Raw genomic sequence first — 71,061 nt, forward strand, 5'->3', positions numbered from 1 at the left:
GACATGGGAAAGGGCTGACCCTATCCCAGATGGACTCTGTGTGCGGCATCCTGCACCCCGGGGTCCCTGTAGCCCCCACTTCATGTGAAAACCAAGGTTTGGCCTTCCAGCCTGTGAGCCTAAGAAAACTCCAAGCAGAGCAAGAGACGACTGGCTCCTCTGGCTCCCAGTCTGTTTCCACTAGGGCTCTGGGGACTACAGAAGTCCCCAGATGGAAACAGACAGTCTGCTCCCCGTGGCCTGTTTGCTTAGCCACAGTGTGTTGCATAGATTGTGCCTGCATTCTTCTTTAGGCGGCTGTAATTCTAGGCAGGCAGTAGATGACTATAACCTGAGACACTCTAGGAATATTACAGATACCTAATCATTTGTTCATCCCCTCCATGGGCCTCTAGGGAGCCTAGACCTCAGAGGTGCACACCCAGGGTGATAAGACACCTTCTATCTTTACCAAGCCTCACACCCTCCAGGGTTCAGGAAAGCCAGCCTTTCGGGAGGCCCCTCTATCCCTGCTTGTGCCCGGGAGCAAAGGAAGATACTACATAAGGCAGCCCCTAGAAGGGCCTATGGTAGGACTGTTAGACTTGGAGCATCTCAAAAGCAAGGCTTTGGTGCCCTCTGCTGGACACTTCTATGACTAGCCATTTCTAGCTACATTGTCCAGATTTCACAAATGTCCACTGTAAAACAGTTCTATCTGCACTAAGGGACAACCAACCTGAGTTTGTGAAAAGGCTCCTCGTGGGTCCCCTCCATTCACATCTATGCCAGAGATCCACCAGCCAGTGTTTGGTGTTGCCTAGTGCCAACTTTTCTGGTCTGGTTGACATAGGAGCTACCTGGTTCTGGAGTGTTTCCTACTCCTTGCTTCAGAACCTTGCTGGGCATAAAGATATCAAAGGGCAAAGATGGACCCCCGGCATCCTTGATCCCACCTCTCACGTCACTCAAGGCCTGTTCAGGCCTGGAAAACATGAGTGCAGTAAACATTCACTGATAACACGAGAAGGCAAAAACTATCCATGGGGCTAGACTGAGGTGCCAGTTCATCTGTGACAGGAACCAGGGCAACCTGGGGGAGCCAACCTGGAGGCATCTACATTGGAAAACCATCTTAGGTGCCTGAAGACCTGAACTGTGACTGGATAGCAGAAAAGTGGCTGCCCTGGCTCCAGGCTCCAGGCTCCAGGCTCCAGGCTCCAGGCTCCAGGCTCCAGGCTCCAGGCTCCAGGCTCCCTGTGTATTAGTATGAGCCTCTCCATCCCCGCATATATGGAACTAAAGCACCTCCTCAGAGCAGGCAAGAGTACAACACAGATGTACTGGCTCTCCTTGGTAACATCCTGGCCCTCAAGATGGTAGGCAGAAGTGACGAGGGGCCCCAGCAGGGTTGGGGTTTGTTAGGGAGCAGCGCCCCATAAGACACAGCCCAAGCTCCAACACCACAGTGACAGACATAGCTGGATAAACATGATTTATCTCTGCAGGCCCCATGAACAAGGGCAGGAAGGAGCACCTGTGCTGCAGGGCTGTCTTGTACACAGAAGGACCCCAGCAAGGCCAGCTGGGGTTCCTTGTGCAGGTCTACGACTGATTTTCACGGAGGTGACCTGTAACCTTAAAGAAGCATCTGAAGTCCTCAGCTAGGATGCCTGCGGTTAGCACTTGGGGTGGTGCTGATGGAAGACTGACTCAACCTGTACTCCTTGGGCACTAGCTCACTTGGGGTGACTGCTTCTTGTCCCACTCCCACATGGATTGAGAGATATTCTGGCTCTTCTCCTCCAGGCCAGTAGAGGAGACTGAGTGAAAAAAGTGAGGAAGGAGAGCCCCTAAACTAGAGTTGCACGAGGCCTCAGGAAGGCAGTGGGGCATGGGCCTCTCATTCTGGGAAGGTTAAGGGGTCCTGGAGCAACCTGCCCCTCCTTTGAGGCCTGGGTCAAAGGCTCTGATCTTTTGATATCCTGATATCTGAACCGTACTTCTGAGCTCCCAGAACCCACAGCATGAGTCCACTGCAGGTCCTGAAAAGCTTAACTTGCTCGCAAGGCCCAAGGACACAAATATTCTTGATCCCTTTGCCCCCAACTCATACGTCTTCTGGAGAGTTTATGGCACTTGAATGGTGGGGTGTCCCATCTGCCCACCCACCCAGGGCCCAGGCAGCCACAGCCAGTGGCTTTCTGGAGGCTCAGCAGATCCCCAACCAGCCCACTTGTAGTCCCCGCTTCTGTTCTTGTTCTGTGGAGGCTCACATAACTTCCCTCCAGCAGGGCACCCCACCTGAGGCCATGACACCTGATTGCTGGAGTGTTCCCACAGAAGGATCCCAGCCTCCTCCCTCTCTCCTCTTTTTGGCTCAGTGTCCGTCCGTCCGTCCATCCATCCATCCATCCATCCATCCATCCATCCATCCATCCATCCTCCGGCTAAGTTCTAGCCTCCTTTTTCAGAGGCAGGGCTTGCTAGGGGCCTGTGACATTTCTCTAAGTGGGAGTGTGGTATTGTCACAGAAAGGAGGTAACTGGGAAAGGGTCCTCTGGGCTGCTGTAGGAGGCTTCCTAGACACCAAGTACCAGCAGGAAGGATTGTATCTAGCTCAGAGGCCTGTCGTACTGGCCCTGGGTGAAGCTTTTTTCAGGAAGACACAGATTGGTTTGGCTTGGGTGGCAGGCAGATCAGAGTCAGCTCTTGGGATGACTAGGAACACCTTCTAGGTCCCTAAGCTCTCATCTGACGGACAGATGGTACCCAATCTGTGCTCAGTGGGGGAAAAGAGATGCACTCTATGTTAAGATTCCCTAAAGATCTAGCTGTTATGTGGCCTTTCCTTAGGACTGATAATATCTCTGGGGAATTGCCAAACAGTTGGGTTCAAGGAATCTAGTGAGAGACCCTACCTATCTGGAAGGAGAGGTAGGAAGTGAGAGGATACCCCAGCCCTAGACCTGGCATCATCTGGCTCTCTCCTGACCCACATTGCCTGACCACCCTGAGAAGTGGGGTTCTTAGGCTCGTGCCCAGTGCCTATAGGAATCTTTCAGTATCTCTTTCCACATATGTGGGATGCCTGTCCTGTCCAGAGCACTAAGGGTAACTTGGAGAACCTAAGGGGTTGGTGTTGTCCTCTGCCCTCCCAGAGCTGGGACAAGCACTGTGAGAATGGCCCTCCAGCTCAAGTTCCCAAGCCCAGTTTCTATCCCTTCAAAGACTCCTTCTAAAATAGCCTTGGAAATCGAACTCAGGAAGGCTAGGTGGGAGCCTTTGTTGGAATATTCCGGTTCTCTTTCTTACAAAAGTTCTCCAGGGCCTTTGAGGGCCCAAGGCTATGGAGCAATGAAGCATTAGCTTCTAGCTGCCATCACTCATGCCTTCCAAGGACCCCTGGCTCTTCTCTATCCATACAGAAGCGGCAGGAGTTGGGGAGGAGGGCCACAATCCTCTAAGACAACTTGGGGTGGGGGTTATGGGCTATCTAAAGGTGTTGGCTACCTTGGGGAAGGACCTGTCTATGTTCCAGGTTTGGTCTAGCAGGCACCTGGGTTACCAAGAGAGCCAGGAGGAAGCTGGGGGTGCAAAGAGCACCAAAGGGAGTCTTGGGCAGATTCTTTAGGAACCGTCATGGTCAGGCAGGTGGACTAAGCTGTGGCCACCCCAGCCAGCCCCGCTCACATCCTACACACACACACACACACACACACACACACACACACACACACACAGAGAGAGAGAGAGAGAGAGAGAGAGAGAGAGAGAGAGAGAGAGAGAGAGAGAGGAAGTGCTCCTTCAAAGATTTTATTCATTGCACAGGGTGGGGGTGTGGGGGTGTGGGTGGTGCCTAGTTGCAGTAGTTCTCCAGCTGGTAGAGGGAACAGATGCTGGTGCAGCACTGATCCACAATGCCGCGCTTCTGCCGGGCCACCTCCAGGGCCAAGGCCTGAAGGTCACCTGCTCCAGGGCCCCCGCCCAGCTCCAGTTGTCCCACTGCCAGGCAGGCAGTGTCAGAGCAAGCCAGAGTATCAGCAGCATAGGAGCAAAGACACATAGGACAATCCAGTCAGGAATAGCTGAGCCACGCCCTGCCTATCCCAGGCTTTCTCTCACCTTATCCCCTGCTAAGTCAACAATAGTTAGCAGGGGCTGCATGTATGTGGGACAAGTCACTGAGTACGGGGTTCCAGAGCCTACACATCCTGCCACCCCATCCTTCAGTCGATGCAGTGCTTTAGTGGGGGCGGCAAAGGGGGGAGGTCACAGATAGGTGCCTGTTCTGGGGCCTATCCACATACACATCCCAAGTTCCCACCACCTAGGAGCCTTAAGGCAGGATTATCATTGATTCCTGGCAGCTGCCATGTTTACATACGTCCAGCTACCCATGGAAATACACACACCCCTTTCCCGGCTACCCAGAGACCCTCCACACCCAGGACACAATCTATGAGATCCTGAGGGTGAAAAGAAAAGCGGGGTAATTAGCACATGGGACAGAGTTCAGGAGCAGAGCTCACCTTGTGGGTCCTCCAAACCGCGGCGGGACTTGGGTGTGTAGAAGAAACCACGTTCCCCACACACCAGGTAGAGAGCTTCTACCAGGTGGGAACCACAAAGGTGCTGGTTGACAAAAGCCTGGGCAGGGTTGGGCTCCCAGAGGATGAGCAGGGCCAACAGGGGCAGAAAGCGCATCCACACGGCCATGATGGAAAGATAACCTGGAAGATAGGCAAGGTTGAGCCCAGCAAAAGGTCCGTGGAAGACAGAGGCTCGCTCAAGTCCCTGGAGTCTTGGCTAGGGAGCCAAGCCCAGCAAGGAGAGTACATACCTGCTTGCTGATGGCCTCTGATTGTAGCTGGTCAAGTAGGGCTGGGGGTTACTGGGTCCCCACTAGCTTTATAGTCCGAAGCACCTCCTCTTTGCCCCCTGGACTTTGCTGTTTGGCCCATTAATGGCTCCAGGGGGGTAGGTCGGCAGATGGTCAGAGGGGCTGAAACTGCAGTTTCCAAACACTTCCCTGGTGCTGGGTCTGCAGAAAGTTCTTCTTGGACGTCAACACCTCTACTTAGCCTTTGGGTAATTAGAGTCTTAACAAGGTGCTGGGTGGCCTGATGAGCCAGTTCTCAGCAGGGGGCATTGTCCCAGAGAGAGTGGGGCCTTCTTTGGCGTTGTCCGAGCAATTTCCACATCATTCCCCAGGGAGCTGGAGTTGTTAGGGACCTAGTATCTCTGTCCCTTGGACTGTTGCACAGTTTCCATTGGAATCCAGGTCCTTAGCTCAGCTGAGATCTCAGCTCACCTACAGAGGTAGAAAGAAAACAGAAGTGAAGAAGCAAGACATTGCTGACTCCGTCTCTTTTATCTCTCCTTCCACAAACCTGTAACCCACTCAGGGGTCAGCTGACTTGAAGTCCTGTGGCACGTCCTCCTGAAGTACACCTGAAGGCCAGCAATTCCCCACAAGAGGTACATACTTCAGAGCTAAGAGCTAAGGCAGCTGTGCCTCCATCTCCTAGTGCAGGCTCTACTCCAGCCACGGAACCCTTCTTAGCCTCCATTTGGAGTGGCCGGAGGTGGGGGGTTCCTTGACCCCTTCTGTTCCTGGTTTGGTACTTTCCTGTTTCCCACCAACCAGCAAAAACTCTTAGTGGAGCTGCATGAGCTACACTCTACCTGATGCAGGACTTTACAGCCACTAGACTCGAGCTGGGGGCACCTTGCTCCCTGCTCCCTGCCCCCCAGAAAGTGCCACAGCTATTCATACTCTGGGTACCTGGGACACTACAGTGGACCCACCGTAGCTGAAGATATGTGAGCTCCTCAAAAGGAGTGCAGGGGAAGAGCCGGGACAGGATCTGGGTGGGAAGACCAGGGATGTGGGAAGGGGTGTCCTCAGGATCATAGAGAGGCCAGAGGGCCTTGCTGAGAGTCTCACTGGGCTTTCAACCTCCCTAGAGTTTTTTCTTTTGAGAAAAGAGTCCTACAGTGTAACTAGGCTGGCCTCAAACTCACAGCCTTCTTGCCTCAGCCTCCCAAGTTCTGAAATCCAGCCCTGCACTGCCACTTCTGGGTCCCCTAGGGAACTTAAAAAGACTTAGGGTCTTCTTTACACTTCTTTTCTGTGATGTTGAAGTCCTTTATGGGGTCTCTGTGACACACAGGGACAACCTTGAGCATCCCCACAGCACCTTAAGCCCTCTACAGGACCACTGTGGGGGCTCAAGCCTCTCCAGAGCTCTATGGGGAAATCACACATAGCTTGGGTTGCAGAGGAGCTCATGGACACACCCACAATGCAATGGGCTTACCCCACCCCACAGTTGCAGCAGGGCTTACAGCCTATTTCAGGGTCTCTCTGTGGTTTAAGGCCTTCCTCGGGGCTCCACATGGCTCAGCAGCCCCACCCCCCTGCTCTCCTGTGTAGGCTTTAGTGTGACTGTAGGCCTTCCCCAAGTTCTCAGAAGAACAAATGTTTTCCCTAGAGTCTCTGTGATGTTTTAGAGTACCCTTAAAGACAAGGGCACCCAGAGACAGCTCCAGTTCCTCAATGAGGTTAAGACCTTCTCTGGGCATTTTTGGAGCTCAGAGCCTTTCCTCGGAGTCTCAAGAAGCATCATGGTTCTGCCGTATCACTACTATTTCAAATTCTTACAGCCTTCCCCAGGGTACTAAAGAGACTCAGGTTTTTCTCCAGATGTTAATGAAGCCTGGCCTGCTTGGGAACTCAGTGGGGCTCACACTGCCTCCTTGGCTCTCATCCAAAGTCATGGCATTCCCAAGGGTCCCAAGGGAGCTTAGGGCTTTCTGTAAGGCCTCAGTGGGTCTCTCTGAGTTCCTAAGATCTTAAAAAGACTGAACTCTTCCCCCACTCCTGCACTAGTTCTTTTCATATCTCTGTGAACGAATCTCCCCAAAGAAGCAACTTCAGGAAGGAGAGGTTTGTTTCAGCTCATGGTCCATCGTAGAAAGGCAGTCACGGTGGTTGGAGTTAGTCAGTCTGTGGCAGCGGGAGCATGCAGAGGCACTGTCCAGGAAGCAGGGCTGGCCTGTAACCCTAATTCTCACTCTTATGGCCCTTTATGTTTCAGCGAGCCCCATGTGTAAGGTTTCACAATTTCTGAGAAACAGCACCACCTGCTGGGGATTTAGTGTTCAAACACATGAGGCTGTTGGTAAGCCTCACACTTAAGCCATTATGCCAGGGGCTCAGTGGATCCCAAGACCTCCCCTCATGGTTGCTGTGGGGTCCACAGTTTCTCCTAAGGTCTCAAAGGAACAGAGAATCCTCCAGGGATCTCAGTGAGCTGCAGTGCTTCCAGAAGTGTCTCAGCACAGTTCCCTGTCTTCTCTAGGTTTTTGGAGGAGCTTACTCTCTGCCCCAGGGTCACAGATTCTTAATGAAGCCCACACTTTCTCCAGGTACTCAGCAAGGTTCACGGCTCTCTCCAAACTCTCACTAGCATATTTTGATTCACAAACTTTCCCAGGGCCCTAAAGGAGCTAAAACCTTGGGACCTTAGTGGGGTTAAGGACTTCCCTAGGGTCTCAGGAAAGGCCAGTCTTCCTTAGGATCATATGGGCTCTCCTCCAGATCTCAGTAGGGATTTGCTGAGACTTCTGAAGTCTGAGGCCCTTCCACACCATCCTAGAGGTGCTCCCATGCCCTATCAGGGCCACAGAAGCCTCACAACCTTTTCCAAAGCCACAGTGGAGCATGAGAATTTTCTAGGGCCTCAGCAGTATTCCAACACCACACAAGCGTCACCAGGGGAGAAGGCTTTCTCTAAAGTGTCTTTGGGCTTCAAGCCTTCACCAGCATCTCATCAGACTTCACCGCCTGAGGTCCCCATGGCTTCAGGAAAGCTCACAGATTTGCCTGAAGTCTCAGATCTTCTTTTATATCTATATTTTAATTAATTAATCAGTTTGTTTGTTTACTTCTAAATGCAAAAGTCAAATGACAATCCATAGGGCACAAGTCCTTCTTTCCACAAAATGAGTCTTAGGGTCATGAGGCTTAGTAACAGACACTGCTACAATCTGAACCATCTTGTTAAGCCCAGATGTCTCACTTAGGCCTAAAACCTACAGATGGTCTTACCAGAGGGCCTACAATCTTTCCAGTGACTGAATAGGAGCCTAAGGACTTCTTGACACCCTTAAAAAAAAAAACCTAGGGCCTTTCACAGAGACTCGTCAGACCCAGGCCTAAGATTTTCCCCAGGAACTTACTGAAGCCAATGGCTTTTTCTTAGAGCCTCACTGTGCTCTAAGGGGGTTCACTATGCCTCGGGGTTTCACTATGGCCAAAGGTTATCACCAAAGGCTAAACAGAGCCCAATATCTTAGCAGGGTCTCATGAAGTTCAAAGGTTCCCTAGAGTCTCTGTGGCAGAAGTGCTATCCTTATAGAGACCCAGAACTTATCCAAACGAACACTGAGAACTAAGGTCTTCACCAGGTATCATTGCACCTAAGGCCTTTCCCATATTCTCACTGGGCCTGAGGTGTTCTCAGGTTCTGACTGGGACCTAAAGTCTCTCCTGGTATTTACTGGGGTAGCAGGCTTTACTCAGTTTCTCACTGGGGGCTTAAAGCCTTTATTGGGCTCTCACTGGGGCCTAAGGTTTTCCAATGTTTTCATTAGGGCTTTTCACAGGCTCTCTCTGGTCTGAAGCCCTATCCAGATGATCTCACTGACTCTTTTTTTGGGGGGGGGGAGATAAAACTGCATCTTCTTTATTTAATTTCAGAACAAAATAAAACAAACAAAACCCACAATACTCAACCTTGCTATTCTGTGGGAGGGGATTTTCCTGCCTTAAGGTAAAGGACAGGATAGAAGAGATTCTTCTTGACATGAGCAGAGAGTCAGGTGGGCCAAGGCTGCTAGGGGAACTATTCAGAGGGCATGGGCTTCCTGGGGGGGGTGTCTTTAGTCTACTTCTTCCATGCGAGGACCTCACTGACTCTTAATGTCTTCCCAGGTTCTCACTGGGTCTTATTAAGGCTTTCCCCAGGAGCTCACTGGGTCCTAATGCTTTCATTAGTTTATTACAGGTTATCACTGGGCCTTGAGGCCTTAAGGACTGGCTGGGGCCTGAGATCTTCCTCGGATTCTCATTGTGATCATAGATCTTCAGTGGGGTGTGAGGCTGTCTCCATGATCTAAACTGGCCTTATACTTTCCCTAGGATCTCATTGGAACCTAAGGTCTTATTTGTGGTCTGATTTGATGTTAAGAGCTTCCGAGGGTCTCACTGGACTCAAGATCTTTCTATAGTCTCTTAGGGACCTAAGATATTCATTAGGCTCTTTCTGGAACATAAGGCCATTTCCAGGCTCTCCTATCTCCAGAGTCTCTCTAGGGCCCAAGGACTTTACCAGGGTCTCACTGAGATAAAAGGTTTTCCTTAGGGCCTTTCTGTGGGTTAAGGTCTTCCCAGTGGTTCTCTGGGACCCACCCAGGCCTTCCTTAGGGTCTAACAGGGTCCTCCAACTCTCAAAAGGGGGCTGAGAATTTCTCCAGGATTTCACAGAGTTTTAAAGCCTTGCTCATGCTCTCACTGGCACCTAAGGCATTACCCAGGGTCTCACTGAGCCTTAAAAAGTTTCCCTAGTTCTTATAGGGTCTTTAAAGTCTTTAACTGGTTTGCACTGTGTGGTGGTTTGAATAAGAATTGCCCCCTTAGGCTCATATTTGAATGCATAGTCACCATGGAGTGGCATTATTTGAAAGGATTAAGGGGGTGTGGCCTTGTTAGTCTAGTTGTGGAGGTGTGTAGTATTGGAGGATGTGTCACTGAGGGTGGGCTTTGAGATTTTCAAAAGCCCAAGCCAGGCTCTCTCTTCCTTCTGTCCATAGGTCCTAACATAGAACTCTTAACTATCATGTCCACTCATGCACCACCATGCTCCCCACAGTGAGGAAAATGGGATAGATCTCTGAAACTGTAAGGAACCCAGTTAAATGTTTTGTTTTACAAGAGTTGGCATGGTCAAGATGTCTCTTCACAGCAACAGTAAACTGACTAACACATACTGGGTCTGAAGACATTCCCCGTATTCCCACTATGGCATAAAATCTTCTCCAGGTTCTCACAGGTATTTACCCCTTTCCCAACGCTTCGCTTAGGCCTTAGGCCTTCCCCAGGTATTCTCTGGAGCCTAAAACCTTCTACAGGTTCTCACTGGGCCTCAAGGCCTTCCCAGGTTATAACTAGGGTCTAAGGCTTTGCCCATGTCTTTGCCTAGGTTCTCACTGGAGCCTAAGGTATTGCTTAGGATCTCAGTGGGATGACACACCCTTCCCATGGTCTTGGTCTCAAAGCTTCTGCAGGTTACCAATGGGACCTGAGACCTTCCCAGATTGTCATTGTTGTATAGGGCCTTCTGCAGGCTATCACTAGGGCCAAAGGCCTTCCAAGATCAACATTTTGCCCAAGCCTTTCTCCATGTTCTCAATGGATCTTAAAGCCTTGCCCAGGCTCACACAGGAGCCTAAGGTATTATCTACTATTATTTGTGTGGGGTCTAAATTTTTCTCAAGTTCTTACAGATTTTATAAGGCCTTCAAACATGTTTTCACTAGGTCTGAACACCTCTCTCCCACTCTCACTGTGGCCCAACACTTTTTGCAGGTTCTCACAGGGGTGTGAGGCCTTTTCCAGATTCTTACTGGGATCTAAGGTTTTCTCCAAAGTCTCATTGATTCCCTAGGCTTCCCCCAGCTTCTCATTGTAATCTAAAGCCTTGGTCAAAGTCTCATTGAGGAATAACGCTTTCTCCACATTCTCACTGGGGTCTAAAACCTCCTGCAGGTTCTCACTGGGGCCTAAGGACTTCCAAAGTTCCAAAGGTTTAAGGCCTTCCTCATTTTCTGAACATGGCTTAAAGCCTTGCTCAGATTCTAATTGGAGTCTAAGGTATTACCCAGGGTCTCAATGGGTCCAAAATGTTTCCAAGTTCTCACAGGACATATAAGGCCCTGCAAGGTTTTACTGGGCCTGAAGACCTTCCACATGTTCTCTCTGTGGTCTAAAACCTTCTACAGATTGTTCCTGGGACTTACGGCCTTCTCTAGATTCTCAGTGGACCTAAGGCTTTCTCCAAAGTATCATTGAGGCCTTAAACCTCCATTGTTAATGGATACTAAAACCTATAGGTTCTCACTGGGGCTTAAGGTCTTTTTCAGGTTCTTACTGGAGCCTAAAACCTACTACAGGCTCTCACTAGGGTCTAAGACCTTCCCCAGGTCTTCACTGGGTCTTAAGATGTTGCCAAGGTTCTCATTGGGCCTTAAACCATTCTTCAGGATCTCAATGGAGCTAAGAGCTTCTCCAGATTCTTGCCAGTGTTTATAGCGTTCTGCAGATTATCATTGGCACCTAAGGCCTTCCAAGATTCTTACTGGGTCTTAAGGATTTGCCCACATTCTCACTGGAGCCTAAGGTATCACTATAGGTCTCACTGGTGCCTTAAAAACGTTTCCAACCTCTCACAGGTTCTATAAGTCCTTTGAAAGTTTTCTCTGGGTCTGAATTCCTTCAAGTTTTTGTGGTGGAGTAAAACTTTCTACACATTCTCACTGGTACTTAAGGTTTTCTCCAGGTTTGTACTGTGGCCTAAAACATCCTACAGATTCTCGAAAGAGCTTAAGACATCCTTCAGTGTCTCAGTGGGGCCCACTGTCTTTCCCATGTTGTCAGTGAGTTTTAAAGTTTTACAGGTTCTCACTTGGGCTAAGGCCTTTCTCAGGTGTCACTGGGGCTTGAGGTTTTTTCAGATTCTTACTTGTGTCTGAGGCAGGTTCTATGAGGGCCTAAGACCTTGCCAGGTGGTTATTGGGGTTAAGTTCTTCCCCATGTTCTGAATGGGTCCCAGTGCTTAGTCTGGGCTCTCAATGGAGCCTAAGGTAGTACCCAGGTTCTCACAGGGGTCTAAATTTTTCCTACATTCTCATAGGTTCTATAAGACCTTTGACACATTTTCACTGGCTCTGAAGGCCTTCCTTACGTTCTCACTGTAACCAAAAATCTACAGGTTCTCACTGGGTCTTAGGGCTGTCTCCAGGTTCTCACTAGGATCTAAGGCCTTCTACAAACTCTTACCAAGGCCTTAGGCCTTCCACAGGTTGTCTCTGGAGCTTAAAACAACCTACAGGTTCTCACTGTGGCATAAGATCTTCCCAAGTTGTAACTGTGTTCTCATGTTCTCATTATGTCTTAAAGCCTTACCCAGGTTTTTTTGGTGCCTGAGGCATTACGCAGAGTCTCAGTATAGGATACAAATTTCCCCATGTTATTGCAGGGTTTAGAAGGACTTCGGCAGGTTTTCCCTACATTGGAAGAATTTCCCATTTTCTCATTGTGGACTAAAATGTTCTACAGGTTCTCACTGGTGCTTAAGGCATGGGATTGTAAAGGATTGAATAGGTTCTCACCAGAGACAAAGGCATTACTAAGTGCCCCATGTTCTTTCAAGATTTATAAGCCTTCAACAGGCTCTCAGCGGGTCTGCAAGCCTTCCTTGTGGTTCTTACTATGGCCCAAAGCTTTCTACAGGGTTTCACTATAATTGAAGGCATCCCTTGGAGTCTCAAGGGAGCCTAACTCTTTTTCATGTTCTCACTGGGTCTGAGATCTTTCCCTAGGTTCTCACTGGGGTCTAAGGCCTTCTCCAGGTTATTTTTGTCACTATGGTATGGGGTCATCTTGTTTCTCATTGGTGTCTAAGGCCTCTTGTAAGTTCTCACTGAGACCCAGGGCCTTCCCAGGTTGTCACATAGGTCTAAGGCTTTTCCAGTTTTCTCACTGGAGATAAAGACATTACCACCTGTCTCATGAGGGCTAAAAGTTTTTTTCTAGGTCTCACAGGGTGTTTAAAGTGTTTCACATGTTATCACTGGGTCTGAAGACCTTCTCCATCTTCTGACTGTGGTATAAAATCTTCTACAGGTTTTCACTGGATCTAAGGCCTTCTCCAAAAACTCACTGAGGCTTCATTTCTTCTCCGGATATTTACTGGTGCTTAGAACCTTCCAGAGGTTCTTTCTGAGGCCTAAGGCCTTATTAGTATTTAACTGCTATATAAGGCCTTCTCCACGCTCTCACTGGGTTGAAAAACATTACCCAGGTTCTCATTGGATAGTAAGGCATTCCTCGGGGTCTCAATGGGACCCAAGGTCTTTCACATGTTCTCACTGAAGCCTAAACTATTCTACAAGTTCTCAGTGGGGCTCAAGGCCTTTCTAGATTGTCACTGGGGCCTAAGGCCTTCCCAAATTCTCACCAATGTCTAAGGCCTTACTACAAGTTCTCATTAGAGCCTAAGGCCTTTCCATGTTGTCACTGTGGTCTAATCATTTCCCTGTGTTATTCCTGGGTCTAAAAGTCTCCCCCTGGTTCTCACTGGAGCTTAAGGCATTACTCAGGGTTCCACTTGTGTCTAAAAACTTCCCCAAGTTTTCACAGATTTTATAAGGCCTTCGGTAGGATTTTTCTGATTCTAAAGGCCTTCCCCATAGTTTTTTCAATGTGGCCTTAAACTTTCTGAAGTTTCTGACTCTGGATTAACATCTTTTTCAGATTTGCACTGCAATCTAAGACCTGCTCCAAAGAATCATTGAGGTCTTAGGCCTTCCTCACATTCTCGTGGGAGTCTACAACCTTTGTGAGATTCTCACAGGAGTAGAAGGTCTCCTACATGGTCTCAGTTTGATGTTTGGCTCCCCAAAATCTCATTGAGCCCTCAAGTCTTTCCAGGTTCTCTCTTGGGACCTAAAATTTTCTACAGGTTCTCATTGGGGCTAAAGTCTTCTCGGGTTGTTCCTGGGTGCTAAAGCCTTCCCCATGGTCTCACTGGATCTTAAAGGTTTTCCATATTATCACTGGAACTTAAGGCAGAACTCAGGATCTCAGTCAGGTCTAAGGTTTTACAAGGTTCTCACAGAAGCCAAAATCCTTCAACAGAGTTTCATAGGGCTTAAAGCTGTCTTGAGGTTTTCACTGAGATCTAAGACTTTTCCCACAATCTCATTTCACGCTAAGGCATCCTTACTGGAGCCCAAAACCTTCTCCAGGGCCTCACTGGCTTCTGTGAACTTCTCATGCTGTCACTGGTTTCTAAAGCCTTTCCCGTGTTCTCGTTGGTTCTTAAAACCTCCCCAGGTTCTCACTGGAGCCTAACATATTACTCTGGATCTCACTGGGGCCTAAAGACTTTTCCAAGTTCTCAAAGGGTCTATAAGGCCTTCCAAAGTGTCTCATTATGTCTGAGGACTTTCCCCATATTCTCACTGTGGCCTAAAAATGTCTACAGGTTATTACTGGGGCTTAACTCACTCAGGATCTCAATGGTGCCTAAAGTCTTTCCCATGTTATCACTGGGCTATAAAGCATCCCCAGGTTCTTACTCAGAATTAAGGCCTTCCCAAGGTGTCACTGGGGCCTTAGGACTTCCATGTTTTCCTTGGGTATTAAAGCCTTGACCCTGATCTCACTGTAGCCAAAGGCCTTATGCAGGGTTCACTGTTGTGTAAAATCTTTGCTAAGTTCACACAAGGTGTATTTGCCTTGGACAGATTTTTCTCTTCACCTGAGGGCCTTCCCCATAGTCTCACTGAGTCTTAAGGTACTGCCCAGACTCTCACAGAGACATAAAACAATTTCTAAGTCCACAGTGAGTCTATAAGGTTTTTTGTGGTTTTTTTTTTTTTAATGATTCTACCCCTTTATTCTGCTTGTTTAGACATGACTCTGTGCAAGCCTCTCGGTGGGACCCCCATTGCCCAGAAGAGAGGCTCAACTACATGACAGTTTCTAGCTGAGTGGTGACTGTTTACCATTTGAGAAATACAACAAATGATTCTATTTGAGTTGCTAACCCTTCCCCTTGCCTACCCCCAAAAAAACTGTACATGAATTTACAAACATATTAACATATAAATAATGAGAAAGGTCCTAGGGAGCCTCCCTGTTGTCTCTGCTGAAGGTGAACACTGGAGGGGCACAGGTTGCTTGTTGCTGTGAGGTCTATGGCGGCTGCTCTGGATCCATTGCTGGCTTCTTTGGCACCTCCAGGTTCAACTGCCAGTCTGTCTTCCTTTGTGCTCAGGACGAGCTGGAAGCTTTGAACCTGCAACAGTGGCAGCTCTTCAGCCCGTCGTCGCTCTGGCTCAAGCTCATGCTGGAAGGGACGCTTCCTCTCCCGACAGTGCTTCTTGTGGGCAGGCCAGTCCTTCTGCTGGCACTGAGAGCCACAGTATCGGGCCACCTGGCAACGCCCACAGATGTTGAACTCTCGAAGCTGCTTCTCAATCACCGTACAAGGAGGGTAGTGACACTCATAGCAGGTACAGGAATTCTCTTCCTTTTCCACCACCTCCCCGTTGGCATTATAGTATCGGGTCACATTCAGGACAGGGAAGTGTTCCTCTATAGGGTCCGTGGGAAGCTGCTGGATTGCAAGCCAATATAAGCTTTGCTCTCTTTGTTTGCTGGAGGTCTCCTCAGCTTTGGGTAGCCAGCCCCATGGTACCAGCTGCAGGCTGTCCAGGCCATTGTCCACAGTCACAGCATTGAGATGCACCACCTGAAACCTGGGAGCCACACACCCCCTGTGTCGTTCCCACAGCAGCTCATGCAGAAGCCTGTCTGAGCCCCTTCCTCGGTTTTTGTCGAAGGCATATGCAAATATCTTAGCACCATTTTCATCAGCATCTACTTCCATTTGAGCCTCAAAGGAGTAGCCCTCCACCAGTGGTATGTCCTGCTCATCTATCAGCATGTATTTGGTCTTCCCGGCCACCCGGCCGAGGCTCATGATGCCCAATTTAAAGTCGGTCATGGGAGCCCGACCCGGGCACTCAGTGTCAGGCTGGGGCCGGGGGGCGGGGGGAGGGCTGGGGGAGGGCCGGGCGGGCCGTGGGCGGACAAGGCTGGGCCAGGCTCGGGCCACCACCGCCACCCCGCACCCACCGGACCTGCCACCGAGTCAGTCTATAGGTTTTTTGATATGCTTTCATTGGGTCTGGAGACCTTCCCCATGTCCTCACTGTGGCTTAAGCTTTCTGGAGGTTCTCACTGGGCTAAAGGTCTTCTCCAGGTTCTCATGGGATCTACGGACATCTCCAAAGTCTCACTGAGGTCTTAGATCTGTCCCATATTCTCACTGGAGACTAAAACACTCTATAGGTTCTTAGTGGGGCTTAAGACCTTCCAAGATTGTCACTGGGGACTAAGACCTTCCCAAACTCTCACTGGTGTCTAAGGCCTTCCGCGTGTTTTAACTCTTACAGCCTTGCCCAGGTTCTTACTGGAGCCTAAAGCATTAGCGAGGGTTTAACTTGGGCCCAAGTTCTCACAGATTCTATAAGCCCTTCAAAAGGTTTTGTCTGGGTGTGTCTGAAGGCCTTCCCTATGTTTTCAAAATGGCCTTGAACTTTCTACAACTTCTCACAGGGGCATAAGGCCTTCTCTAGGTTCTCAGGGCAGTTTAAGGCCTTATCCAAAGAACCACTGAGTCCTTGGGCCTTTATCACAGTCTCACTTAAGTCTGAAACTTTCTACAGATTCTCTCACTGGAGCTTAAAGCCTTCTCCAGTTACTCACTGTGATCTAAGGCCTTCCCCAAGACCTTCCTCGAGGCCTAAGGTCTTCTTCCTAGGTTCTCACTGGGGCACACAGTATTACCATATTCTCACAAGAGGGAAAAAAAAACCCCTTCATTAAGTTCTCAATGTGGCTTAAAGCTTTCTGCAGGTTAGCACTGAAACCTAAGGCTTTCTCTATGTCCTCACTGGGCCTAAAGGCCTCTGTAGGTTCTCACTTGGTTCTAAGGACTTTCTAGGTTCTCACTGGGCTTTACGGCCTTTCCCATGTTCTCAGTTTGTCTAAAGCCTTCCCAGTGGCTGTCTGTCTGTCCCAGTCTGTCTAAAGATTTCCAGTGGTGCCTAAGGCATTACCTAGGGTATCATTTGGCCCTAAAAATTTCCCCACATGGTCTATAAGGCCTTCCAAAGGGCATCACTGGGTCTGAAGACTTTCCTCAGGTTCTCACTGTGGCCTACAACTTTCTACAGCATCTCCCTGGAGCTAAAGGCCTTCTCCAAAGTCCCATTGAGGCCTTAAGCCTTCCCCGGGTTCTCACCATTTCCTAAACTCTTCTTCATGATCCCACTGGAGCTTTAAGCATTAAGTGTTGCAGGTTATTTGATCCCATCATGAATCAGCTGACAGGGATTAAGTAGAAAGGCAGACTCTGAGAGAAGAGTATTTAAGACAGAATGGAAAAGAAGGAACGTTTTGGGTTTTAGCTTCTGGCTTTTTCTCCTGGGCTGTCCGCTGAGCTAGCAAGCTTTAGATTTTTAGCTTTTGGTTTTTTACTTTTTCCTTGGGGACGTGAGCTGAGTAGGAAGACCAACTGGGTGCTTTCTCTACCTCTCTGAGCTAGCAGGTTTTCACTCCATCATCTGGCTCCTGAGTATTCGTTGGAAAAATCAAACAGTTGAGGTTTCGTTTTGGAAAACAGCATTTTGGTGTTCTAACAAGTGGCATGATCCCACAGACAGAGAGCTCACTCCAGCTGCAGACAAACTGAGAAGCCATCAGATTTGGTAAGTCATCAGGGATGTACTCAAGGACAGAGTTAAAGATGGAAAGTACAGTAATAGAAGGCTTTAGAACCCTGTTTAGTGCTACTCCAGATAGCTTGAAAAAAAGAAGATAAAAAATGAAAAGCAAAAAACCTTAGCTTATCCACAAAGCTAGTTCAGGACAGCCAAGGCTACACAGAGAAACTCTGTCTCAGAAGACCAAAAAAGGAAGGAAAAAAAAAGCCTTAGCTTAAATTGTCCCAATAGTAATTACGATTATTATCATCTTGGTATTTTATACTTTATTCTTAATAGCCATAATGGCTCTCTGTACTTGCTCAAAGAAAAGGTGTATTGATAAGATACAAGCCTTAGAAGGAAAATTAGAAAGACTTAAAAATAAAAATGAGAAATGACATCTTTTTTTTTTTTTTTTTTTTTTTCGAGATAGGATTTCTCTGTGTAGCCTTGGCTATCCTGGACTCACTTTGTAGACCAGGCTGGCCTCGAACTCACAGCGATTCGCCTGCCTCTGCCTCCCGAGTGCTGGGATTAAAGGCGTGCGCCACCACGCCCGGCTCAATAAAAATGAGAAAAATACTCAGACACAGATGGAGGAATTTAGACAAGCCTTAGAAAGACCTATAAATGAGAATAAAGAACATTCTCAGACACAGAGCATTTTCGACAAGAGGCTACCTTGCCCCCTCATAATGAAACTGAAAGAGGGAAGCCCAAAGTTGTTAGAAAACCAACCTTAGTTTATCCAGTTACTATACAAGACATACCAGGAGATGATAGGCACCCCCAAGGTTATAATGAAACTGAATGGGGTCCTATAGACCTATTAGATTTGAGGAAATTTAAGGAAGCAATCTTCTCCTATGGTGTGTATTCATCCTATGTGAAGCAGATTCTAAATTCATGGGCAGCTCATAATAGGATTATTCCCTGAGACTGGAAAGATTTGGCAACAGCAATGTTAGAATCTGGCCCTCAGTTACAATGGCAATCATGGTGGAAAGAGGAAGCAAAGGTCATACAACAACTAAATCAGGCCAGAGGTACTGATATTTCCAGGATCAGTTACTAGGTGAAGGTCAATATGCTGATTTACAAAGGCAGTTTGAATTTGATGATCATATCTTGGCACTTTGTCATCTAGTAGCTTTAAATGCTTGGCATAAGGTTGAAGAATCAAGAAAGAGGTCTGAGTAATTTACTAAAATTATTCAGGGCCCAACAGAAGCCTTCCTTGAGTTTTTGCAAAGATTGACTTCAGCTGTAAATAGAATAGTATCAGATTCAGAAGTCAGAAAAAAACTGGTTGAACCTTTGTCTTTTGAAAATGCTAATTCAGAATACAAAAGAGTGATTAGACCTATTAAGGCAAGATCAGCACTAATAAAGGAATGGATTAAAGATATGGCCGGTGTTGGATCTCATGTTTATGATGCTAATTTGATAGAAGTAATTTCTAAAAGTCATAGGAAAAATCAAAATGGCTGATGTTTTAATTGTGGTAAACAAGGCCATTTGAATAAGGATTATAGGCAAGGCATTTCTAGTAACAATGTGTTTTCTAGTGATAATCCAGAAAGAATGCCCCAAACTTCTGGAGTATGCAGAAGATATGGCAAAGCCAGCATTGTATTAATGAATACAGATCAACTAGGAATAGGCAAGTTAATCCTTTGCTGTTGGGAAAGCCCAAGGAGGCCTCCAGCAGGCCCTGGCATCAAATTCTATTCAGTTGTTCCCTATCAGCATAGGAGAAACTTATGTATTGAACAATTAAAAGATTTAATGCTTGTTGTTAAAAACAACACTGCTCTAGATGTTAAAAAAAAAAAAAAAAAAGCTTCAATAAATAAAACAAAAATTCAAGAAAGACCACAAAGCAAATATTTTGGCAAGCTGCTATAAATGATCAAAGACTTAAGCTAAAAATAAAAATAAATGGCAGTGGAATTGAAGATTTAGTAGACACAGAAATGGATGTAACAATAATTTTACCAAAATCTTAGCATCCATATTGGCCTCTTCAGGAAGTAAATATCCAACTTCTAGGGATATCTCAGGTAAAACAAGGTGCAAGTCCTTGCTCAGGTTCTTACTTGGGCCTAAACCTTTTACAGGTAGTCACTGGTGCCTACGAACTTCTCATGTGGTCACTGGCGTCTAAAGCCCTTCTTGTGTTCCTAATGGTCTTACAGTCCCATCCAGGTTCTCTCTGGAACCTAAAGTATTATCTAGGATTTCACTGGTGCCTAAAATTGTTCCAAAGTTCTCACATGTTCTATAAGGCCTTTGACAGTTCCACTGGGTCTGATCACCTTCCCCGTGTTTTCATTGCTGCCTAAAATCTTCCATAGGTCTTTAATGGGGCCTAAGGACTTTCTAGGTTGTAATAATGATCTAAGGCCTTACCACATCTTATTGCCTTGTCCAAGTTCCCACTGGAGCCTAAGGCATTTCCCAGGACACCACTGAGCCTTAAAAAAAAAAAAATCTCCCAAGTTCTCATAGGTTCTTTAATGCCTTCAACAGGTTTTCACTGTGTCTAAAGGCTTTTCCCATGTTCTCACTGGTGCCTAAAACATTATACAAGTTTTCACTGGGGCTTACGGCCTTCTTCAGGTCCTCTGTGGGATTTAAGGCCTTCTTCAAACTTTCATTGAAGCCATAGCCTTTCCAACATTATCTGGAACATTAAGCATTCTACACATTCTGACTGAGGCTTAAAGGCATCCTCGGGTCCATGCTGTACCCCAAAGCTTTCCCTAAATTCTCAACACAGCCTAAATCTTTTCTCACTTGGACCTAAAATTTTTCTACAGTTTCTCAGTATGGTCCAAGGCCTTTTCAGGCTGTCAGTAGGGTCTAAGACTATACCTTTGTTCTCAATGGGTCTTAAAGTCTTGTCCAGGTTCTCACTGTAGGTTAAGGTCTCACTGAGACCTAAAATTCTCCCTCAAGGTTCTATAAGGTTCTATAAGGCCTTACATACTTTTTCACTGCTTTTGAAGGCCTTTCCAATGTTCTCATTGTAGCCTAAAACTTTCTCTGTAGAAGGTTGCTCAGTGGGACTTAAAGCTTTCTCCACGTCTCACAGGGATCTATGGCCTTCTCCAGTGATTCATTGATCCCTAAGACCTTTGATGTATTATCTCTGGGGTTAAAACCTTCTACAGGTTCTCACTGGGGCCTAAGGACTTCCCTAGTTGCTCATGACTGTCTAAGGCCTTCTCCATGTTCTCACTGGAACTGAATGAATTATCTTGAGTCTCACTGGAGCACAAAACCTTATGAAAGTTTTCACTGGAGGGTAAATTCTTCTCCAGTTCTTCACTATAAAATAAGGCCTTCCCTGAGTTCTCATTGAGATCTGAGGTCTTCCCTGGATTCTCACTGAGTTGTAAAACCTACAGATTCTCAGTGAGGTTTATGGCATTACTTAGGGTCTAAATGTGGCCTAAGGTCTTTCTCATGTTCTCACTGAGTCTTAACTCTTCTCACTGTGACATAAGGCCTTTGTGAGGTTATCACTGGGTACTAAAGCCTTCACAGGTTGTCGCTGGGGCCTAAAGACTTCCCAGATTCTCAAATTTGTTGAAGTCCTTTTACAGGTTCTTAGTGAAGCCTAAGGCTTTCCTAGGTTGTCACCTGTGTATAAGGCCTTCACCATGTTTTCCCTGTGGCTTAAAGCCTTCTTCATATTTTCATTGTGATTTAAGGCCTCCCAGTGTGTCCTCAAAGCCTTACTCATTCCCCATGTTCTCACTAGAGCCTAAAATACTTCACAGGTGCTCAATGGCCCTACAGGCCTTTTCCAGAGTCTGACTGAGATCTAAGCAATTCTGAAAGTCTTATGCCTTGTCTAGGTTCTCACTAGAGCCTAAACTTTTCTACAGATTTTCTCAAGGGCCTAAAGCCTCCCCAAAGTTCTTACTGGGGACTGAGGTACTTCCCCATATATCACTGGGGTTTAAGGCCTTCTCATGTTTTCACTGGGGCCTAAGGCCTTCCCAGATTCTCATGGGTACATATGCCTTCCTCAGGTCCTCACTGAAGCCTGAGAAATTACCCTGGCTCTCAAGATACCTAAAAAATTTCATGTGTTTACAGGTTATATTAGGCCTTCTTACACTATGTCTAAAGACCATTCCCACATTCCCACAGTGGTCCCAAGTATCCTACATGTTGTCACTGGAATTTAAGGCCTTCTGCATGTTATAACTGTAATCTAAGGCCTTTCCCAAATTCTCCTTGTGGACTAAGGCATTCTACAGGGTCTCACTGGGACCTAAGGCCTTTCAAAGGTAATTACTAGGGCCTAAGGTCTTCTCAGATTGCTTTTGAGGACCAAGAACTTCCCAGATTCTCACAGGGACCTAAAACCTTCTACAGTACCCACTGGGGCCTATGTAATTCCAAGATTGTCACTGGGGCCGGAGACATTTCCCCATATTTTTACTGGTGTTAAAAACCCTTGCCTGATTCTCACTGGAACCTAAGACATTACCCAGGGTTACAGGGTGACTAAAAATTTCCTAAGGCCATTCAGGTTCTATCAGACATATAAAGAGTTTTCTATGGGTCTGAAGGTCTTCCTCATGTTCTCACTCTGGCCTTGAACTTTCACAACATTATCATGGGGGATTAAGGCCTTCTCAGTGTTCTCAATAGGACCTAAGCACTTCTCCATAGTGCCATTGAGGCCTTAGGTATTTCTCATGTTCTCATTAGGGCCTAAAACCCTATACATGTACTCACTGGGACCTAAGGGCTTGCCACATTGAAACTTTGGACTAAGAACTTATTTACGTTCTCAGTGGGTCCTAAGGCCTTGCTGAGGTTCTCAGCGAAGCCTAAGGCATTATCCAAGGATTTGCTGGGGAATAGAAACTTTTCCAACTTTTCACAGGGTCTATAAGGCCTGTGGCCATTTCCCATTGGGTCTGAAGGCTTTCTGTGTGTTCTCACTGTTGCCTAAACATTCTACTGGTACTCACTCAGTATAAAGGCTTTGTCCAGGTTCTCACTCTATTCTAAGATCTTCTCCAAAGTCCCATAAACCCTTAGGATTTCACTGGAGCATAAAAACTTCTATTGGTTTTCACATAAGATTAAAGCCTTCCCCAGTTTCTAACTGAGACTTAATAGTTTCCCCCAAAGACATTGAGGCATAGGCCTTCCCAGGTTCTCACTGAGGTCGAAGGCCTTTCCCAAGTTATCATTGGGGCATAATGTCTTCCAATGTTGTCATTAGAACCTATGACCTTCACAGATACTTATTTGTGTCTAAGGCCTTTACCAGGTACTCAGTAGGGCCAAAGATCTTCCAAGTTTGTTGCTGGGTCTTTAAGCCTTGGCCAGGCTCTCACTGTAGCTGCAGGCATGACCCAAGATTCACTGTGGCCCCAGAAGATGCCCAAGTCCCCTCAGTTTCTGTAAAGCCATCACCAGCCTATCACTGTATCTGAAGGGTTTCTCCTTGTTTTCAATGTGACCTAAAGCATCCTTTAGATTCCAATGTGGCTGAAGGTCTTCTCCAGGCTCTCCACTGGAAAGTAAGTCCTCCTGCAGCATCTTCTCAGGTTTTCCTTCTTCCCAAGTTACTTACTGGAGCCCAGAATCTTCAACAGAGTCTCACTTGAACTTGAGCTTTTCTCCAGGTTCTACTGTGACCCATGCCTTTACCAAGGTCTCAGTGAAGCCTAAGGCTTTCCACTGGCTCTCACTGGGGCCCAAGAGCTTCCCCATGCTATAACTTGTGTCAAAGCCTTTCCTGGCTGTCACTGCAAACAAAGAGCTTCTCAGATTCTCACCGTTGTCTAAAGCCTTCCTGGGCTTCTCACTAGAACCTACGGTCTGCAAAAGAGTCTAAGGCATTGCTAACATTGTGTTTCTGTCTTAAAACTTTGCCCAAGTTTTTACTTGAGCCTAAGGCCTTCCCCAGTTTCTTCCTGGGCCTTAATCCTTGACAAGTTCTGTGACTGAAGGCCTTCTCTGTGTTCTCACTTGGATCTAAGGCCCACGCCTGTCTTATTGGGGGATTTAGGCCTACCAGAGATTCTCCCCCAATAGCCTAAAACTTTCTAACAGCCCACCCTAGAGCTTAAGGCCTTCCTCAGAATCTCAATGGGGCCTCAGGTGTCCCATATGTTCCCACTGGGTCTTAAAGCTTGCCCAGGATGTTACTAGGGCCTCAGGCCTTTCCCAGGTTATCATCTGTTCCTAGGGCCTTCACTCTGATCTTAGGTCTTCCCAGATTCTTACTGGTATGGAAAGCCTTCCTAAGAATCTCACTGGGGCCAATGGCCCTCCACAGCTAAGGCTTTCTCTATGTTCTCACTGGGTCATCCATTCTCACTGGAGCCTAAGGCATTACACATGGTCTCACTGAATCCTGAAATTTTTTCCTGAGTTCTCACAAGTTCCATAAGGCCTTCCATAGGTTTTGACTACCTCCAAAGGCCATCCCTATATTCACATTGTGGTCTAAAATGTTCTGCAGGGTCTCATTGGGACTTAAGGCCTTCTACAGGTTCTCAGTACAATCAAAGGCCTTGAGGTCCCATCAAGGCCTTAGGGCTTCCTAAGTTTCTCCCAAGAGTTCAAATATTTCTACATGTTGCCACTCTGGTTTATGAATTTCTCTAGGTTTACACTGCTAAGGCCTTTGACAATGGTGCATTGAGACCTACAGTATGCCACAGGTTTTTACTGGGACTTAAAGCCTTCCCAGGTTGTCACTCGGTCTTAAAATCTTGCCAAGGTTCTTCCTGGATCCAAATACAAGGGTTTAACTTGAGTCTAAAATGTTTCCTATGCTCTCTCAGGGTCTAAAGGGCTTTCACCAGGTTTTCAATGGGTCTGAAGAATTTTGCCTGCTCTCAGTGTGCCCTACAATATTCTATAGGTTCTCAATGGTGTTAAATGCCTTCTTTAAATGTTCACTGAGGCCCTTTTGCATTTCTCAGGTTCATGCTTGAACTTAAAATATTCTGGAGATAGTCTTTGGGGCTCCAGCCCTTTTCTAGTTTCTAACTGTGACCTAAGGCCTTCCGAAAACATTCATTGAGGACTGAGGCTTTCTTGAGGTTGTCACAAGTGTCTGAGGAATTTCACAGATTATCACTGGAGCCTAGGCCTTCCCAGACTCTCACTGGTGTCTATGAGTTTCCACAGGTCTTAACTGGAGCCTAAGTCCTTGCTCGATGGTCAATGGGGTGAGAGGCCTTCCCCATATTCTCAGTGGGTTTTAAAATGTTGAACAAATTTTCACTTGAGCCAAGTTCTTTTTCAGGTTCTCAAAAAGTTCTAAAGTTTTCCACATGTTCTCACTGGTCTTAATACCCTGCCCAGTTCTCACTGGGTCATACAGCATTACACAGGGTTTCACTGGGGTTAAAAAGTTTCACATGACATCAACCCCATCAGAGACTTGAGAAGGAATAAAATTAATTATCTGAGCAGACAGGAAGTGCAGGTAAGTAGCTTCCACAATGAGAAAATGACAGGGACACTTTGATGCCTGAACTGTCACTCAAATCTCTCTAACATTGCAGCAGCATCTTCAGCCTTCTGGCCCAATATATTTGTGAGGCAGACATATTTGTGAGGCAGGACCTATTGAGGACTTATTTACCTTGTCTTGGCAGAGTTTGGCCATTGACTCTGCCTGGATCCAAGCTTGCTCATTTTTAGGCAGAATTCTATCTGTGGCAGAAACGAGGACATTTTGCCCAGTGGCTGATTTGCTACATTTGAAACCATCTCCGTAAGGACTCTCATTGATGCTCATAATCTTCTTTGAGGTAGGATGGGTGTTGCCAGGAGTTTACCTGTCTTGTTGTTAAAGAATCTTTAAACTAAGACCAGGTAGTTTAGTTTTACAATTAAGTTTTGTTGTTTTGGGCTTAAGATGCTTTTAGGTCTAGATAGATGTTTTAAATTGATAAACATGGGATATGATAGATATTTACATTCAGAATTTTAGATACACCAAGATAGGAAAGATGTTCTCTTCAAGGCTGCCAAATACAAATAGCCAAAACACTATGAATGTAACATTTATATAACAATTGTTTCATGGTTCTTCTTGCTGTAGGTAGTTTATTGTATATATGTGTAACAATATAAATATATATGCCAAAAAGAAAAAAACTAAAATAAAAAATAAATTAATCTTATAAACAAATGTCACACGTTTCAGTTGCCTTTGACAATTTTTACCGAATCTGCAGGCCTTCCTTATATTCCCACTGTGACCTATTACATTCTCCAAATTCCCCCTGGGGCATAAGGCCTTCTCTGTTGACATCAGAGGCCTTTTCCAGGGTCTTCTTAGGACCTCACGCCTTTCCCAAACCATTACTGGTCCTTAGGATATCCCAGATCATTACTGGTTCTTTCTCTCTCTTTTTTTTTTTTTCTCCCTTTTTTTCCTTTTCCTTTCTTTTCCCTTTTCTTTCTTCCTTTCTTTCATTCTATGTTTTGGTGCATATTCTCACGGAGGCCTAAGACCTTCTAAGTTTATGGCCAGGTCTCCACACTTTGCCTGGTTTCTCACTGTAGCCCAAAGTATGACACAAAGATTCATTGTGGCCTAAATATATCCATAAATCCTCATAGGTCCTATAAATGAAGCTATCACTAGATTTACACTGAATGTGATGGATTTCTTATTGTTTTCACTGTGGCCTAAACCTTTCTGCAGATTCTCATCAGGACCATATGTTTTCTCGAAGTTCTCCATGGGATCAAAGTCCTTTTGAACAACCTTCTTCAGATTTCTGTCTTGCTCAGCTAAATACTGAAACAAGAAACACATTCTCACTGGAATTGAAGGTTTTCTCCTGGTTCTCACTGCTACCTATGCCCTTCTTCAAAGTCTCAGTGAAGCCTAATGCTTTCTGCAGGTTCTTACTGGGCCACAAGGTCTTACCCATCTTATCATTTGAGCCTAGGACCTTCCCAGATTGTTGCCACAGGTGTCTAAAGCCTTCCTAGGGTTCTCATGAGGTCTAAAGCTTTGAAAGACTCAAGGTTTTGAAAGACTCAAAGGCATTGCCCATATTGTTTCTGGGTCTTAAAATTTTACCCAAGTTCTCAGTGAAATCTAAGACCTTCCCCTGAGTTTTTCATGGGGCTTAATCCTCAACAGCTTCTCCCTGTGACTAACAGCCTTCTGTGCTTTCTCACTTGGACCTAAGATTTTGGTAAGTCATATCAAGGACTTAGGCCTACCAGAGATTCTCACAGTGGTCTGAAACTGTCTAACCTTCTCTTTGGACCTTCAGGCCTTCCTCAGGATCTCATTGGGGCCTCAGGTATTCCACTTGCTGTCATTGGGCCTTAAAGTTTGCCCTCAATGTCACTCGGGCCCAAGGCCTTTCTTAGGTCATCATCTGTTCCTAAGGCCTTCCAAGGTTTTCACTCTGTTCTGAGGTCTTCCCTGATTCATACTGGTATGGAAGGCCTTCCTCAGGATCTCACAGGGGCAAAAGCCTTCTCGGGTAGTAACTCATGTCTAAGGCCTCAGGGCTCCCATTGAGTCATCAAATCTTACAGCATCTGAAAGCATGACCCAGGGTCTCACGGGGTCTAAAATATTTCCCAATTTTCTACATGTTCTTGAAGGCATTTGACATGTCTTCACAAGTTCAGGCGACCGTCCACATAGCCAAAAACTTTCTGCAGGTACTCACTGGAGGTTAAGGACTACTTCAAGTTTTCACTGAGATCATAGGCTTCCTCTGATGTTTTCATAGACATGAAGTCTTTTCCAGGTCCTCACTGGAGCAGAAAATATTCCAACAAAAACAGTTCTTCACGGAAGGTAAGGCCTTCTCCAAGTTCCCCCTCAGGTCAAATTTCTTTGCCAACACCCCATTAAGACTTTAGACATTCCTTGGTCCTCACTGGAGCAGACAACTTCTCAGTGGGACTTGAGGCCTTCTTTAGGCACTCACTGCAAGCTAAGACCTTCCCCCGAGTCTCATTGAAGACTGAAACTTTTCCCAGATTCCCACTGTGCCTTAGGCTGTACTAGAACGTTAATGTTGTTTATAGGCTGCTGCAGGTACTCTCTGGGGCCAAAGAGCTTCATAGTTCTTTGCTTGGTCTTAACACTCTGCCCAGGTTCACATTGTAGCTGACAGCACGACAAAAAATTATACTGTTGCCCAAGAAGACACCCATGTCCACTCAGTTTCTGTAAAGCCATCACCAGTCCATCATTGTATCTGAAGGATTTCTCCTTGTTCTCACTGTGGCCTAAAACTTTCTTTAGATTCCAATGTGGCCAAAGGCCTTCTCCAGGCTGGCTGCTGGGATCTAAGTCCTCCTGCAATGACTCCCTGGGATTTTCTCCTCACCCAGGTACTTACTTGAGCCTAGACCTTCAATAGATTCTCAATGGGACTTGAGCTTTACCCAAGGTTCTAGTGTGACGTACAGCATCCCCAATGTCTCAGTGAAGCCTAAGTGTCTGCAGAGCTGTCACTGCAGCAAAGAGCTTCCAGATTCATTGGTGTCTAAAGCCTTCCTGGACTTCTCCCTGGAGCCTAAGGTATTGCAGGTCTGCAAAGGAGTCTAAGGCATTGCCCATATTGTCTTTGGGTCTTAAAGCTTTCCCCAAGTTCTCACTGGAGCCTAAGGCCTTCCTTAGTTTCTCCCTAGGCCTTAATCCATGACAAATTTTCTCTGTGACTGAAGGCCTTCTCTGTGTTCTCACTTGAATCTATGGTCTAGGCCTTTCACATGGAGGCCTTAGGCCTACTAGAGATTCACCCCCAGTAGCCTAAATTTTTCAAACAGTTCTCCTTAGAGCATAAGGCCTTCCTTGTGATCTCAGTGGGGCCTCAGGTATCCCACTTGTCCCCACTGGGCCTTAAAGCTTGCCCCCATATCATTGGGGCCTAAGACCTTTCCCAGTTTATTATGTGTTCCTAAAGCCTTACAAGGTTTTCACTCTGTTCTGGGGTCTTCCCAGATACTTACTGGTATGCAAGGCCTTCCTGAGGATCTCACTGGGGCCAAGGGCCTTCCCCAGGTAGTCACTGCTCTCTAAGGCCTTCTCCATGTGCTCACTGGGTCATCAATTCTCACTGGATCCAAGAGCTTTACCCAGGGCCTCACTGAAGACTGACAATATTTCCCCCAGATCTCACAAGTCCCTACTATCCTTGCATAGGTTTTGATACTCTCCGAAGGCCATCCTCATGGGTTCATTGTGACCCAAATTTTTCTTTTAGGCTCTCACTAGGACTTAAGACCTTCTGCAAGTTCTCACTGCAATAGAAGGACTTCTCTAATGTCTCAGCGAGTCCTTGGGCTTCCTTGGTTTTTCATAAGAGCCCCAAAACTTATACAGGTTTCCACTGGATTTTAGGGACATTTTTGGGTCTCAACTGCTATCTGGATAATTCTACAAATTCTCAGTGAGGGCTGAGGCCTTCCCATGTGTCACTGGGTCTTAACACATTGCCCTTGTTCTCCCTGGATCCTAAGACCATGGTTTCACTTGGGCCCAAAAGTTTCCAACATTCTCACATGGTTTCACTAGCTCTCACCATGTTTTCATTGGGTCTAAGGACATTCTCCCATGTTCTAGTGTGACTACAATGTTCCACAGCTTCTCAATGGTCACATTTTTACTGAGGCCCTTCTGCAGTTCACTGGTTCCTCCTGGAAGCTAAAAACAGTCCACAGGTTGTCAGTGTGTTCCTAACTGTGACCTAAGGCTTTCCCAAAATACTGAGAGGCCTAAGGCTCTCCTAAACGTATGTCCGGGCTCTAAGCAATTTCACAGTTTATTACTGGAGCCTAGCATTTCCCAGGTTGTTCCTGGAGCCTAAAACTTTTCCAGGTTCTTACTGGTGTCTGAGGGTTTCCTTAGGTCTATGCGGGAAGCTAACACTTGCCAGGTTGTCAATAGGGTCTCAGGCATTTCCCATATTCTCAGCAAGTGATACAACATTGTCTGAGTTCTCACTGGAAAGAAAGGCCCTTTTCAGGCTCCCATTGGACTCTAAAGCATCCCACGGGTGCTCACTGGGCCTAAAACATCCTGTGAGTGTCCTCGCTGGGCCTCACAACCATCTCTAAGTTCTCGCTTGGATCCAAAGTCATCTTCACAGCCACATTGTTGTGTCCTCAGGGTTTCTTGCAGCATCTGGCTGTGGCCTAAAACTTGTAAAGGCTCTCACTTCAGTTTAAAGCACTCCTTAAGGTCTCCATGGGGCATAAAATATTTCTCACATTTTCTCTGAGTCTGAGAGTTCCCTTAGGTTCTGAGTCAGGCTTATGCCCTATCCAAGCTGAGACTGAGGCCTCAGTCTTCTAAGGTTATCAGTGGTACCTAAGGCCTTCCCAGATCATTACTGGATTGTAAGGCATTGTAAGGTAGTTACCAAGCACTAAGGTTTCCATATATTCTCTCTGTCTCTCTTTAAAAAAAAACTGTATTTATTATTTGTACAGTATTCTGCCTGCATGTGAGCAACCAAGACAGAAGAGGGCACTAGATATTATTATAGATGGCTGTGAGCCACCATGTGCTTGCTGGGAATTAAACTCGTGACCTTTGGAAGAGAAGCAAGTCCTGTTAACCTCTGAACCACTTTGTTAGCCCTCCCACATATTCTGAAAGGGTCATAACATCATCTAGCTCAAATTCTCATTGCATCCTCAAGCAGCACAAGGGTCTCATTGAGCTTAAAAACTTCCCACCCTCTCACTGGTTCTCTAAGACTTTGGACAGGTTTTCAATGGTCCTGAAGGCCTTTCTCATGTTCTCAGGGTGGCCTAAATGTTCTGTAGGTTCTCCCTGGGGCACGAGGCCTCCTCTGCATTCTCCCTGAGATCAAAGAACTCCTCCAAAGCCTCCACAGAACCTGAGGTCCATTCCAGGTCCTCACTGGAGCAGAAAACTTTCTAAAGAAAATGTTTTCCAATGGAACCCAAGGCCTTCTCCAAGTTCTCCCTCAGGTCAAAGGTCTTTGCAAAGGCCTCATTATGATTTTAGGATTCCCCTGGGTCCTCACTGGAGCACACACCTTTCTAACACTTCTCAATTGGACTTGTGGCCTCCTGCAGGTACTCACTGCAAGCTAAGGCTTTCCCCAAAGTCTCTTTGAGGACTGATGCTTTTCCCAGATTCTCACTGTGCCTTGGGCTGTCCCAGAGCCTTAATGGAGTCCATAGGCTGCTGCAGGTACTCACTGGGGGCAAAGAGCATCCTAGTTTGGTGCTGGGTATTAATGTTTTGCCCAGATTCTCATTGTATGTCCAAAAATTTCCCTGTGGTCCCAGAAGATGCCCATGTCCACACAGTTTCTATAAAGCCGTCACCAGCCTGTCACTGTATCTGCAGGATTTCTCCTTGTTCTCAGTGGCCTAAAGCATCCTTTAGATCCTCTCTTGGCCAAAGGCCTTGTACATGCTCTCCACTGGGAATTAGTCCTCCTGCAGTGTCTCCTTGGGATTTCCTTTTTTCCCTGGTGACTAACTAGAGTCTACAACTGTCAATAGATTCTCAATGAAACTTCCAGTGTTCTCCAGGTCCTAGTGTGACCTACAGCCTCCCCAAAGTCTCAGTGAAGGGTAAAGCTTTCCACTGGCTCTCATTGGAAGCCAAAGGCTTCCTTGTGCTATCACTTTGGACTAAGGCCTTCCCAGGCTGTCACTGCAGAGAAAGAGCTTCCCAGATTCTCACTGGTGTCTAAAGCCTTCATGGGCTTCTCACTGGAGCCTAAGGTTTTACAGGTCTGCAAAGGGATCTAAGGCATTGCCCATATTGTCTTTGGGCCTTAAAAATTTGCCCTAGTTCTCACTGGAGCCTAAAGCCTTCCCGAGTTTCTCCTTGGGAAGAGAGAGACAGGATCCCTCTGTGACTAAAGGTCTTTTTTCTATGTTCTTACATAGATCTAAGGCCTAGGACTGTCACCTGGAGGTCTTAGACCTACCAAAGATACTCCTCCAACAGCCTAAAACTTTCTGACAGTCTTCCCACAGTGTAAGACCTTCCCCTGGATTGTAATGGGGCCTCAGGTGTCCCAGCTATTCTCACTGGGGATTAAAGCTTGCCCCCACCTCTGATGCTGCCAGAATGTAAGGCCTTTACCAGGGTATCATCTGTTCCTAAGGCCTTACAAGGCTTTCACTCTCACCTCAGGTCTGTCCAGATTGTTGCTGGTGTGGAAGGCCTTCACTGGGGTCTCACTGGGGCCAAGGGCTCTTCCTAGGTAGTCTCTCCTCTAAGGCCTTCTCCATGTGCTCACTGGGTCATCAATGCTCACTGGATCCTAGAGCTTTACCCAGGGCCTCACTGAAGCCTGACAATGTTTTCCCAGATCTCACAAGTCCTAATTGTCCTCCTATAGGTTCTGACTCCCTCCGAGGGTCATTCCAAGGTTCTCATGGTGGCCCCAACTTTTCTGTTAGTGTCTCACTGGGACTTAAGAAGTTCTCCAGGTCCTCATAACATTTTCAATGTCTTGCTGAGTCCTTGGGCTTCCTCCAGTTCTTAGCAGAGCCCCAAAATACATACAGGTTCCCACTGATTTTTAGGGACTTTTTCAGGGTTCACTGCTCTCTAGAGAATTCCACAAATTCTCAGTAGGGACTGAGGCCTTCTTAGGTTGTCGCTGTGTCTTCACACATTCCCCAGGTTCTCCCTGGACCCTAAGGTATGGTTGCAACTGCCCAGAAGTTTTCCAACTTTCATACATGGTTTGCCTGATTTTCCCAAGGTTTTTACTGGGTCTGAGGACATTCTCCTCTGTACTCAGTGTGCACTGCAACATTGTACAGCTTCGAATTGGACTAAAAATCCTGGTCAAATAATTACTGAGGCCTTTCTGCCTTTCTTAGGTTCCTCCTGGAACCTAAAAACACAGCACTAGTTGTCAGTGAGTTTCTAACTATGACCTAAGGCCTCCCCAAAACACTGGAAGACCTAAGGCTTTCCTGAGGTTGTGACTGGGGTCTAAGGTGTTTCACAGTTTAGCACTGGAGCCCAGGCCTTCCCAGGTTGTCCCTGGAGCCTAAGACATTGCCAGGTCCTCGCTTGGATCTGAGAGTTTTCTCAGGGTTTTCTCGGGGGGGGGGGGGGCTATGACTTCTCAGGTTGTCAGCAGGGTCTCAGGCCTTTCCCTTATTCTCAGACAGTGATACAATTTTCACCAGGTTCTAACTGGAGAGGAAGGCCATTTTCAGGCTCCCACTGGACTGTAAGACATCCTGCAGTTACTCACTATGCCTAAAATATCCTGTGTGTGTTCCTCAGTGGGCCTCACAACCACCTCTAAGTTCTCCTTAGACTCCAAAGCCATCTTTACAGCCACATTGTTGCATCCTCAGGGCTTCTGCAGCTTGTAGCTGTGGCCTAAAACATGTAAAGGTTTTTGCTTGTTATCAAAGCAATCCTCAGTGTCTCCATGGGTCCTTAGGACCCTCTCACATTTTCTCTGAGTCTGAGAGCTCCCCCAGGTTCTGAGTCAGGCCTATATCCTATCTAAGGTTAGACTGAGGCCTCAGTCTTTTCAAGTTTTCAATGGTACCTAAGGCCTTCCCAGATCACTACTGAAGTGTAAGGCATTGTCAGGTAGTTACTGGACACTAAGGTTTCCCATCTATTCTCCAAAAGTCATAATGTCCTCCTGGCCAGGTTCCCACTGGATCCTCAAGCAGCACAAGGGGTCTCATTGTGCTTAAAATTTCCCACCTTCTCACAAGTTCCTTAAGGCCTTGAAAAGGTTTTCAGTGGTCCTGAAGGCCTTCCTCATGTTCTCAGGGTGGCCTAAACACTCTACAGTTTCCCTCTGGGCTATAAGGCCTGTTGCACATCCTCACTGAGATCAAAGGCCTCCTCCAAAGCCTCCATAGAACCTGAGGTCTTCTCCAGGTCCTCACTGGAGCACAAAACATTCAAACAAAAACAGTAGTCAACAGAACTTAAGACCTTCAAGTTCTCTCTCAGGTCAAAGGACTTTGCAAATGTCCTATTAAGAATTTTGCCTTCCCTGGGTCCTCACTAGAGCAGACAACTTTCTAAAACTTCTGAATGTCACTTGAGGCATTATCTAGGTACTCACTGCAAGCTAAGGCTTTTCCCAAAGTCTCTCTGAGGACTAAAGTACTTCCCATATTCCCATTGTGCCTTAGGCTGTCCCAGAGACTTAATGGTGTCTATCACTGGGTGGTTTTTTTGTTTTGTTTTGTTTTGTTTTGTTTTGTTTTGTTTTGTTGTTTTTGGTTTTGGTTTTTTGAGACAGGCTTTCTCTGTGTAGCCTTGGCTGTCCTGGACTCACTTTGTAGACTAGGCTGGCCTTGGACTATGTCGATCTCCTGAGTGCTGGGATTAAAGGCGTGTGCCACCACATCTGGATCTTCACTGGGTCTTAAAGCCCTGCTCAGGTTTTCATTGTAGTTGAAGGCATGACCAAAATTTCACTGTGGCCTCAGAAAATGCCCATGTTCATGTAGTTTCTACAAAGCCATTACCAGCCTATCACTGTATCTGAAGAATTTCTCCTTGTTCTCACTGTGGCCAAAAATTTCCTGTAGATTCCCACCTGGATGAAGGCCTTCTCTAGGCTCTCCACTGGCATCTAAGTCCTCCTTCAGTCTCCTTGGGATTTCCTTCTTCCCAAAGCATTTACTAGAACCTTAATCCTTCAGCAGATTCTCACTGGAACATGAGGTTTTCTCCAGGTTCTAGTGTGACCCACAGCCTTTCCCAAGGTCTCAGTGAAGCCTAAGGCTTTCCACATTCTCTCACTGAGGCCCAAGGGATTCCTTGTGCAATGCCTTGGGACTAAGACCTTCCAAGGCTTTCACTGCAGACAAGAGCTTCCCAGATTCTCACCGGTGTCTAAAGCCTTTCCTTGGCTTCTCACTGGAGCCTAGAGTCTCCTCAGGGGTGCAAAGAGATCTAAGGCAATGTCCATATAGTCTCTGGTTCTTAAAACTTTACCCAAGAGCTCACTGGAGCCTAAGGCCTTCCCCAGCTTCTCCCTGACTTTAACCCTCAACAAGTTCTCTGTGGCTAAAGGCCTTCTGTGTTTTCACGTGGATCTAAGGTCTGTCACTTGGAGGCCTTAGGCATACCAAAGACTACTCCAATGGCCTAGAACCTTCTATAAGTTCTCCCTGGAGTTTAAAGCCTTCCTTAGGACCTCACTGGGGTCCAGACATCACACCTATTCCCACCATATCTTAAAGCTTATGATGTCACCTGGGCTTAAGGCCTTTTTCAGGGCATCATCTGTTCCTAAGGACTTCAAAGATTTTCACTCTAACCTGAAGTCTCCCCAGATTCTTACTGGTATGTAAGGCCTTGCTAAGGATCTCACTGGGGCCAAGGGCCCTCACAGGGGGTCACTGATATCTCAGGTTTTCTCCATGTTCTCACTGAATCATCAATTCTCACTGGATCCTAGAGCTTTACCCATGGCCTCACTGAAGCCTAACAATAATTACCAGATCTCACAAGTCTTAATTGTCCTTCCATTCATTTGGCTCCCTCTGAAGGCCATCCTCATATTCTCATTGTGGCCCCCAATTTTTCTGTTAGGCTCTCATTGGGACTTAACACCTTACCAGGTTCAAACTGCAGTAGAAGGCCTTCTATAATGTCTCAGTGAGGCCTGGGCCTAACTCAGATGCTCATAGAAGCCTAAATACTTCTACAGGTTTCCACTGTTTTTCAGAACTTCTTCAGGGCCTCAACTGCTATCTCGATAATTCTACAAATTCTCAGTGAGGGCTGAGGCCTTCCCATGTGTCACTGGGTCTTAACACATTGCCCTTGTTCTCCCTGGATCCTAAGACCATGGTTTCACTTGGGCCCAAAAGTTTCCAACATTCTCACATGGTTTCACTAGCTCTCACCATGTTTTCATTGGGTCTGAGGACATTCTCCCATGTTCTACAGCTTCTCAATGGTCACATTTTTACTGAGGCTCTTCTGCAGTTCATTGGTTCCTCCTGGAAGCTAAAAATGGTCCACAGGTTGTCAGTGTGTTCCTAACTGTGACCTAAGGCCTTCCCAAAATACTGAGAGGCCTAAGGCTCTCCTGAACTTGTGTCTGGGCTCTAAGGAATTTCACAGTTTAGCACTTGAGCCTAGGCCTTCCCAGGTTGTCCCTGGAGCCTAAGATATTTCCAGGTTCATACTGGTGTCTGAGGCTTTCCTCAGGTCTATAATGGTGTCTAGGACTTTCCAGGTTGCCAATAGGGTCTCAGGCCTTTCCCATATTCTCAGCGAGTGATACAATATTGTCCGGGTTCTCACTGCAGAGGAAGGCCCTTTACATGCTATCACTGGACTCTAAAACATCTCACCGTTGCTTGCTAGGCCTAAAACATCCTGTGTGTCTTTCATTGGCCTCACAACCCTCCTCAAGTTCTCCCTTAGATCCAGAGTCATCTTCACAGGCACATTGTTGAGTCCTCAGGGCTTCTGCAGCTTGTTGGTCTATCCTAAAATGTGGAAAGGTTTTCTCTTGAGATTAAAGTACTCCCTAGAGCCTCCATTGGTCCTAAGATATTTCCCATATTTTCCTCTAAGATTGAGAGCTCCCTGAGGTTCTGAGTCAGGCCTAGGTCCTATCCAAGATTAGACTGAGGTCTCAGTCTTCTCAGGTTTTCAATGATACCTAAGGTTTTCCCAGATCACTACTGGAGTTAAGACATCGTCAGATAGTTACTGGCACTATGGTTTCCCAGAGGGTTGTAATGACCTGTTGGCCAGGTTCTCATTGGATCTTCAAGCAGCACAAGGGGTCTCATTGTACTTAAATTTTTCCCAAGTTCTCACAGCTTCTCCAAGGCCTAGAATAGGGTTTTAGTGGTCCTGAAGGCCTTCCATATGTTCTCAGGGTGGCCTAAATGTTCTGCAGGTTCTCCCTGGGGCATAAGGCCTCCTTCACATCCTCACTGAGATCAAAGGCCTCTACTGAAGCCTCCATAGAACCTGAGGTCTTTTTAAACTCCTCAGTCAAACAAAAAACATTCCAATAAAAATAGTTCTCAATGGAAGTTAAGGTCTTTTCCAAGTTCTCTCTCAAGCCAAAGCCTTTGTAAGCATCTCATGAACACTTTAGACCTTCCTTGGTCCTCCCTGGAGCACACAACTTTCTAACACTTCTCAGTGGGACTTGAGGCCTTCTCCTGGTACTCACTGCAAGCTAAGACCTTCCCCAGAGTCTCATTGAAGACTGGAGATTTTCCTAGATTCCAACTATGCCTTAGACTGTTCCAGAGCCTTAACGGTATCCATAGGCTACTGCAGGTACCTACCCACTGGGGCCAAAGAGCTTCTTAGTTTGTTACTGGGTCTTAAAGCCCTACCCAGCTTCTCATTGTAGCTCAAGGCATGACCAAAATTTTCACTGTGGCCCCAGAAGATGCCCATGTCCATGTAGTTTCTATCACGCCATCACCAGCCCATCACTGTATCTGAAGGATTTCTCCTTGTCTTACTATGACCTAAAACATCCTTTAGATTCTCAGTTGACCGAAGGCCTTCTCTAGGCTTTCCACTGGGATCTAGTCCTCCTTCAGTGTCTCCTCGGGATTTGCTTTTTCCCCAGGTACTTACTGGAGCCTTGAGCCTTCAATAGACTCTCACTGGAACTTGAGGTTTTTCTCCAGGTTCTACTCTGACCTATGCCTTTCCCAAAGTCTCAATGAAGCCTACAGCTTTCCCCAGACTCTGAGGCCCAAGGGATTCCTCATGCCATGACTTGGGACTCAAGCCTTTCTAGGTTGTCACTGCAGACAAAGAGCTTCCCAGATTCTCACTGGTGTCTAAAGCCTTCACCATCACCTCACTGGGCCCTATGTCTTACCAGGTTGCCAAAGACATCTAAGGCATTGCCCATACTGTGTCTGGTTCTTAAGAATTTACCCAAGTGCTCACTGGGGCCGAAGGCCTTCTCCAGTTTCTCCGTGGGCTTTAATCCTCAACAAGTCCTCTCAGTGGCTAAAGGCCTTCTCTGTGTTCTCACATGGATCTAAGGCCTACTTCTGTCATGTGGAGGCCTTAGGCTCACCAGAGACTCTTCCAGTGGCCTGAAACCATCTGTCAGTTCTTTCTGGAGCATAAGGCCTTCCTCAGGATCTCTCTGGGGCTCAGGTATTATGCTTGTTTTCATTTAGCCCTAAAGCTTGGCCCAACCTCACAGGGGCCTAAGGCCTTTCCCAGTTATCTTCTCTTCCTAAAGCCTTCCAAGATTTTCACTCTGATCTCAGGTCTTCCCAGATTCTTACTGGTATGGAAGGCCTTCTTTAAGTTCTCCCAGGGCCAAGGGTCCTCCCCAGGTTGTCACTGGTCTCTAAGGTTTTCTCCATGTTTCACTGGGTCATCAATTCTCACTGGATCCTAGAGCTTTACCCAGAGCCCCACAGGAGCTGGACAATATTTTCTACAGATCTCACAAGGCCCAACCATCCTTCCATAGGTTCTGAATCCCTCTGGAGGCCATCCCCACTTTCTCGTTTATGGCCCCAAATTTTCTGTTAGGTTCTCACTGGGACATAAGAACTTTTCCAGGTTCTCACTGAAGTAGAAGGCCTTCTCCAATGTCTCAGGGGCTCTTTGGGCTTCCTTGGATTCTCAGAGGAGCCCCAAAACTTGCACCAGTTCCTACTGTCTTTGGGGGGAATTCTTCAGGATCTCACTGCTATCTAGAGAATTCTACAAATCCTCAGTGGGGACTCAGGCTACCCATTCTGTCACTGGTTCTTAACACTCTGCCCAGGTTCTCCCTGGATCCTGAGGCATGGTTTCATGTAGGCCAGAAGTTCTACAACATTCTTACATGGTTTACCTACTTATACCAGGTTTTCCCTGGGTTAGAGGACATTCTTTCCTGTTTGCAGTGTGCACTGCCACATTCTACAGCTTCTCAAGTGGCTGAAAATCTTGGTCAAATACTTATTGAGGCCCTTCTGCCTTTTGTAGGTTCCTCCTGGAATCTAACAATGATCCACAGGTTGTCAGTGGGTTTCTAACTGTGACCTAAGGCTTTCCCAAAACACTGGGAGGCCTAAGGCTTTCCTGAAGTTGTGACTGGGCTCCAAGAATGTCTCAGTTTAGCACTGGAGCCTAAGACTTTCCCAGGTTCTCACTAGTGTCTAATGGTTTCCTCAGGTCTATATTTGGGGGCTGGCTCTTGCCAGATTATCAACAGGGTCTCAGACCTTTTTCATATTCAAGGAAATTACTATAATGTTGTCCAGTTCTCACTGGAGATGAGGGCCCTTTTCAGCCTCCAGTTGGACTCCAAATCATCCTACAGTTGCTCGCTGGGTCCTAAAACATACTTCATCTTTTTCCTCATACATCCTGTGGGTTCTCACTGTGTTAAAGTAACTCTTATTCTCCTGACTCAATTGTTGTCTGGGAGGCTTACTGCCTCCTCATGCTAACCAAGGCCTAGACTTAGAACCTTCTAGCTTCTCTACAATCTAACCAAAGCCTAAAATGTTTTTAGCCTCTGAGACTTACTGCTTAATATACACACCATTACTTGTTCTTTCTGAGCTCTGGGCTGCCTGGTTCAACTCTGCTGTTCTGGCTCAAACTCCTCTCCCACCTGACTTGTTTAATCTGTCTTCTCTCTTGGCCCAAAATTGCTCTGCTTGAACTCAAACTAACTCAGTGATATGCTCTAATCTGGCTTCTCATTTTCTGGCCCCTTCCTGTCTTCATCTGAGTTCTCTCTCTCTCTCTTTCTGCAACCCATCTCTCAATTTCTGTCCTAGTAAAAATTGCCTCTTCTCTCTGTAAACCTGTCTCTTAATTAGCTTCCCTTAACTCTTCTCCTAGAAAACTGGGTGTACCCTATTCTGGGAATCTTCTCTGCTTCATCACCATTTCTGCCACCCAATTAGACATCACTTTCAAACATGGGTGCTTCCTTCTACAAACTAATCTTTGCCTCAGCTCTCACCGGAGCCTAAGGCCTTCCCCAGAATCTCCTTGGGAAGAGAGACAAGATCTCTCTGTGACCAAAGGTCTTCTCTATGTTCTCACTTGGATCTAAGGCCCAGGCCTGTCACCAAGAGGCCTTAGGCCTACCAGAGAGTCTGCTCCAATAGCCTAAAACCTTCTAACAGTCTTTAGAGCATAAGACCTTCCTTGGGATCATAATGGGGCCTTAGGTGTCCCAGCTGTTCTCACTGGGCCTTAAAGCTTCTGCCATATCGCCAGAATGTAAGGCCTTTTCCAGGTTATCATCTGTTCCTAAGGTCTTCCAAAGTTTTTAATCTAATCTCAAGTCTTCCCTGATTCTTACTGGCATGGAAGGCCAAAGGCCCTTCCCAGGTAGTCAATGGTCTCTAAGGTCTTCTCTGTGTGCTCACTGCGTCAATTCTCACTAGATTCTAGAGCTTTACCCAGGGACTCACTGATGCCTGACAATTTTTTCCCACATCTTCTGAGTCCCAACAGTCCTTCCTTAGGTTTTGACTCCCTCTGAAGGCCATCCCCATATTCTCATTGTTGCCACAAACATACTCTTAGTGTTTCACTGGATTGTAAGAAGTTCGCCATGTTTGCATTTCAATAATAGGCCTTCTTCAATGTCTTGGTGAGTCCTTGGGCTTCCTCAGGTTCTCACAGGACCCCCAAAATTTATACAAGCACCCACTGGTTTTTAGGGACATCTTCAAGTTTTTATTGCTATCTAGAGAATTCTATAAATTCTCAGTAGGGACTAAGGCCTTCCCATGTTGTCACTGGGTCTTAACACATTCCCTTTGTTCTCCCTGGATCCTTAGGTATGGTTTCACTTGGGCGCAAAGTTTTTCAACATTCACACATGGTTTAACTGCCTTTCATGAAATTTTTACTGGGTCTGATGACATATTCTCCACTGTGCTCTGTGTGCACTACAGCATTCTGCAGCTTGTCAATGGGATAAAAATCATGGTGAAATTTTTCCAGAGTCCCTTGTGCCTTTCACTGGTTACTTCTGGAACCTAAAAATGTTCCACAGGTTGCCAGCACATTTCTAACTGTGATCTAAGGCCTTCTCAATACATTGCAGGGCCTAAGTCTTTCCTGAGGTTGTGACTGGGGTCTGAGGTGTTTCACTTTTTATCATTGGAGACCAGGCTTTCCCAGGCTGCCCCTGGAGCCTAAGACATTCCCAGGTTCTCACTGGTGTCTGAGGGTTTCCTCAGGTCTATATTGGGGACTAGGACTTTTCAGTTGTCAACAGGGTCTCAGGCTTTTCCCATATTCTCACAGATTGATACAATTTTGACCAGGTTCTCACTGGAAAGGAAGACCTTTTCAGGTTCCCACTGGACTCTAAAACATCCTGTAATTTCTTTATGGGCCTAAAACATTCTTTGAGCTTTCAGTGGTCCTCACGAACATCTCTAAGTTCTTACTTAGATCCAGAGCCATCTTCACAGCTGCATTGTTGAGTCCTCAGGGCCTCTGCAGCTTGTTGCTCTGTCATAAAACACCTACAGGTTTTCACTTGAGATTAAAGCAATCCTCAGGGTCTCCATGGGGCCTAAGGTATTTCCTACATTTTCTCTGAGTGTGAGAGCCTCCCAAGGTTCTGAGTTGGGCCTATATCCTATCCAAGGATACACTGAGGCCCAAGTCTTCTACGGTTGTCAATGAACGGTACCTAAGGCCTTCCCTGATCATTATTGGAGTGTAAGGCATTGCCAGGTAGTTACTGGGCACTAAGGTTATCCACATATTCTCAAAGAGTCACAATGTCCTCCTGCCCAGGTTCTCACTGGCTCCTCAAGCAGCACAAGGGTTTCATTGTGATCGACTTTTCCCATGATCTCACAGGTTCTCAAAGGCCTTGGAGTGGTTTTCACTGCTTCTGAAGGCCTTCCTCATGTTCTCAGGGTGGCCTAAATATCTTCAGGTTCTCCCTAGGCCATAAGGTGGCCTCCACATTCTCACTGAGATCAAAGGCCTTCTCCAAACCCTCCATAGAACATGAGGCCCTTCCAAGAGCCTCACTGGAGCAAAAAACATTCCAACAAAAACAGTTCTCAATAGAACTTGAGGCCTTTTCCAAGTTCTCTGTGAGCTCAACAGAAATCACAAATAACACCCTCTTAAGACTTTTGCCTTCCCTGGGACTACAATAGAGCAGCCAATTTTCTGATACTTTCAATGAGCCTTGAGGCCTTCTCCAGGAACTCACTGTAAGTCTCATGATGGACTAAAGCTTTTCCCGTATTCCCACTGTGCCTTAGGCTGCCCCAGATCCTTACTGGAGTCTATAGGCTGCTGCAGGTACTCACTGAGGGAAAGAACTTCCTAGTGTCACTGGGTCTTAAAGCCCTGCCCGAGTTCCCATTGTAGCTGAAGGTATGATCAAAAATTTCACTATGGCACAGAATATGCTCACATCCAAGCAGTGTGTATAAAGCCATCACAAGTCTATAACTGTATCTGAAGGGTTTCTCCTCCTTCTCACTTTGGCCTAGAACCATCTTAATATACCCACCAGGCCAAAGGCTTTCTCCTGGCTCTCCACTCAGATCTTCATCCTCTTGCAGTGTCTCCTCTGGATTTCCTTCTTCCCCAGCTATTTACTAGAACCTAGAACCTTCAAAAGACTCTCACCGGAACTTGAGGTTTTCCTCCAGGTTCTAGTGTGTCCTATGACCTATGCCAAAGTCTGCGTGAAGCCTAAGGCTTTCCACGGGTTCTCACTGGGGCCCTAGGGCTTCCCCATGCTATCGCTTAGGTCAAAGCCTTCCCAGGCTGTCACTGCAGACAAAGAGCTCCCCAGATTCTCACTGGTGTCTAAACCCTTCCTGAGGGTCTCACTGGAACCTAAGGTCTTGTCAGATTGCACAGGGATCTAAGGCCATGTCCATATTGTCTCTGATTATTAAAACTTGGGTCCAAAGTTTTACAACATGCATACACAGGCTTAACTATCTCTCACCAGGTTTTCAGTGGGTCTGAGGACATTCTCCCCCATGCTCAGTGAGTGCTACAACATTCTGCAGTCTCTCAATGGGCTAAGAATCAGGGTGAAATGTTTACTGAGGCCCTTTATGCCTTTCACACATTCCTCCTGGAAACTAAAAAAAACAAAACAAAAAACAAACAAACAAAAAAAACATTCTACTAGTTGTCAGTGTGATTTTAACTGTTGCCTAAGGCCTTCCTGAAGTGGGGGCCTGAGCTCTAAGGAATTTCAGTTTAGTTCTGGAGCCCAGCCCTTCCCACATTGTCCCTGGTGCCTAAGACATTCCCAGATTCTTATTGGTGTCTGAGGGTTTCCTCAGGTCTATTTGAGAAGCTAACACTTGCCAGGTTGTCAACAGGGTTTCAGGCCTTTCCTATATTCTCAGCAAGTGATACAATATTGTCCGGGTTCTTACTGGAGAGGAAGGCCTTTTCTCTGCTGCCACTGGACTCTAAAACATCACGCAGTTGCTCGCTGGGCCTAAAACATCCTGAGTGTCCTCAGTTGGCCTCACAATATTCTCTAAGTTCTCACTTGGATCCAGATCCATCTTTTTTTTTTTTTTTAATTTATTCTTGTTACATCTCAATGGTTATCCCATCCCTTGTATCCTCCCATTCTTCCCTCCCTCCCATTTTCCCCTTATTCCCCTCCCCTATGACTGTTCCTGAGGGGGATTACCTCCCCCTGTATATGCTCATAGGGTATCAAGTCTCTTCTTGGTAACCTGCTGTCCTTCCTCTGAGTGCCACCAGGTCTCCCCCTCCAGGGGACATGGTCAAATGTGAGGCACCAGAGTACATGACAAAGTCATATCCCACTCTCCACTCAACTGTGGAGAATGTTCTGACCATTCGCTAGATCTGGGTAGGGGTTTAAAGTTTACCTCCTGTATTGTCCTTGGCTGGTGCCTTAGCTTGAGCAGGACCCCTGGGCCCAAATCTGCCTATCATAATGTGCTACCTGTAGGTCTCTATGACCCTCTGGATCCCTCTACTTGGCTATTCTCCCATGCTTCTCTCATCTAGAGTTCCAATAGGATGTCCTCCCCTTTGTCCCAGTTTCCTGGTAAGTGAAGGCTTTCGTGGGACATGCTCCTTGGGCTATTGTGCAGATATAAGTGAGTATATACCATTTGATTCTTTCTGCTTCTGGGTTAACTCACTCATTATGATCATTTCTAGCTCAATCCATTTATCCACAAATTTCGGGAATTCCTTGTTTTTAATAGCTGAGTAGTATTCCATAGTGTATACATACCACAGTTTCTTTATCCATTCTTCTATTGAGGGACACTTAGGCTGTTTCCATGTTCTGGCTATTATGAATAAGGCTGCTTTGAACATGGTTGAGCAAATTTTCTTGTTGTGTGCTGGAGCATCTTCTGGGTATATTCCAAGGAGTGGAATAGCTGGGTCTTGAGGAAGCCCTATTCCCATTTTTCTGAGATAGCACCAGATAGATTTCCAAAGTGGCTGTACTAGTTTGCATTCCCACCAGCAATGAAGGAGTGTTCCTCTCTCCCCACATCCTCGCCAGCATGTGGTGTCTCTTGAATTTTTGATCTTAGCCATTCTGATGGGTGTAAGATGGAATCTCAGAGTTGTTTTGATTTGCATTTCCCTGAAGACTAAGGAGGTTGAGCATTTCTTTAAGTGTTTCTCAGCCATTTGATATTCCTCTGTTGAGAATTCTCTGTTTAGTTCCAAGCCCCATTTCTCAATTGGGTTATTTGGTTTGGTGGTGTTTAATTTCTTGAGTTCTTTATATATTTTGGATATTAGACCTTTGTCAGATGCAGGGTTGGTGAAGATCTTTTCCCAGTTTGTAGGCTGTCACTTTGTTCTCTTGACAGTGTCTCCTGCCTTACAGAAGCTTCTCAGCCTCATGAGGTCCCATTTATTAATGGTTGACATCAAGGCCTGGGCCGTTGGTGTTCTGTTCAAGAAGTTGTCTCCTGTGCCAATGTTCCAGGCTCTTCCCCACTTTTTCGTCTAAGTGACTTAGTGTCTCTGGTTTTATGTTGAGGTCTTTAATCCACTTGCATTTGAGTTTTGTGCAAGGTGACAAATATGGGTCCAGTTGCATTTTTTTACACATAGACCTCTAGTTAGACCAGCACCATTTGTTGAAGATGCTATCCTTTTTCCATTGAATGGATTTGGCTTCTTAGTCAAAAATCAAGTGACCATATGTGTGTGGATTCATATCTGGGTCTTCGATTCGATTCCACTGATCAACCAGCCTATTGCTGTGCCAGTACCATGTTGTTTTAATTACTATTGCTTTATAGTACAGTTTGAGATCAGGTATGGAGATTCCTCCGGAGCACCTTTTATTGTACAAGACTGTTTTAGCTATTCTGGGTTTTTTGTTTTTCCATATGAAGTTCAGAATTGAACTTTCAATGTCTTTAAAAAATTGTGTAGGTATTTTGATAGGGATTGCATTGAATCTGTAGATTGCTTTTGGTAGGATGGCCATTTTTACTATGTTAACTCCAGATCCATGAGCAGGGAAGATCATTCCACCTTCTCATGTCATCTTCAATCTCTTTCTTCAGAGTTTTGAATTTTTTTTCAAACAAGTCCTTCACTTGCTTAGTTAGAGTAACTCCTAAATATTTTATACTGCTTGTGGCTAATGTGAAGGGTGTGGTTTTCCTAATTTCTTCCTCTGCAAGCTTGTCATTTGTATATAGGAAGGCTACAGACTTTTTTGAGTTAATTTTGTATCCAGCTAATTTGCTGAAGGTGTTTATCAGCTGTAGTAGTTCTCTGGTGGAATTTTGAGGGTCATTTATGTACACTATCATATCATCTGCAAATAGGGATAATTTGACTTCCTCCTTTCCCATTTGGATACCCTTGATCTCTTTTTGTTGTCTTATTTCTCTGGCTAGAACTTCGAGTACTATATTGAAGAGATATGGAGAGAGTGGGCAGCCTTGCCTTGTTCCCGATTTTAGAGGAATTTCCTTGAGTATCTCACCATTTAACTTGATTTTGGCTATTGGCTTGCTGTATATAGCCTTTATTATGTTGAGGAAAGTGCCTTGTATCCCCGATCTCTCTAAAACTTTAAACATGAATGGGTGTTGGATTTTATCAAATGCTTTCTCTGCATCTAAAGAAATGATCATGTGGTTTTTTATTTTCAGTTTGTTCATATGGTGGATTACATTGATGGATTTCCGTATATTAAACCATCCCTACATGCCTGGAATGAAGCCTACTTGGTCATGATGAATGATATCTTTGATGTGTTCTTGTATTCGTTTTGCAAGTACAGATCCATCTTCATAGCCACATGTTTGAGTCCTCAGGGCTTCTGCTGCTTGTTGCTGTGTCCTAAAACATATACAGGTTTTCACTTGAGATTAAGGCAATCCTCAGAGTCTCCATGGGGCCTAAGGCATTTCCCACATTTTCTCTGAATGTGAGAGCTCTCCCCAGGTTCTGAGTCAGGCCTAGGTCTATCCAAGGTTAGACTGAGGCCTCAATCTTCTCAGGTTTTCAGTGCTACCTAAGGCCTTCCCAGATCATTACTGGAGTTAAGGCATTGTCAGGTAGTTTACTGGGCACTAAGATTTCCCAGACATTCTCAGAGGGTTGTAATGACCTCCTGCCCAGGTTCTTACTGGATCCTCAAGCAACATAAGGGGTCTCATTGTGCTAAACTTTCCCCATGTTCTCACAGGTTTTCTAAGGCCTTGGATAGGTTTTCAGTGGTCCTGAAGGCCTTCCTTATGTTCTCAGGGTGGCCTAAATGTTCTGTAGGTTCTCCCTGAGGTGTAAGGCCTCCTCCATATCCTCAATGAAATCAAGGCCTTCACTAAAGCTCCCATAGAACCTGAAGTCTTTTCAAGGTCCTCACTGGAGCAGAAAACATTCCAACAAAAACAATTCTTAATGGAACCTCAGGCCTTCTTCAAGTTCTCCCTCAGGTCAAAGGCCTTTGCAAATACTCCATTAAGACTTCAGATGTTTCTTGGTCCTCATTGGAACAGACAACTTACTCACAGTTCTCCATGTGACTTGAGGCCATTTCCAGGTACTCACTGCAAGCTAAGACCGTCTCCTGAGTCTCACTGAGGGCTGAAGCTTTTGCCAGATTCCTGCTGGGCCTTAGGCTGTCCCAGAGCATTAATGGAGTCCACAGGCTGCTGCAGGTACTCACTAGGACCAAAGAGCATCCTAGTTTGTCCTTAGGTCTTAAAGCCTTGTCCAGTTTCTCATTGTGGCTGAACAAATGACCAAATATTTTACTGTGGCCCCCAGAAGATGCCCATGTCCATGTAGTTTCTATAAAGCCATCACCAGCCCATCACTGTACCTGAAGGAGTTCTCCTTGTTCTCACTGTGGCCTACAACTTCCTTTAGATTCCCACTTAGTAAAGACTTTCTTCAGGCTCTCAGCTAGTATCTAAAGTCCTCCTTCAGTGTCCTAAAGGGATTTACTTTTTCCCAAGGACTTACTGGATCCTAGAACCTTCAACGTATTCTCACTAGAAGTTGAGGTTTTCCCCAGGTTCTAATGTGATCCTCAGCCTTTCCAAAAGTCACCGGAAAGCCTAAGGCTTCCCCCAGGCCCTCACTGTGTCCAAGGGCTTCTTCATGCTATGTCTTGGGATGAAGGCCTTACCAGGCTGACGCTTCACACAAAGAGTTTTCAGATTCTCACTGGGATCTAAAGCCTTCCTGGGCTTCTCACTGGAGCCTAAGGTCTTGTCAGGCATGCAAAAGGATCTAAGGCATTGGTCATATTGTCTCTGGTGGTTAAAGTTTTACCCAAGAGCTCACTGGAGCCTAAGGCCTTCCCCAGTTTCCTCCCTCAGCCTTAATACTCAACAATTCTCTGTTGTCATTTGGATCTAAGGTCTAGGCTTGTCACATGAAGGCCTCAGGCCTACCAGAGGCTCTTCCAGTAGCCTAAAACCTTCTATCAGTTTCCCCTGGAGCTTAAAGCCTTCTTTGGGACCTCACTGGGGTCCAGATATCACAGCATTTCTTACTAGGCCTTAAAGCTTGCACCCTGATGTCACCTAGGCTTAAGGCCTTTTCCAGGTTATCATCTGTTTTTCAGGACTTTTAAGGTTTTTACTCTGACCTGAGCTCTGTCCAGATTCTTAATGGTATGCAAGGCCTTCCTGGGGCTCTCACTGGGGCCAAGGGCCCTCCCTAGGTAGTCACCGGTCACCAAGGCCTTCTTCATGTTCTCACTGAGTCATCAATTTCCACTGGATCCTAGAGCTTTACCCATGGCCTCACTGAAGCCTGACAATGTTTACCAGATCTCACAGGTCCCTACTGTCCTTCCATACATTTGGCTCCCTCTGAAGGCCATCCCCATGTTCTCACTGTGGCCCAAATTTTTCTGTTAGGCTCTCACTGAGACTTAAGACCTTCTCCAGCCTCTCAGTGCAACAGAAGGACTTCTCTAATGTCTTGGTGAGACCTTAGGCTAACTCAGATTCTAATAGGAGCCACAAAACTTGTACAAGTTCCCATTGTTTTTTAAACTTCTTCAGGGTCTCAATTGCTATCTGGATAGTTGCACAAATTTTCAGTGAGGGCTGAGGCCTTCCATGTTGTCAGTTAACACACTTAACACACTGCCCTTGTTCTCCCTGGATCTAAGGCATGGTTTCACTTGGGCCCAAAGATTTCCGAAATGGGTTTAACTAGTTCTCACTGAGTTTTCACTGGGTCTGAGGACATTCTCCCATGTTCTCAATGGTCATATTTTTTACTGAGGCCCTTCTGCCTTTTCCAGGTTCCTCCTGAAACCTAAAAACAGTCCACAGGCTGAGAGGCCTAAACCTTTCTTGAACTTCTATCTGGGCTCTAAGGAATTTCACAGTTTAGCACTGGAGCCTAGGCCTTCCCAGGTTGTCCCTGGAGCCTAAGATTTTCCCAGGTTCTCAGTGGTGTCTAAGGGTTTCCTCAGGTCTATATTGAGGGCTAGGACTGGCCAGGTTGTCAACAGGGTCTCAGGCCTTTCCCACATTCTCAGAGAGTGTTGCAATGTTGTCCGGGTTCCCACTGGAGAGGAAGGCCCTTCTCATGCTGCCACTAGACTCTAAAGCATCCCACAGTTGCTTGCTGTGCCTAATACATTCTGTGTGTCTTCTATGGGCCTCACAACCACCTCCAAGTTCTCCCTTGGATCCACATCCATCTTCACAGGCACATTGTTGAGTCCCTCAGGGCTTCTGTAGCTTGTTGCTGTGGCCTAAAACATTTAAAGGTTTTCACTTGAGATTAAAGCACTCCTCAGGGTCTCCATGGGGCCTAAGGTATTCACATATTTTCTCTGAGTCTGAGAGCTCCCTTAGGTTCTGAGTCAGGCCTAGGTCCTATCCAGGGTGAGACTGAGCCCTCAGTCTTCTCAGGTTTTCAACAGTACCTAAGGCCTTCCCAGATCATTACTGGAGTGTAAGGTAATGGAGTGTTAAGGTAATGGAGTTGTCAGGTAGTTACTGGGCACTAAAGTTACCTAATGTTTTCAAAGGGTTTAATGTCCTCCTGCCCAGGTTTTCACTGGATCCTCAAACAGCACAGGGTGTCTCATTGTGCTTAAATTTTTCTCACATTCTTACAGGTTCTCTAAAGCCTGGGATATGTTTTCCTCATGTTCTCAGAGTGGCCTAACTGTTCTTCAGGTTCTCCCTGGGCCACAAGGCCTCCTCCACATCCTTACTGAGGTAAAGATCTCCTCCAAAGCCTCCTTAGAACATGAAGTCTTTTCTAGGTCCTCACTAGAGCAAAACCATAGAACAAAAACAGTTCTCCAAGTTCTTTCTCAGGTCAAAGGCCTTTGCAAACACCTATTAAGATATTAGAACTTCCTTGGTCCTCACTGGAGCAGACAACTTTCTAACATTTCACGATGGGGCCTGAGACTTTTTCCAGGTACTCATTGCAAGCTAAGACCTTCCACAGAGTTGCATTGAAGACAGATACTTTTCTCAGATTCCAACTTCGTCTGAGGCTATCCCAGAGCCTTAATGGAGTCTATAGGCTGATGTAGGTACCAAAGAGCTTCCTAGTTTGTTGCTGGGTCTTTAAGCCTTGCTCAGGTTCTCACTGTAGCTGAAGGCATGACTCAAGATTCACTGTGGCCCCAAAAGACTCCCAAGTCCATTCAGTTTCTGTAAAGCCATCAGCAGCTTATCACTGTATCTGAAGGATTTTTCCTTGTCTTACTGTGGCCTAAAACATTCTTTAGATTCCCAGTTGGCCAAAGACCTTCTCTAGGCTTTCCACTGGGATCTAATCCTCCTTCAGAATCTCCTTGGGATTTCCTTCTTCCCCAGGTACTTACTGAAGCCTTGAGGTTTTCAACAAATTCTCATGGGAACTTGAGCTTTTTCTCCAGGTTCTATGGTGACCTATGCCTTTCCCAAAGTCTCATTGTAGCCTAAAGCTTTCTACAGGCTCTCACTGGGGCCCAAGGTCTTCCTTGTGCTATGATTTGGTACCAAGGTCTTTGCAGGCTGTCACGGCAAAGAGCTTCCCAGATTCTTAATGGTGTCTAAAGCCTTCCTGGGCTTCTCACTGGAGCCTAAGATTTTACAAAGGGTTTGCAAAGGGGTCTAAGGCATTGCCCATATTGTCTATGATTCTTAAAATCTTGCCCCAGTTCTCACTGGAGCCTAAGGCCTTCCGCAGACTCTTCTTCGGAAGAGAGACAAGATCTCTCTGTGACCAAAGGTCTTTTCTATGTTCTCAATTGGATCTGAGGCCCAGGCCTGTCCCATGGAGGCCTTTGACCTACCAGAGATTCTGCTCCAATAGCCTAAAACCTTCTAACAGTCTTCCTAGAGCATAAGGCCTTCCTCAGGATCTTAATGTGACCTCAGGTATCCCACCTGTTCCCACTGGGCCTTAAGCTTGCCACCTACGTCACCGGAATTTAATACCTTTTCCAGGTTATCATCTGTTCCTAAGGCCTTCCAAGATTTTCACTCTGATCTCCAGTCTTTCCTGATTCTTACTGGTATAGAAGGCCTTCTCGAAGTTCTCACAGGCCCAAAAGCCCTCTAGGTAGTCACCAGTCTCTAAGAGTTTCTCTATGTTCTCGTTGGGTCATGAATTCTCGCTAGATCCTAGAACTTTACCCAGGGCCTCACTGAGCCTGACACTATTCCCCAGATCCCACAAGTCCCAACAGTCCTTCTTCAGCTTTTGACTCCCTCTGAAGGCCATCCCCCTGTTTTCATTGTGGCCCAAATTTCTCTGTTAGGCTCTCACTGGAATTGAAGACCTTCCTCCTGGAAGCTAAAAACAGTCTACAGGTTGTCAATGGGTTTCTAACTGTGACCTAAGGCCTTCCCAAAACACCAAAGGCCTAAGGCTCTCCTGAACTTGTGTCTGGGCTCTAAGGAATTTCACAGCTTAGCACTGGAGCCTAGGCCTTCCCAGGTTGTCCCTGGAGCCTAAGACATTGCCAGGGTCTCAGTGGTGTCTGAGGGTTTCCTTGGGTCTATATTGAGGGCTAGGACTGGCCAGTTGTCAACAGGTTCTCAGGCCTTTTCCATATTCTCAGAGTGTGTTGTAATGTTGTCTAGGTCCTCACTTGAGAGGAAGTCTGTTTTCATGCTGCCACTGGACTCTAAAACACACATCCTAAGTGTCCTCAGTTGGCCTCACAGTTGTCTTTTAGTTCTCATGTGGATCCAAAGCCATCTTCATAGCCTTATTGTTGAGTCCTCGGGGCTTCTGTAGCTTGTTGCTGTGTCCTAAAACTTGTAAATGTTTTCACATGAGATTAAAGCATTCCCCAGTGTCTCCATCAGGCCCAAAGTATTTCCCACATTTTCTCTGAGTGTAAGAGCTCCCTGAAGTTCTGAGTCAGGCCTATGTCCTATTTGAGGTAAGACTGAGGCCTCAGTCTTCTCAAGCTTTCAGTGATACCTAAGGCCTTCCCAGATCACTACTGGAGTGCAAGGCATTGTCAGGTAGTTACTGGGCACTAAGGTTACCAAATATTTTTCAAAGGGTCATAATGTCCACCTGCCCAGGTTCCCACTGGATCCCCAAGCGGCACAGGTATCTCCTTGTGCTAAAAATTTTCTCAAGTTCTCACATGTACTCTAAGGCCTTGGAAAGGTTTTCACTGGTCTTGAAGGTATTCCACTAGCTCTCAGGGTGGCCTAAATGTTCTGGAGGTTCTCCCTCAGCATAAGGCCTCCTCCATGTCCTCAGTGAAATCAAAGGCCTCCACCAAAGCCTCCATACAACCCGAGGTCTTTTCAACATCCTCACGGGAGGAAAAAAAAACATTCCAACCAAAACAGTTCTCAATGGAAGTTAAGGCCTTCTCCAAGTTCTCCCTCAGGTCAAAGGCCTTTGCCAATACCTCACTAACACTTTGTATCTTCCTTGGTGCTCATTGGAACAGACAACTTTCTAACTCTTCTCCATGGGACATGAAGCCTCCTCCAAGCACTCACTGCAAACTAAGACCTTCCCCAAAGCCTCATTGAAGGCTGAATATTTTCCCAGATTCCAACTATGCCTTAGGCTGTCCCAGAGCCTTCATGGAATCTATAGGTTACTGCCAGTACCCATTGTGGCCAAAGAGCTTCTTAGTTTGTTGCTGGGTCTTAAAACTCTGCTCAGGTTCTCATTGTAGCTGGAGGCATGACAAAAAAATTCCCTGTGGCCCCAGAAGATGCCCATGTCCATGTAGTTTCTATAACGCCATCACCAGCCCATCACTGTATCTGAAGGATTTCTCCTTGTCTTACTGTGGCCTAAAACATCCTTTAGAGTCTCAGTTAACCGAAGGCCTTCTCTAGGCTTTCCACCGGCTTTCCTCTTTAGTGCTCCTCGGGATTTCCTTCTTCCTCAGGAACTTAATAGAGCCTTGAACCTTCAACAGATTCTCACTGGAACTTGAGGTTCCAGGTTCTTCCCCAGGTTTTACTGTGACCTATGCTTTTCCCAAGGTCTCAGTGAAGCCCAAGGCTTTCTACTGGCTCTCACAGTGGTCAAAGGACTTCCCTGTTCTATGATTTGGTACTAAGGACTTCCCAGGCTGGCACCACAGACAAAGAGCTTCCCAGATTCCTAATAGTGTCTAAAGCCTTCCTGGGCTTCTCACTGGAGCCCAAGGTCTTGTTAAGTACACAAAGGGATCTAAGGCAATGTTCATATTGTCTATGGTTCCTAAAACTTTACCTAAGATCTCACTGGAGCCTAAGGCCTTCCTCAGTTTCTCCCTGGGCCTTACTCCCCAACAAGTCCTCTCTGGTTTTTTGAACTTCTTCAGGGCCTCAACTGCTATCTCGATAATTCTACAAATTCTCAGTGAGGGCTGAGGCCTTCCCATGTTGTCACTGGGTCTTAACACATTGCCCTTGTTCTCCATGGATCCTAAGACCATGGTTTCACTTGGGCCCAAAAGTTTCCAACATTCTCACATGGTTTCACTAGCTCTCACCATGTTTTCACTGGGTCTGAGGACATTCTCCCATGTTCTAGTGTGACTACAAAGTTCCACAGCTTCTCTATGGTCACATTTTTACTGAGGCTCTTCTGCCTTTCACTGGTTCCTCCTGGAAGCTAAAAACAGTCCACAGGTTGTCAGTGTTTTTCTAACTGTGACCTAAGGCCTTCCCAAAACACTGAGAGGTCTAAGGTTCTCCTGAACTTGTGTCTGGGCTCTAAGGAATTTCACAGTTTAGCTCTGGAGTCTAGGCCTTCCCAGGTTGTCCCTGGAGCCTAAGACATTTCCAGGTTCTCAGTGGTGTCTGAGGGTTTCCTCAGGTCTATAATGGTGGCTAGGACTTTCCAGATTGTCAACAGGACCTCAGGCCTTTCCCATATTCTCAGCGAGTGATACAATATTGTCCGGGTTCTCCCTGGAGAGGGAGGCCTTTTTCATGTTACCACTGGACTCTAAAACATCCCACAGTTGCTCGCTGGGCCTGAAACATCCTGAGTGTCTTCCATGGGCCTCACACCATCTCTGTGTTCTCACTTGGATCCAAAGCCATCTTCACAGGCACATTCTTAAGTCCTCAGGGCTTCTGCAGCTTGTTGCTGTGGCCTAAAATGTGTCAAATTTTTCACTGGAGACTAAAGCAGTCCTCATCATCTCTATGGGGCCTAAGGTCTTTCCCACGTTTTATTGAGTTGAGAGCTCCCCCAGGTTCTGAGACAGGCCTATGTCCCTCACAAGGTTACAATAAGGCCTCCGTCTTCTAAGGTTATCAGTGGTAACTAAAGTCTTCCCAGATCATTGCTGGAGTGTAAGGCATAGTCAGGTAGTTACTGGGCACTAAGGTTATCCACATATTCTCTAACGGTCATAGTATCCTCCTGCCCAGGTTCTCATCGGATCCTCAAACTGCACAAGGCATCTGTCTCTTATGCTTAAAATCTTCCCATGTTCTCACAGATTCTTCAAGGATGGTTCTGAAGGCCATCCTCATGTTCTCAGGGTGGCCTAAACATTCTGAAGTTTCTCCCTGGGCCATAAGGCCTTGTCCAAAAGGCCTTCTCCAAAGCTTCCATAGAAACTGAGGTCTTTCCCCCGTTTTCACTGTAGCAGAAAATATTCCAACAGAAACGGTTCACAATAGAACTGAAGGGCTTTCCCAAGTTCTCCTTCAGGCCAGATGCCCCGTTAAAACTTCCCAGGGTCTTCGTTGGAGCATACAGCTTCCTACACTTCTCAGTGGGACTTGGGGTCTTCTCCAGGCACTCACTGCAAGCTAAGAGCTTCACCAAAGTCTCATTGAAGACTGAAGCTTTCCCTAGATTCCCACTGTGCTTTAGACTGTCCCAGAGCCTTAATGAAGTCTATAGGCTGCAGCAGGTACTCACTGGGGCCAACAAGCTTCCTAGTTTGTTGCTGGGTCTTAAAGACCTGCCTAGGCTCTCTTTGTCTCTGGGGACATCATCAAAAATCTCCCTGTGGCCCCAGAAGATGCCCATGTCCACTCAGTTTCTATAAAGCCGTCAACAGCCTGTCACAGTAGTTGAAGGATTTCTCCTTGTTTTCACTGTGGCCTAAAACTTCTTTTAGATGCTGACTTGGTCGATGGCCTTCTCTGGGCTCTCCACTGGGAAGTAAGTCCTCCTGGAACATCTCCTCAGGATTTCCTTCTTCCCAAGTTATTTACTGGAGTCTAGAACCTTTAAAAGGTTCTCACTGGAACTTGAGCTTTTCCCCAGGTTCTAGTGTGATTTACAAACTCCCCAAAGTGTCAGTGAACCCTAAGCCTTTCCGCAGACTCTCATAGGACCCAAAGGATGTCCCATGCTATCACTTGCAACTAAGGCTTCTCAGGCTGTCACTGCAAAGAGCTTCCAAAAATCTCACTGGTGTCTAAATCCTTCCTTGGATTTTCCCAGGAGGGGAAGGAATTGCAGGTCTGCGAAGATGTCTAAGGCATTCCCCATATTGTCTTTGGGCCTTAAAACTTTGCCCCAGTTCTCACTGGAGCCTAAGGCCTTCCTCAGTTCCTTCCTGGGAAGAGAGACAAGATCTCTCTGTGACTAAAGGTCTTCTCTGTGCTCTCGTTGAATAAGAGGCCTAGGCCTGTCACGTGCAGGCTTTAGGCCTACGAGAAATTCTCCTCCAATATCCTGAAACCTTCTAATAGTCCTTCCTAGAGCTTAAGGCCTTTTTGAGATCTCAATGGGGCCTCTGGTGTCCCACCTGTCCCCACTGGGCCTTAAAGCTTGCCCCCATGTCACCGGGGCTCTAGGCCTTTCCCAGGTTATCATCTGATCCTAAGGCCTTTCAAGGTTTTTATTCTGATCTCAGGTCTTCTGAGAGTCTTACTGCATTTCAAGGCTTTTCTGAGGATCTCACTGGGGCCAAGGGCCTTCCCCAGGTAGTCACTGCTCTCTAAGGCCATCTCTATGTGCTCACTGGGACATTAATTCTCACTGGATCTAAGAGCTTTACCCAGGGCCTCACTGAGGCCTGACAATTTCCCCCCAGATCTCATAAGGACTAACAGTCCTTCCATACATTTTGACTCCTTCCAAAGACTACACTGTTCCCATTGTGACCCCAATTTTTCTGTTAGCCTCTCACAGGGACTAAATAACGTCTCCAGGTCCTCACTGCAATAGAAGGCCTTCTCCAATGTCTCTGTGAGTCCTTGGGCTTCCTTGGGCTCTCAGAAAAGCCCCAAAATTTATACAAGTTCCCACTGGTTTTTAGGGACTTGTTAAGGGTCTCACTGCTATCTCAAGAATTCAACAAATTCTCAGTGAGAGCTGAGGCCTTCCCATGTTGTCACTGGGTCTTAACACATTGTCCTTGTTCTCCCTGGATCCTAAGGCATTGTTTCACATGGGCCCTAAGTTTACCAACATTCTCACAGGGTTTAACTGCCATTCACCAGGCATTCATAGGGACTGAGGACATTCTCCCCTGTGCTCAGTGTGCGCTATAGCATTCTACAGCTTCTCAATGGACTAAAAATCTTGGTCAAATTTTTACCTAGGCCCTTCTGCTTTCACAGGTTCCTCCTGGAACCAAACAATGGTCCACAGGTTGTCAGTGCTCTCTAAGTGTAACATAAGGCCTTCCCAAAACACTGAGAGGCCAAAGGCTCTCCTGAACTTGTGTCTGGCCTCTAAGGAATTTCACAGTTTAGCACTGGAGCCTAGGCCTTCCCAGGTTGTCCCTGGGGCCTAAGACATTCCCAGGTTCTCACTGGCGTCTGAGGGTTTCCTCAGGACTATATTGGGGGGATAGGACTTGACAAGTTGTCAACAAAGTCTCAGGCCTTTCCCATATTCTCAGAGTGATACAATATTGTCCAGGTTCTCACTGTAGAAGAAGGCCCTTTACATGTTGCCACTGGACTCTAAAACATCAAGCAGTTGTTTTCAGTGCCTAAAACATCCTGTGTGTCTTCAGTGGGCCTCACAACCTTCGCTAAGTTCTCACTTGGAGCCAAAGCCGTCTTTAAAAGTACATTGTTGAATCCTCAGGGCTTCAGCACCTTGTTACTGTGACCTAAAATGTGTCAAAGTTTTCACTTGAAGTTAAAGGACTCCTAAAATATTCCTCAATGGAATGCAGGGCCTTCTCCAAGTTCTCTCTCAGGTCAAAAGCCTTTGCAAATGCTCCATTAAAACTTTAGGCCTTCCTTGCTCCTCCCTGGAGCAGACAACTTTTTAACACTTCTCAATGGGACAAGAGGCCTTCACCAGATACTCACTGCAAGCTAAGACCTTCCCCAGAGTTTCATTGAAGACTGAAGCTTTTCCCAGATTTCAACTATGCCTTAGGCTGTCCCAGAGCCTTCATGGAGTCTATAGGTTACTGTCAGTACCCACTAGGGCCAAAGAGCTTCCTAGTTTGGAGCTCAGTCTTAATTCCCTGCCCAATTTCTCACTGTAGCTGAAGGCATAATGAAAAACTTCACTGTGGCCCCAGAAGATGCTCAAGTCCACACAGTTTCTATAAAGCCATCACCAGCCTGTCACTCTATCTGAAAGATTTCTCCTTTGTTCTCATTGTGGCCTCAAACTCCCTTCAGATTCCCACTTGGCCACAGGCCTTGTCCAGGATCTCCACTGGGATCTAAGTTCTCCTGAAGTATCTCCTCAGGATTTCCTCTTTCCCCAGTTACATATTGGACCCCAGAACCTTCAACAGATAATCACTGGAACTGGAGGTTTTCTCCAGGTTCTAGCATTACCTACAGCCTCCCCAAAATCCCAGTGAAGCCTAAAGCTTTCCACAGGCTCTCACAGAGACCCAAGGGATTCCCCCTGCTACCACCTGGGACTAAGGCCTTTTCAGGCAGTCACTCTGATCTGGTTTTCACTCTGATTTGAGGGCTTCCCAGATTGTTGCTGATATGCAAGGCCTTCCTGAGGATCTCACTGGGGCCAAGGGCCCTCTCCAGGTATCACTGCTCTCTAAAGCCTTCTCCATGTGCTCACAGGGTCATCAATTCTCACTAGATCCTTGATCTTTACTCAGGCTCCTTGAAGCCTGACAATATTTTCCAAGTTCTCAGTGGTGTCTGAGGGTTTCCTCAGGTCTTTATTGGGGACTAGGGCTTGCCAGGTTGTCAACAGGGTCTCAGGCCTTTCCTATATTCTCAGAGAGTGTTGCAATGTTACCCAGGTTCTCACTGCAGAGGAAAGCCCCTTTCCCACTCTCACTGGACTCAAAACCATTCAGCATTTGCTCCCTAAGGTCTAAAACATGCTTCAGATTTTTTGGGGGACTTTAAAAATCACATGTGTTCTCACTCAGCCTCACAGCCTTCTCTCAGTTTTCACTTGCATCCAGAGCCATCTTTACAGCCACACTGTTGAGTCTTCAGGGCTTCTACAGCTCACCACTGTGGCCTAAAATTCATACAGGTTTTCACTTGATTTTAAAGCATTCTTCAGGGTCTAATGTGCCTTCAAGTTTCTCCCACATTTTATGTGAGTTTGGGAGCTCCCCCAAGCTCTGAGTTGGGCCTATGTCCTATCTAAGATTATACTGAGTCCTCAGTCTCCTGAGGTGTTCAATGGTACCTGAGGCCTTCCCAGATCATTACTGGAGTTAAGGCACTGTCAGGTAGTTACTGGGCACTAAGGCTTCCTACATATTCTCAAAGGGTCGTAATGTCCTCCTGCCCAGGTTCTCACTGGATCCTCAAGCAGCACAAGGGGTCTTATTGTGCTCAAAATATTTTGCCACTTTCTCTCAGGTTCTCTAAGGCTTCAGTTAGGTTTTCACTGGTTCTGTAGGCCTTCCCTATGTTATCAATGTGGCAGAAAGGTTCTGCAAGTTCTCTCTGGGCCATAAGGCCTCCTCCACTTCCTGAGATCAAAGGCCTTCTCCAAAGTCTCACTGAACCCAAGCACTTTCCCAGGTCCTCACTGGAGCAGAGAACTTTCTAAGGAAAATAGTTCTCTAAGGAACTTAAGGCCTTCTTCAAGTTTGCCTTCAAACCAAGGGCCTTTGTGGATGCCCCCATTAAGACTTTAAGCTTTGCCTGGGTCCTCACTGGAGCAGACAAATTTGTAACATTTCTCTTGAGGCCTTCTCCAGCTACTCACGGTAAGCTAAGACCTTCCCCAAAGTCTCATTGAAGACTGAAGCTTTTCCCAGATTCCCTCTTAGGCTGTCCCAGAGCATTAATGATGTCAATAGGCTGATGTAGGTACTCACTGGGGCTCAAGAGCTTCCTAGTTTGTCCCTTGGTCTGAAGGCCTTACCCAGGTTCTCACTGTAGCTGAAGGCATGCCCAATGATTCATTGTGGCTCCAGAGGACACCCAAGTCCCCTCAATTTCTATAAAGCCATAACCTATCTGAAGGATTTCTCCTTGTTCACACTGCATCATAAAACTTTCCTTAGATTCCCACTTGGCCAAAGGCCTTCTCCAAGCTCTCCTCTGGGACCAAAGCCCTCCTGCAATATCTCTCCAGGATTCCCATTTTCCCAGGTTCTTACTGGAGCCTAGAATCTTCAACAGATTCTCACTTGATCTTAATATTTTTCTCCAGGTTCTACTGTGACCTTCGGCCTTTCCCCAAGTGTCACTGAAGCCTCAGGATTTCCACAGATTCCCACTGGGACCCAAGGGCTTCCCCATGCTATCCTTTGGGTCAAAGCCTTCCCAGGCAGTCACTGCAGATGAAGAGCTTCCTAGATTCTCACTTGTTTCTAAAGCCTTCCTTGACTTCTCCCTGGGGCCTAGGCTCTTGTCAGGTATGCAAAGGGGTCTAAGGCAATGCCCATATTGTCTATGGATCTTAGAACTTTACTGCCTGTATGCTGGTATTTGAGTCCTGAACCACCATGACCAGTGAAGACCTCAGGTTTTACGAAGTCTTTGGAGAAGGCCTTTGATCTCAGTGAGGACTTGGAGGAGGCCTTATGGCCCAGGGAGAACCTACAGAATGTTTAGGCCCCACTGAGAACATCAGGAAGGCCTTCAGAAGCAGTGAAAATCTATCTAAGGCCTTAAAGAATCTGCAAGAAGTTGGGAAATATTTTATGCTGGGGGCCATGGGCTATACGACCAGTGTCTCTCCATCTTGTCCAAAGCCTCACCTCTAAGTTTCTGTTTCTTCCAGAGATTTCCTTTTACTAGAAATCAGCTAACCCTGTTGTGGTTTAGCAGTTAGACTAAAGATAGATAAAGATAGAACAAGATATCCTGTGTGCCAGGATGTTATGACCCTTCCTAAAGTTCCCTGTGTCTTAAGATAGCCTGCAGCTGGGTTGGCATAGCAATATGCTTCCCTGTCTCCTGCCTTATAAAAACTGCTGCCTGAAAAATAAAAGTTTGAGAGCTTGATCAACATTCAGACTTGCTCTCCTTCTTTGTGTCCTGTATTCTGTCCCTCATTCAGGTGATTCTCCTCCCGAGCTTTAGTCTAACCCCCACTGGTCAGGACAAGTGATACCCAATGTGGGGCTCAAGAAACAGAGCACTCACCTGTCCATTGCCCTTCTGGACCGGCCGATCACCCTCCTTGAATCACCACGGACTCCGTGCCCATGAGACAGATCGATACACATCGCCCTGGAATACCCATCCATGAGACAGATCGACACTACTCCCCTACTCATGAGACAGATCAACTAAGGTAAGCAACGGTGACACACATATGGGACAGTCACTCAGCAAACATGAATTATTTATTAAGGGACTCAAAACCTCCCTCAAGGCATAAGGAACGCAGGTAAAGAAAAGGGACTTAGTAAGATTTTTTTCTCTTTCTTGATGATATTTGCCCTTGGTTTCCCCAAGAAGGCACTGTGGACAAAACATGCTGGCAACTGATGGGGGATTGTCTTTGTGATTATTATAGGTCCTTTGGTCCTGAAAAGGTCCTGGTGTCTGCCATATCTTACTGGAATCTCATTGATGATATTATTCAAGTCCATCATTTCCAACCCAATATTAATGAGGTTGTTCAGGCTTCAGAGAAATATCTTAAATCTAATAATAAAAGACAGACTCCCACCCTCTCCCCTGTACCTTCTAAATGCCCTCCGGTTTCTATTCCAATGCCTGATGATGTTAAAGGAGGGATAGACCTCAACCCTCCACCCCCTGCCCCTCAAAAGTCAATTTCGCCTGTCTTAAGGGGTTTACAACAGCCCTCTCCTGACGATGCACTTCTCTCTCCTGAAGAAGAGGCTGCTGCTCAGTATCATAATCCAGACTGGCTGCCTGCTCAGAGTTCCCACCCAGGCTGAGCCACCGCCCTTTGGAATTTCCCCACCCTTTTGTGCCCCTGCCTTGGCCGATGGTTCTAGTGTCAGGGACCTTGCTCAACCGGCCGCGGTTAGGTTAACACAGGGAACTCAGTCTTTAAAAACCTTGCTTTAAGCAAAAAGGGAACATGCACAGCTCCTTCGTAAACTTAAAGATTTAGAAATCACCCTCAGATCTCCCTCCGGCTCTTCCCGTAGAACCCCAAAGGTTGTTCAGGGTCCGCCACCCTCCAAGCTTATCCTGTCACTCGCTCCCAGGTACAAGGCCCGGGAGATCCCCTGTATGACACTAATGGTACTCCACCACAAGCTTCTACTAATACCCCTGCCCCTCCCCGCCGCCCCGCGTTGGGTGACGATGATCTCTCAGAACTTTTCTGGGGAGGATGAAGAGCCGAAAACTGCGAGAATACGGGGTCCTGCGGCCGCTGACACCACTGCTCCTGGTCAGTGTTATCACCGCCTAAAATTTAAACATATGAAGGAACTTAAAAGTGCCATTGCTGCATATGGTCCTACCGCTCCTTTCACACTTTCACTTTTAGAATCTCTGAGCGGAGATTGGCTTACTTTCAACGATTGGCACACTCTTACCAAAGCTACCCTCTCTCAGGGTGACTACTTGCTCTGGAAAGCAGATTTCCATGATAGATGCAGTGATTTTGCTTGTTGCAACATTGCAGCTCTTGGCAAATCCAGGACTTGGAATGCTCAAATGTTACTGGGACAGCCTCCTTACGACACCAATGAGATACAGACACAATTTCCTCCTGGGTTGCTTAATAAAGTTCAACAGGCTGCCTTATGTGCCTGGCAGACCCTCCCATCTAAGGGGTCCGCAATTACTTCCATGTCTAAAGTACGATAGGGTCCCCAGGAGCCTGGGTAAGACAACTGTCTAGGTAGTGGACTTGCTAGTCATCTCTGTCGTTTTAATTAATATATAGATTCATCTAGGTTACATTTTTTTCCTTCTCAGCTCTCTAATTATATTAATGGCTGAGCTAATGGTAGCTTGACAACCAGAGAACAATTAGATCCACTGTTAGTTCATTAGTCAATTCATTAGCTAGTTAACGTTACCAGATATTAGGTATCTTCTCTTATTTAAAATAAGAAATTTGCCTGGATCACAGACTTCATGTTAAAAAGTAAATATATTCTAGTGATGACTGCTCCCAGTAATCAACTACATATGTCTGTTAATGAGTAACTTAAAAAAATAATGTAAAATTTATGTAAGGTCTGAGGATATGAAAGTTTAAGTTAAGAGGACCTAAAAATATTAAAAGGACTAAGAAGGTGTTTTATAAATACTAAAAGGTCTAAGAAAGTATTTAAAAGTTGGCAATAAAAATATTTGAAGTTCTAAGAAAGTGTTTAAGTGGTAAATACAAGTGATAAAGGTTAGAGGATGTTTTTTAAAAAGTTTTAAGGTACATAAACGCAAATTGTAGAACTACAAAAATGACTTAAGGCACATAAAAACTGAGATCAATAAAGTTATGATAAGCTGGTGAAGCACTGACTGCTTATTAATCAGTCACAAGATCAAGATTCTAATTTCCCTTTGGTTTTCTTCTAAATATAGATTTAAGGGTACTTATCATTATGCTAAAAACAAGCCTGTGCAGTATGTACATCGAGGCTACTGGAATTGAAAAAAAAAAAAAGTTCATGCTTTTATTGGGTCTCAAAGGTATGAGTCTGTTGCTACTGTCATTTACAATTATAAAATTAACATACTTCTTTTTATAAGCTTCAAGAGAATCAAAAAGTCATAAAAACTGGATCCACCTGCCACAGATCAAATAAACACCAGATAAGTAAAATAAAAACTTTCCCTGGTCTTGAGATTCTTTACCTTCCCTAATTACTAAAAAATTTTTAATCCTGTTCCAAGTTTATATTTGTCTCAACAGCATTTTACCTGACTAACAGACTCCATGCAGAGATCACCTGTAAATTACAAGCTGCTAAGATCTAGACCTGCTACTCCTCCAACAAGGCGGACTCTGTGCTGCCCTCAAAGAAGAATGTTGTTTTTATATGGATCACTCAGGAGTAGTTAAGGACACTATGGCTAAAGTCAGGGAAGGACTAGAAAGGAGAAAGCAACAATGAGAACAAGAGCAGAGTGGTTCCACAACTGGTTCTCCACCTCCCCTTGGCTTACTACCCTGTTGCCCTCCATTCTAGGCCCCCTGGTAGGATTTCTCCTCCTTATTTCTTTTGGCCCCTGGGCTTTTAGGCACCTTATTGCCTTTGTAAAACAACAGCTGGATGATTGAGAGTCACGAGCCATACAGGTGTATTAACCTTGGCTTGACTTGGTGGATCGGGCTGTCGTGAGCTATAGTATAATTTAACCCCTGTTTTGTTTGCTCTGGCCACATGAGGATGACATATACTCAGGTATTGCCTGCCGGACTAAGGCATGGGCACCTGCAAAGGATGCGAGACAAAGTACCGCAGGGGGAAGACCCAATTGTCCACTCCTGAGTCCCCCAGGAAGCAAACCTGATTGCATAGAGGTTGGTGTCAAAGGCTCTTCTACAGCTCATGGTGATGTCCTCAAGTGCCTAGATAAAGCATTCCTCTCCTCCTTCCAAAGACACCCTTAACCAAACCAATATACCATTGGAGGATCAGGTCAATACTTCTTCCCTCTGGTTAATGCCCACTCCCTCCGGGGAACTAACTTCATGTCAACTCTGCTGGAGGCCTCTTCCCTTTTTAATAAAAGAAGGGAAGAGATGCTGGGGGCCATGGGCTGTATGGCCAGGGTCTCACCATCTTGTCCAAGACTGCACCTTTAAGTTTCTATTTCTCCCAGAGCTTGCCTTTTACCAGAAATCAGGTAACCCTGTTGTGGTTTAGCAGTTAGACTAAAGATAGATAAAGATAGAGCAAGATAATCCTGTGTGGCAGGACGTTATGACCCTGCCTAAAATTCCCCATGTCTTAAGATAGCCTGCAGCTGGGTTGGCATAGCAACATGCTTCCCCGTCTCCTGCCTTATAAAAACTGCTGCCTGAAAAAAAAATTTTGAGAGCTTGATCAACATTCAGACTTGCTCTCCTTCTTTGTGTCTTGTGTTCTGTCCCTCATTCAGGTGATTCTCCTCCTGAGCTTTAGTCAAACCCCCACTGGTTGGGACATTTTAAGCACAATGAGACCCCTTTTGCTGCTTATGGATCTAGTGAGAACCTGGGCAGGAGGATATTTTGACCCTTTGAGAATATGTGGAAAAACTTAGTGCCTACTAACTATCTGACAATGCCTTACCCTCTAGTAATGATATTGGAAGGCCTTAGGGGTCATTGAAAAACCTCAGAATACTGAGGCCGCAGCTATAATCTTGATTAGGACATAGGCCTGGGTCAGTAACTAGGGAAGCTCTCAGACTCAAAGAAAATGTGGGACAGACAATTAGGCCCAACTTAGACCCTGAGAAATGCTTTAAGCTCAATGAAATCTGTACAATACCCAGGAGATGTAGTTATCAGGAAATAATCAAATTCTGTGCTTAAACCAATAATTTAGAAACAAAGAGAACAATACAAAGAATCAATGAAACCAAGAGCTAGTTCTTTGATAAAATCAAATTGATAGACAAATCCCTAGCTAAACTAACTAAAAGGCAGAGAACCATATCCAAATTAACAAAATTTGAAATGAAAAAGGGGACATAACAACAGACATCGAGCAAATCCTAAGAATCATTTGGTCTTACTTTGAAAGCCTGTATTCTACAGAGTTAGAAAATCTAAAGGAAATGGATGGTTTTCCTGATAGATTTTTACCTACTAAAGTTGAATCAAGATTAGGTAAATAGTTTAAACAGTCTCATACCCCCTGCAGAAATAGAATCAGTCATCAAAAATCTCCCTGCCCAAAAAATACATAAATACATAAATAAATAAATAAATAAATAAATAAATAAATAAATAAGCAAGCAAGCAAGCCCAGGACCAAATTGATTTATTGCAGAATAATTCCACCACACTTTCAAAGAAGAGCTAATATCAATACTCCTCAGACTACTTCACAAAATAAAAACAGAAAAAACATTGCCAAATTCATTCTATGAGGCCATATTCATCTTGATACCTAAACTTCAAAAAGACTCAACAAAGAAAGACAATTTCAGACCAATTTCACTCTTGAACATTGATGCAAAAATTCTCAGTAAAATACTCATAAACAGAATCTAAGAATACATCATCCAACCATGATCAAGAAGGATTCATCCCAGGGACGCAGATTTTTCAACATATGAAAATTCATCAATGTAATCCACCATATAAACAAACTGAAAGAAAAAAATCAAATGATCATCTCCTTAGATGCAGAAAAGCCTTTGACAAAATCCAACAGTCCATGATAAAAAGTCTTGGATAGGTCACAGATACAATGCCTATACCTAAATACAATAAAGGCTATATACAGGAAGCCTATAGCCAGCATCACATTATGTGGAGAGGAACTCAAAGCAATCCGAATAAAATCAGGGACAAGACAAGGCTGCCCCCCCTCCATATCTCTTAAATACAGTACTAGAAGTTCTAGCTAGATCAATATAACAACTAAAGGTGATCAAGGGGATACAAATCAGAAAGGAAGAAGTCACGTATCATTATCCACAGATGATATAATAATATACATAAATGACCCCAAAAATTCCACCAGAGAACTCCTTTAGCTGATAAACACCTTCAGCAAAATGGCTAGATACAAGATTAATTTTAAAGAACCAGTAGCCCTCCTGTAACAAATGACAAACAGGCTGAGAAAGAAATTAGGGAAACCACGCCCTTCACAATAGCCACAAATAATTTAAAGTATCTTGGTATAACTCTAACTAAGCAAGCCTATATAACAAGAACTCAAGTCTCTGAAGAAAAAAATTGAAGAAGATATCAGAGGATGTAAAGATCTCTTATGCTCATGGATCAGTAAGAATAACATAGTAAAAGTGGCCATCTTATTAAAAGCAATCTACAGATTCAATGCAATCCCCATCAAAATACCAACACAATTTTTTACAGACCTTGAAAAAACAATTCCAAACTTTGTATGGAAAACTGAAAACTCTAGACTAGCTGAAATAATTCTCAGAATTAAACTAACTGCAGCTGGCAAAGACCAAGCCCTTCTCAGAGCCACATGAGGCAAGTAGTCTGCTGCTGTGGACAATCCCATATCCTACACCAGAGACACTAAATCTATTAGAAGAGAAAGTGGGAAAGAGCCTTGAACTCATTGGTACAGGAGACAACTTCTTGAACAAAACACCAACAGCTCAGGCCCTAATTATTAATAAATGGGACCTCTTGAAACTGAAAAACTCTGTAAGGCAAAGAACACTTTCAATAAAACAAAACAGCAGTCTACGGATTGGGAAAAGATCCTCACCCACCCTACATTGGACAAAAGGATAATGTGCAAAATATATAGAGAACTCAAAAACATTGACCATCAACAGACAAAATAACCAGTTAAAAAATGGGGCATAGAGCTAAACAGAGAATTCTCAACAGAGGAATCTCGAAGGCTGAACATCTTTAGCCATCAGGTAAATACAAATAAAGATGACTCTGAGATTCCATCTTACGCCTGTCAGAATGTCTAAGATCAAAAACTCAAATGACAGCACATGCTAGAGAGGATGTGGAGAAGGAGGACACACTCTTTCATTGCTACTAGGAGTACAAACTTGTCCAAGCAATTTGGAAATCAATCTGGCACTTTCTCAGAAAAATGGAAATAGCTCTACCTCAAGACACAGCTATACCATTCCTGGGCATACACCCAAAAGATGCTCCAGCATACAATGTGGCCAAATATCGTGAACTGGAAAAACCTGTTTCTTGTTGTGATATGGCTCAGTCCTACCACATACCTTTAACCCAACAGCTTTCTGTAAACAAGAGCTCAATAAAATCAGCACAGGTCAAGAGGCAGTGCAAGAAACCCAGTGACAAGATGGAGATTTTTTCTTTCTGGGACATCTGCTGAATAAGAAGGTCAACTGGGTACTGTCTCTGCCTCTGTCTGCTAGCAGTCCTTAACCCCAGCGTCTGGCTCCTGCGTCTTTATTGATACAATCAAACATTTAGCATCTGGCTTGTGAGTCTTTATTGGTAAAATCAAACATTTGGAATTTTGGTTTAAAAAAAAATACTCCAGAATCTTGCTGGGGTCTAAGGGGCCTAAGACCTTCCTAGGTTTTCACTGTAGTCTAAGGCCTTTTCCAGGTTCTTTATGGGGCTCAAAACCTTTAAAGTATCTTACTGGGACCTAAGGACTTCCAAGGGTCTCACTAGGGCCATGCAGCTTCCTCAGTGGGACCTAATAATGCTTTTCCCAGTTTTTCACTGGGGTCTGAGGCCATCATCCTCAGGTTCTCACTGAGGCCAAAGCTCTTTTCATGATTCTCACCATGGCCTACACCTGATTCTCATTAGAGGCTTCCACAGAGCCTCACTGGAATGTAAGGCTTTTCACAGGTTCTCATTCAGTCTTAAAGGCCTCCTTAGGAGCTTACTGGGCTCTAAGACCTTCCTCAGTCTCTCACTGGCACATAATGACTTTCCAGGTTGTTACTGGGGCCTGAAGCCTTCTCCACAAGGCCTTCCCCAGGCTTTCCCAGGCTTCTGTATCTTTCCCATGATAAAACTGGGGTTTAAGACCTTCCCTAGACTCTTGCTGATGTCTAAGACCTCCCCTTAGTCATTCTCACTGGGGCCTAAGGCATTTGACAAGTTCTTTCTGGGGCCTAAGGCCACCCCCAATTTATTACTGGAATGTAAGTCCTTTCCAGGTTCTCATTGGGAACTCAGGACTTTCACTGAATCTCACTTGGTACTAAGACCTTCCCCAAGTTCTCACTTGCTGTGGGGTATCCACTGGAGAAGACTGATCGGATATGGGTTTAAGCCAATAGAACGTTTTTATTAGTCATTCAGCAACTGCACTGGGTGCTCGGAATTCCAATGTAGTCCCAAGCCTATCTCAAGAAGAAACTTTAAGCATAAACCATGTTCTGGGTTGACATACTTTAGTTAACTAGAACAGTTAAAACAACCACAGAAGCCCAAAAGCAAGGTTAGTACCTTTAGAGACTTTCCCAGAACTATGGACTTTGATGTATTAGGTCTTTGGTTTCTTTTTTTTTTTTTTTTTTTTTTTTTTTTTTTTTTTTTGGCAGGTGGTACGTTCTACAGCCTGACTGACACTTCCATCGTGGAGTCAGTTGTGCTAAGGTCTGGGGCCCTGTTACATTCCCCACTGGTTTTAATGAGTGAGTCAAATCATGGACTCATCCTATTGTAGTTTAAGATGCAGGGCACTGATGTTAGTCCAGTCAGAGGATTAAGCACCTTTAGTCAAACTACCAATATGTGACCACCAAGTAGTCTCGGAGGCTTGGTGATATTGCTGTTGTCCCTATGAATTAGCCCATAAGGCAAAATAACAGACATCAGAATAAGGGAAAGTGCCTAGGTTAAAATTTGGGGGTATCAGAAAAGAAATCTGCCTCTTCCAAGTCCTCTAACCTTCATTTGAGCTGCCCCCAATCACAGCGAGTTTGGTCAGTCAACGGGCAGACAGTCCGGTTACTTCCTATCCTCTGTAGTACAAAAGTCAAATGTCTAAGCAATCCTGGCTGATTCTTGGGAGTTGGGGGGCTGGGAATGATTAAAACAATCTCCAGGGTCCCTTCCTGTGGCATAGGGTCCATTTCTCCAGGTTTTTCTGTTTCCCAAAGGCCAAAATCTTTTAAAGGAATTTTTCAGGAAGCCTCAGTTTTACAACCCCAATTTTTTTTTTTCAGTAGAAACTCCTTTGTTTCTGGAAGCTAGGGGACCCAAGCACAGGGCATACATAGCATTGTCAGCTCTCACTCAAAATACAGTGATTTGAGAAAGGAATAGTTTGTTGTTTTTAACAAAATCTCATTTGTTTGAGTTTTACCAATAAAGACTCAGGAGCCAGATGCTGAGGTAAAATCCTGCTACTCAGAGAGGCACAGAAAGCACCCCACTGACCTTCCTCCTCAGCCTATGTCCCAAAAGGAAAATAAATTTCTCCTTTTCCACATGGTCTCAAAAACCCTTAAGCTGAAATGTCCCTCCCCTCTACTTCCTGTGTATCTTTCTATCCATCCTCCTAACTCCCTGTGGGCTTTTTCCTATGCTCACTCCCTGTCAACTGGTTGCTTGCTCTATCTCTTGACCTACGGTTGACTTTATTTAATCCTGTGTACAATATGCAGAAAGCTCTTGGATTAAAGGTGTGTGCTAGGGCTGAGTCACACCACAACCAGGAACAGGTTTTTCCAGTAAACATGCCAATCTCAGGGTTCACAGTGTGATCAAATATCCTGCAGCAGTGGTAGAGAATTCTGCCAACTGCTTGTCTCTGCTTAAGAAGCAGTGAGGGAGGCTTTCCAAACATAATCTCATAGTGTGTATAAATCTCTCCATATGGAATGTGTCAGGGTGAAGGAAGCAAAACAAACGAAGGAGGTCTAACTGTACTTTGCTGAAATCTAGTAAGAGTTTTGTTAAGAGGTTTTCTTAATGTCCAGTTTATGGTTTTTACATGGCCAGAACTCTAAAGTCTATATGCACAATGAAGTTTTAAAGATTTAGCTGTTGAGAGGTTTTGGCTATCAAAGCAAGGCCATTGCTGGAGGAAGGCCAAATCAGGGGACCAGTCCCTGGAGGAACTTTTTAGCTACTATTTGAGCAGTTTTAGTCCAGGTGGAGAATGCTTCTATCCACCTGGAAAAGGCATCTTTAAAAACTATCAAGTACTTTTATCCTCTCCCAACAGGCTGTATCTTGGTAAAGTTAGTTTTCCCAGGGTTCACCAGGGTATTGGTCTCTCATTTGGACCCCTTCCTGGGTGGGATCTCTGTTTTGAATTCACTTGAGCACAAATCTGCCATCTGACTGTGACACCCTGCATTACACTATCTAGTCTAGATATAACATACTTTGAACTATGCGACTCAGAAAGTCGTGTGGACCCCAGATGAGTACCCTGGTGAAGGTCAGTTCCCAGAGTCCAGCCAGTTTCTGGGAGAATGATCTTTCCCTCTGGTGTCCTCCATCAACCTGTGTGTTTGGGCTGTCCATTTCTTTTCTTTTTTTTTTTTTTTTTTGCCATGGAGTCTCATGCTGTGCTAGGTCCTAGTATGTCATCAGATACCATTAGGCCCCACTGGTCTTAGAGCCATTTGTTGGGCAGCCATGTCAGGAGCTGGCAGTGAAGGACAGCAAATTTTAGGGGAAGCCAAGTAGCCTCTAGGTGGGCCAAGGCTTTTTTTTTTTTTATTTGTTTTTAATGTCCTTTGTCCCAGTGGTGAGAAGTCATCTCTCTATACATCATATCATGGACACATATGGCAGTAAAAACAGTAACTGTCCGTGTATATATAAGGCGTGGACTTTCCCTTTTCTCATGTGAGAGCTTGGTCAGATCAATCAGGGCAGTGAGAATTCTGGGATTTTGGTTTCTTTTTTAAAAAAAAAAACACACAATATTATAAGAATATATTTTTGTTTTAATCCCAGGTGTGGGTGGGGATATGGGGTTGCTTTGCAGTAACTGACTATAATTTGCCTCATGCTCTAGCAGAGGCATGGTTTTCTTTTTTTTTCTTGCTAGCTGCATATTGTGTGAGGTTTGGAATTCTGAGGATTTTTCAGAGGGTATATAAGTACTAGAGCCCCATGAGGCAGGGGTTTGTGGGCACTCAGAGGGGTTGGTTGTGGTTTGCTAGTAGTCATGCTCAAAGAAAAAAACAAGAAGAAAGAAATTTGATTCAAATCTCTCTCTCTCTCTCTCTCTCTCTCTCTCTCTCTCTCTCTCTCTCTCTCTCTCTCTCTGTGTGTGTGTGTGTGTGTGTGTGTGTGTGTGTGTGTGTGTCTTTCTCTCTCTCCTCATTCTTCTTTCTCTCCTATGTAATTATAGGGGGTAAACCAAGGGGATAAAAGGTGGGGAAAAGAAGATCCCACAAAATAGCAAAGATTGGCTATAAATCAGTCTTGCTCTCTGGGCTGAGTTACTTGGCTTGGGCCCAAATCATTTCAGTTAAAATAACTGCTGAAGCTCCCATGAACCTGATTTCACTTTCAACTCATAACAGTCATGGCTGCACACCTGTGGGATCAGCACCAGGCAAGAGAGTAGCAGGACTGATGGTGGTGGGTTTCTCAACTGCACTCAAAGGTAGGCTAGGAGTGGGGCCTAGTACTAGGTC

At 45.6% G+C, this 71,061-nt stretch overlaps 2 protein-coding genes across 2 annotated transcripts; both read right to left on the reverse strand.

Annotated features, from left to right (window-relative positions):
- Positions 1–3,838: 3,838 nt before the first annotated feature.
- Positions 3,839–4,698, reverse strand: Ins (insulin). The gene is made up of 2 exons (XM_051147031.1): positions 4,512–4,698; positions 3,839–3,984 (listed from the first exon to the last, which is right to left on the reverse strand). The coding sequence occupies exons 1-2, from the start codon at positions 4,696–4,698 to the stop codon at positions 3,839–3,841; spliced, it is 333 nt and encodes a 110-aa protein (XP_051002988.1).
- Positions 4,699–14,927: 10,229 nt separating this feature from the next.
- On the reverse strand, positions 14,928–15,839 carry LOC127188819 (zinc finger MYND domain-containing protein 19-like). Its single transcript, XM_051145118.1, has one exon. It carries the CDS (start codon positions 15,837–15,839, stop codon positions 14,928–14,930), a length of 912 nt encoding a protein of 303 aa, XP_051001075.1.
- Positions 15,840–71,061: the final 55,222 nt, after the last annotated feature.

This window comes from Acomys russatus, chromosome 5, assembly GCF_903995435.1.
Source record: "Acomys russatus chromosome 5, mAcoRus1.1, whole genome shotgun sequence".
In the NCBI taxonomy this organism is placed as follows: domain Eukaryota; kingdom Metazoa; phylum Chordata; class Mammalia; order Rodentia; family Muridae; genus Acomys; species Acomys russatus.

Bases quoted from the DNA above. Each gene is read 5' to 3' on its own strand.
- Ins (XM_051147031.1), bottom strand. From the start codon at position 4,698: ATGGCCGTGTGGATGCGCTTTCTGCCCCTGTTGGCCCTGCTCATCCTC. The intron at 3,985-4,511 runs GTGAGCTCTGCT...CCTGCCTGGCAG, and splicing joins CGGTTTGGAGGACCCACAAG to TGGGACAACTGGAGCTGGGC.
- LOC127188819 (XM_051145118.1), bottom strand. From the start codon at position 15,839: ATGACCGACTTTAAATTGGGCATCATGAGCCTCGGCCGGGTGGCCGGG.